The sequence below is a fragment of the Crinia signifera genome, chromosome 1, assembly GCF_055691185.1.
Source record: "Crinia signifera chromosome 1, ASM5569118v1, whole genome shotgun sequence".
Taxonomy (NCBI): Eukaryota; Metazoa; Chordata; class Amphibia; order Anura; family Myobatrachidae; genus Crinia; species Crinia signifera.
The window spans coordinates 174,997,115-175,069,203 of record NC_139217.1 but is presented as its reverse complement, the minus strand read 5'-3'; the positions used below and the strand labels follow the sequence as shown (position 1 = coordinate 175,069,203).

The 72,089-nt window shown below is 44.9% G+C and overlaps 2 protein-coding genes across 2 annotated transcripts in view; both read right to left on the bottom strand.

Moving 5' to 3' along the window:
* COPS4 (COP9 signalosome subunit 4) overlaps positions 1-10,567 on the bottom strand; it is a 16,010-nt gene extending 5,443 nt beyond the window's left edge. The window contains exons 1-7 of the mRNA XM_083177828.1: positions 10,410-10,567; positions 7,423-7,502; positions 6,745-6,896; positions 3,428-3,531; positions 3,144-3,297; positions 517-667; positions 1-22 (exon numbers count right to left, since the gene is read on the bottom strand). The exon at positions 1-22 is cut by the window's left edge and continues 149 nt beyond it. Coding sequence (XP_083033954.1) covers positions 1-22; positions 517-667; positions 3,144-3,297; positions 3,428-3,531; positions 6,745-6,896; positions 7,423-7,502; positions 10,410-10,483 — 737 coding nt within the window. The 5' untranslated portion in view covers positions 10,484-10,567. The remainder of the gene's footprint in view (positions 23-516; positions 668-3,143; positions 3,298-3,427; positions 3,532-6,744; positions 6,897-7,422; positions 7,503-10,409) is intronic.
* Positions 10,568-22,609: 12,042 nt separating this feature from the next.
* Positions 22,610-68,394, bottom strand: LOC146064376 (estradiol 17-beta-dehydrogenase 11-like). The gene is made up of 7 exons (XM_083177815.1): positions 68,150-68,394; positions 56,511-56,618; positions 53,390-53,521; positions 52,286-52,392; positions 29,129-29,266; positions 26,567-26,683; positions 22,610-24,438 (listed from the first exon to the last, which is right to left on the bottom strand). The coding sequence occupies exons 1-7, from the start codon at positions 68,357-68,359 to the stop codon at positions 24,348-24,350; spliced, it is 903 nt and encodes a 300-aa protein (XP_083033941.1). The 5' UTR covers positions 68,360-68,394; the 3' UTR covers positions 22,610-24,347.
* Between the last annotated feature and the right edge of the window lie 3,695 nt (positions 68,395-72,089).

Below are 72,089 nucleotides of genomic sequence, written 5' to 3'. Positions count from 1 at the left end.
AACATTCGGGAGCGTTGCTGTCCTACAAATAAGATAAGTGAAAAGCTATCAAACGGAAAAACACTTAGTGGGCTGTCATAGATAGGTCTTAACTAAAAATAAGACCCCCACAGAGGGAAAGGAGGAAATTCTGTAAAGTATTTAAAGAAAAAGTCTAACAATAACCTTCACTACTCTGTGGCAGAGTGACAGCAAATAAGCACTAGTGTGCTCAGTTATAGCTCATACACACTAGCCGATGACCTACGTCAACGATACAGTTAACAATATTGTTGGAGCTACCAAAGATCGATATGGCGCAAGAAACAAAAGAATATTATTCAGTGATGTCATCATCTCCCCCCAGCATGCATTGTTGATGCAGCACAGACAATGGAGGAAGGGGGGTGGTCGTTAACTAGATTGGGCATACACACACTAGATGATATGAAAAATATAAGGTGTAATGTGTATGAGGGGGATTTAAATAATTTTATAGGGAATATAAATACTTTTAAAATGGCCACTATGCTTTACCTGCAGAGGCCAGGATAGTGCAGTGTAATGCGTGCTTCAGTGCCTCCATTCGCTCGGTTTCATGCACTATGTTTTTATATGACAGCTCATTGTATCTCTGAGCAGCTTCAATGAACTTCCTTCTGTAATCCAGAACACGGGCATAGCAAACCTAGACAAAAGAAATCAATTAAGTGCAGATACTTTTAGGTTTAACTTCCGCAGTATTCAAAACTTACAAGACTACACGACAATACGGGTCCTGCATCCAAGAAGTTGGACATTTACAAGGACAAGAGTACTGCTCCTGCTGTACCAGTCAGATGACAAAAGTGGGAGAGCAGTGTTCCCCAATAAACTACACAGCACAACGGATTTAACAGTATAGAATATATCCCATTTTATTGTTACAGAGGGATACACATGGAAGTTTGAGCATCTCAAAAGCTAAACAGGCTGGGAAGCACATGATCATCTGATGATGTACTAAAGGAATATGGTGTAGAGGTGAGCCTCAATGGAATCTTCTTGTGGAGAGCTAGCACTCTTGTCATTCAAGCACTCCTTGCACCGTCATACTGTCTAATATACATAGTTACATCCAGCTAATTTAGAAAATATATATTACAGCTCATATGAGATTTTGGGGGAAACCAGACAAGCAAGTAAACAGCCTAAAAAAACAGGGGCGGAAGAATGACCCCTACCTCAGTGCAATATGATGAACAGAAGTCAAAATGGAGGATAAAAGGGAATGCTGGGGATCCCCTCCCTCAAAATCTATGTAAGGTTGAGTACACCGTAAAGCCAGAAAGGGAAAGTACTTGTTTCATGACCAAGCTCCTTCCTAGGCTTCGGTTACATTCCCTGCCTTGGACACAGGGGACTGGAATTTGTACACAGCCCTTCTGAGAGGTCAGAGTGCACCATCTGTTCCAATCCTTTTCCGACTAATACCGGGTACACACTAGATAATTCACTCCATGATTCCCGCTAAACTCCTGGCAAACGATGAAGCACGTACACATTGAACAATATCCCTGACGTCACTAGGCTCCTGCTCCATACATACAGATAGAGCCAGGTTCTTCTTGACCAAGTTTTTGCACCTAGGTACAGAAAATGCTTCCTTTCATCTATTGTTCTCGGCTGCAATACAATACAGAGAACAATACAGCAAGGGGATTAGTGTGACTGGTCTTTCTCAGTCAATCCTATTAAAGGCCAAGAAGAAAGAACCTCCATCTGAACAGTCGTTAAGACATGGTTATATTGAGCTGCATGTATAGAAGGCATTGTTAAGGACCCACTGGAGTGCACATAGTCAGTGATAGCGTACACACTAAGCAATATTAAAAACAAGGGCCATAATGAGCAATAACGTTTAACTAATGCTTGGGGGGGTATTCATTCTTGCCTGATAATTCCGCTACGCAAAAATTTTGGCTATCAGAATTCAACTCCAGCCGAAAAGGGACTGGACTCCCCTATACCGATTTGACTTTATTAAAAGTCAAATCCTTATTGTCCAAAATGGGCACCCGTCGGGGATATCGGATGGGACTGAATACCCCCCTTAGCGTGTATGGAGCCTTACAAGGTACCCAAGAATAGTGCCTAGGTGGGTTAGGGCAGGGGTTCTGAAACAAAAGACCTTGGGTACCCAAAAGATCCAGAATACACTATAACTGGCTAGCTGGTTTCATTCCTGGGGGACTATTGTGCAGTCATCATCATAATTATACAGCCAGCTGGCATGGCATATATTCAAGCAGACATGGCATGGTAGATATAATATGGCGGCCAACTTATTTATGTCCAATCTATCTGATGGGAACAAAAATCTGGCAATGTATGCGAGTATGAGAAGGGAACATTTGCACCCCAGCAATGGAAAAGAGGCAATAGTAATTCAGACAAATTTATTACAACAGTTTCATATAACAAATTTAGCCACACAATAGTTTTTGTCCATTTTCCAGCATTTTGGACCAAATGCCCATTTGTCATATGCTGCCATACATTACCAGATATTTGCTCCCACCAGATGGATTGGACAGATAAATCTTTAGGTGTGTACCCAGCATTACCCTATCTTATTTGGAAGAAAACTAATTAGTCAAATTGTCAAATACGATAAATTAGTTTGCAGCTATGCACATGAGGGGGAAACCATTCGGAATCACTCCGCATTTAATGGTTTCACCCTTTGTTTGCAGCGGCGAGTAAAGCCAGGACTGGGCACTATGATGGCCATGGGGAGAAGGAGACTGCTGGGTTACTGCCGCCAAATGTTCGCAGGGCGTCAATCACTCTGCTAATAGCCAGCAATGGCTAGCCATCACGGTCTGTCTTCGCATGGACGCCCGCGCATACGCACAGCCTACCAGCGCATGCACGGTCGTCCAACAATGGGACAATCTGAATCAGGTCCTAAATTCATCCAAGAGCTGCCAGAATTAAAGCGGTGTGAAGCCAAATGTTCACAGGTTCAAGCAATTGTCTCCATATGTCTAAAGGTCCCTTTACTCACACAAATCTGTGACTAAAATAACATTTTAAACAAAGATATTTTGACTGAAACTCTAGAAATCAATCGACTATCAGGTCAGCAATGTCCTTTAAGGTCAAAATTGTGCCCTGATCACCTTGTAGTGGATCTGTAGCTTCTCATTGGTGGACTCATTCTGCAGGAGAGAGGCCCGGTTTATGTATGCTTCTGCTTGCACAGGGTCATCGTCCTCCAAGTAAAGCCGGGCAATCTTCAGATAGGTTTCCAATTTATAGTCTACATTATACTGTCTGTAGGACAAAGGGAAACATCCAGGCAATCAGTATGGTCACAGTTATGAAAGTGTCTGCACCTACAGGATTTTGAAATTATTTTTAGAGAAATTAAAGTACAGTTAGATATAATTAGCAATATCTTTACTTTTGCCCAGTTTCCAGAGGTATCCCGACCAACACTTGAGCTGCATTCCTCCAGTCGTCTGCTTTCTCATATATGGACGCCAAGTGCTGCCTAATTGATGCGACCTGCAAATGTGGGAAACAAATTTTAAAAATCCACTTGCAGCTTATTTTTTTAATGGTTTATGCAACAAAAACAAATCATACTTTTCAAAAAATGTTTTCTTTATTGATTAACTCCTTTTAGATGAGAGGTCCAGATCTTAATGTGCCACACACTACAGCAATTTTTGGGCCGATATTCTATTATACTGCAAATCGTTTGCAATCGCAATCCGATGAGCACTCCCAGGAAACCTTGAAGCACCATACACACACAGCCTAGATCGCCGGGGATATGGTCGCTAAGCAACCATATCCCCGTGTGTACAGGGCGACTGTCGCCGGGAGCGCGCTCCCGCGACCAGCCCCTGGTCAGAGGAGCATGGTCCTGTGATCGGCTCTTTCCCGGCAGAGAGTCTCCTTTTAATCAGCGGCCATCTCTGGTCGCTGATGAAAATGGGACACTGAGCAATACTGTATATTGCTCAGCAATATTTTGCTCCGTGTATATGGAGCTTAAGACATCTTATCTTTTACTCATCTGGCACAGTGTGCCAGGATTTATATTGGTTCCGTAAATTAGATTCAGGTTTCATGATTCAAAAGATGTCTCTATATTTATAATGATCTCATAATGATGTCTATATTTATGTACATGGATCTAGATATTACAACTCTGAGGAGATGTATGAAAAGCAATAATTCTACAATATGATAAATAATTAGAATGCAATCAATGATCATGCAGAGCAAAACATTTGGGTCCTACGCCAATATTTCTGGGGCCCTTCACATATGGGAGATGAGGGCAGGTAGAAAACGGGACAGTGCAGGGGTCAGGTGGCAGATTGGGCAGCCCTGGAGTAGGTAGCATTTGGGTAAAAGATTGTTTACGTCAAGGTGCAGTTGGGGAAGAGCTGGGCATAGAGACAGGAAGTAGATGGGGTAGAGGGGGTACAGGCAGGCAGCCCTGTGGGTAGAGGGAGGTAAGTGTAGATAGCAGTTGAGACAGTGCTGGGGGTGGTACTGAGTGGCAAGGAGGGGTTTAGGGGTAGGTAATACTGGGGGTAAAGGAAGGGGCATGGTTAGATAGCAGATAGTGCAGTACTAGGGGGCCATAATGGTAGATAGTGCAATGTATGCACACTTCTCAACCCAATAGTTGCGAACAGGAAACTGAAACAGTGATCCAGAAGTTATTTCCAATGCTTCTGGTGCTACACCTGGGGGCACCAAAGACCCTCTATCTACCCCATGTGTATGGCCAGCAATGGGGACTGGGGCAGTCTCTGGCCTGTAGAGGATGCTCATGCTTGGAAAATGCAGGAGGTGGCAGCTGGTGGGTGCTCAGTGACCGACACTCCTCTGGGACTTTTTACTTAGGGGAATGGGGAAGGTACCGGTGCACAAGTCATCCTGAGTGTGTGGCCAGACGCCCTGCACTAGTATATACTAACAGGGATTTGTGCCACATTTCTCAGGACAGCCGTTATATATCCCCCTGTTCACCCCCATACTGAGACCTACGGACCCGCTCACTTGTAGCTACACAGCTCCAGATTCCGTACAAGAAGCAGCTGTACTGGAATCAGAGAGGGTACCTTCTCTCACTATTCTGTCACCCTTTTCTCCCACCTATCTACACAAAGGGGACTACAAGAGGCTATAGACAGATTATTACCTTAATTAAATATGAACCAATGTATATTATCTTAATGATATAAGTGAATATAACGATTATTCAACTAATTAAAAGGTATCCCTGCAGAATGGTAATTGTACCAGGTTTAATATATACATATAGTAAAAACTATACATATAGTAAAAACTGTTCTTTTTTCTAAATAATTATTTGCTAAACAATACAGCAATAGAGAGCAATTATCCTCATTGATACATAAGGAATATAGTGATCATTTCATTTACTGTCTGGTTAGATAAATTATCTCACTCATTGTCTACTTAAAAGCAGAGAAATATTTGCCTATGTGTGTGCTTTCGAACTGTGATCAAGCATCTTGCAAAGGAAATTGTTGTACTATTCGCAAGCAGCTTGCAAAGGAAATAGACTGAGTGCAATTAACTGTGTCATTAACTAAACTATATGCCTACATCATTTGTGGAGCCGTTTTTTGACTGTACGCAGCGGTATTATATTGGTTGATTACCCTTATTATCTTTATTAAGATGGACTTCAATTGTTGTTCTATTAATTAAATGTGGTTGACTATTGAAAGAGAATTTTCGGTACTTGTTTCCTAGCACGGTGCCCATCGGGTCCCATCGCTTCTTGACAAATGTAAAATCGGGTCCATCGCATGCCATTATAATGGCATGCGATGCGACCGACGCGACCGACCTGATTTTACATTGTAAGCATTGTATGTAATGTTAACTTCCTATGTAAAATCGGGTCCATCGCATGCCATTATAATGGCATACAATACGACCAATGCGAGGGACCCGATTTTACATAGGAACCAATGTTATATGGCCCCCCATACCCGATTTTTGATAGAAATTACCAGGGTGGGTATACAATGTCAAATGCCGCCCCATGACGAACGCCAACCTGAAGCGTGGCGGTACGCGTCCTCCAACCTTTTCATACCCCCACTATCCACGTCGGCGTGGAGTTGATTTTATATAGTGTGGCGAGCGCAGCAAGCCACCGAGCCCAAAGCGTGGCGAGCGCAGTGAGCCCCGCGAGGGGACACGTAATACCTGTGAATACCTGTACCTAATCAGCACAAAAACTTTCTGTGTATGAACACAGCTTGAGACAGGTTTAGGGACTGATACAGGGTTGAACACAACTATATTACGCAGATGGCTCTTGTGTCTTCCCACACAATGCATGCTCGACGGCCAGGTGTAATTTTCGGGTGATAAAGAATTAAGCATACCACTTGCAGTTGAACAAGCATAACTGTTTAATAATGGGGCATATGCATGTTGGCTAAGCTTAGCTAGAGCATGTAGACAGAAATGCAGGCTATACATGCAGAGAGCCATCTGATTTTAGATGCATCTCATGCACCAAGGATAGGGCTGCTACACTGATGCTGACAGACATGAAACCAAATATACATTTAGGGCCACATAGATAAATCCAAATCGGTATACAGGCAAATATCATCTTTTAGTTCCATGCACACTAAGCAAGCTCAATTACAGATGACTTGTGCACCCTGGATTTGTATAATTTTCATAATTATACAAGCACATATCCCTTACCTGCTCCTCAAAAGAAATGACTCGAGGCTGGATCTTCTCCAGGGTAAAGTGATAGATTTCCTTGGCTATATCATCAGGCAGACTTGGAAGATGCGTACAAAAGTCAGTGAGCAGCTGGCGTGATATCACAAGGCTGACGTTCTCATTCACCACTAGAAAAGTGACAAGGTCTCATAGTAGTGGGAAAACATCTATTACTGATTTCTCACGACTCACTAAACATTTGAGACTGCAAAACTATTTTTGTAACTTGTAAAAAATAATAACACTTTAATTTGTTTAAAGGAATACAATAGCAATACATATATTCTTAAAACTGGGATGAAATAAAGTCACCTTCAGAATTAATGCTCAAAACTGATCAGTTAATAATTAATGCTAGAACCTGATTGTAAATCTAGCATTACCGTTTCCACATTAACAAACGGTCTGGTGCGTTTGTGAATTTGACTATAAATCCTTAATTAACATATTTACATGTTATTGATGGATTTACCCACTTTTGGGGAATACTCTAAACAATTAAAACGAACAATATATTTTATAACTGGGCCCATGGATCTGATCCCTGCCCAGGGTTTATTGGGCTTAAGTATATTCAACACCAGATCTATACATAATTAATGAATTGTATGGAAGATGATGAGGTAGCAAGTGTGATGGCACTTTAAATCTTACTTGCTTCAACAAATGCTTTCAGTGCTTCAAGTTGTTCTGGTCCGGGAAGCTGAAGAGCCTTCTCCAATATCTGACGGTACCTGACCAATGGAAGAAGAATTACATTCTGCTTCCTGCCAGAATCCCCCACATTCCCCTGCTTCCTAAAGCAACCACTTCATGTTCATATATCTAGTGTTCATTCTAGCACCCGCTATCTTTGAAAACCCATGCAGTTCCTTGAACAGATGATATATATCACCTCATATGTAGCCAGCTTATGCCCTCTTCATGGGTTGGTTTTAGTTTGCTTTAGCATGTCTTTGAATCTCTTACAAATTAAACAGCAATGCATTTAACAAAGAAAGCTCCTCATATATAACATAATAACATACCACTAAATATTGATAGAAAAAATAAAATAAAAAATAAAACAACAATGGACTGCCACAAAATTAGGGGAAAAGGTAAAAAAAACCCGAACCATTCCCTGGAACGACAAACAACAGTCCTCAAACTGTCGTACTGGAGCTTGTAGTGTCCGGTTCAGGGGGTGCTTGACCAAAGAGTGTCCATTAGTTGTGGATGCCTGTTACACCTGTCACCTGGTTAACAGCTAGTTCCCAGGCCGTGAATGTAGTTTGGAACACAGACAACGGAACATATATGACCCACGATGACAGTGGAACACCAATTTTTACTATCCATGCCACCATCATTTGCCATTAGTAACCAGTGAAGCAAGCCCACAAGGGTACACTTTGTGTGTCATGTTGGCTACTTTCATGCTCCCCCTGCCCTGAGGGGAACAGCTGGAACATTTATACCCCTTTTACACCGCCGAAAAATCCGGGTCAGCGGCGGGTCAGACCCAGATCACCGGCGGTGTAAATGGGGTCAACCCGTGTCCATTTACACGGGTCCTCTACCCAGGTCCTGACCTGGGTAGAACACGGTTAGGACCCGTGTAGAGGCCGGTGTAAATGGTCCCGCTGCGGGTTGGGACATACAAGCAGAACGGGCAGTCAGGGGGGCTGCATCCGAGTAGCCGCTGCCCAATCAGGGGGTAGGGGGAGGTACTTGCAGTGACAGATGGAAGTGAAGGCGGGAGGCTCCGTGGTCCATGGTGGAGGCTGGCGGCAGAGCAGGGAGACAGCGCCGAGCAGCCACTGAACACAGCCAGCCAGCTCCAGCCGTACGCTGTGAGTAGGGAGTGGGGCACAGGTAGTTTGCTCCGATCCGCTCGGGAGAGCTGCCCACCCCGCAGTGCTGACAGCCAGACACGCAGCTGAGCCTTAGCGGCGTTTCAGCTTAAGGAGTGGGGGACCTGAAAGAGTTGACCACGCTGCAAAAAGCAGCTGCAAGTTCTTCATGCTCTCTGTGCTGTGCACTTTCCCCACTGGCCAGGCAGCGTGTCACTGTAACCTGCATACATAGTGTTCCCACTAAACTATGGGGGAAAACTATTGACACCCCCAGATTTTCAGCAGGCCCCCCCCCCTTTCCTCTCAGTGTTATCCCTGCAGAATTCACTGTTTTATTACTTGACTTATAGTGGACATTAACCACGTCTTTCTTCAGTATATTACAATTGGTGTATCGGCTTGAAGATGCTCAGCACCCTGGGGGAAGGGGGGGGGGGGGGGGGGGTAAAATGTACCCTTTGGGGGCCCATTGCCACCCTATTGTAATGGGCATGTAATCTCTTTGGCAACAAGCATGGAATCCCTGGCATCCATAGGGAAAAGCAGGCTGACCCAGGTTCAGTGTAAACAGCGCAGACCTGGGTCGGACCCAGGTCGAAGTGCTGTGTAAATGGGGTATAAAGCAGGGTCAGACCCTGGAAACTCCGGCGTTCAAAGTCCAGGGTCCGACCAGGGTTTTTGGTGTAAAAGGGGTATTACTAACGAGGATTTATATCCATCCCTGTCACCAGGGAGAGATTACAGCCTCCCTGTATGGTCCGGGGATGTAGTGTAAAAAAACAAAAAAAAAACAGAATGGTCCGAACCACACGTAAGGCTTTAATCTCTCCTCCCCCCAAGTGACAGTTCTCAGAGGCACCCCCCAGACACATCGTACTGAAACAATTTGATGAATAGAGCCTGTCTGGTGTTCCGGGTGCAGTTTTGTTTTTTACTTAGTAACCAGAATTAGGTCATTGATCCCGAATATCACTAGAATCAACAGAATGATGCGCTTTCATCGGGAGAAGAATTTAATTTTAGCATAAGCTGTCCTGATAACCGCAGTGTACACAATAAAGAAATTCTGAAAATATGACCTGCTGGGGGTATTTGACTGGAGTTTAAAATCCCTGATTGAACACTTTTAAGTCCAGGGGCAGCGTATATTGTACCTGATGGAAGGGGTCATGTTGGAGGATCTGCTGCTATTGTGAACATCCGTAAAGTAACAAGGAAAGGAGATCCATTGCCAACCTGTGATTACAGTCACCTGCGGGGAAGCACCTTTCTTATGAATAAATAAGTGTAACGCAGGTGATGGCAATTAATCATTAAAAGGGAAGCCCAGGAGAATTGCAGAGTATTGTGCAGGGGCCCATGCTCGAAGCTGTGAAAGTGGACACTACCTACACAGCACATAGCAACAGGGATGATGGACTGCGGTCCTGTCACATACCGCTGGGATCATTCACATAGGCATCCCTGGGTAGGACCTATCTGACCCTCTCCTTCAGGGAGAAAATGCTCTGTTCCTGGACTTCCCTGGTAATGTATGATTGCCATCACCTGTGGGGAGCTAAGTAATTGATAAGAAAGCTGTCACCACAGGTGATGGCAATCATACATTACCAGGGTAGTCCAGGAACAGAGCATTTTCTCCCTGAAGGAGAGGGTCAGGTAGCCAACCCTGGTCCTACCCCAGTCTGTCTGACTGGCACCAGGACTGATGCAGCCATGATACCGGAGCACTGCACCATCGGACGCGGCTGCATAGCCCCCCGCAAATCCTTTCCATGCATGCACACCGAAAGCCGCACTCACTTCCCGGCCAGGTCCTTGTGAGAGCCGCTGGAGCTCATCAGCTGGGTGAGATCTTGTCTTACGGACGCCGCCATCTTGATCACCTGCACTGGACACGCCCTCTTTGTCTTACAACATGCTCGTCGTCATTGGGCCGCCCCGCCTCCGGGCTCACATGCTGGAACCGAGGCGGGTACAACTGCCATGGTTCTTGTGTCACAGAGATCTCTGTCTGTATGGAAGCAGCGCACTCTACTGGTTAGTGCAAGATCAGCGACTTCATCAGAAGGTGATCCGATATATAATATTACTATGCGCTGCCTGCATATGAAATGCTAGTGTCTGTAGGAAATATTAGTGCATAACCAGGCTGTAACATTGGCCCTTTCCCATACAGGTGTGTAATTTGCTGTGCTGCCAGTGACTGCGACCTGTTTTTTTGTTTTATAAACAGATAGACTTTTCAGTTTAGTAAATTATAGGCTTAACTAAAACATCCCCTTCAGTTTTGTGAATTTGTTCCCTACCCTCCTGCATTCTGGAGACTCCCTGAAATAACAGCAACCTCCCTCTCTCCCTCATTAGTTCAGCAATCTCCCTCGTTTCACCTAGCCAACATTTCACTGTTACATTTTGGGGAAATAAAGGAATGAGAGATAGATACATTTACATTAAATCATCAGCACCATTTCCCAGCATTGGTGATAAAACACAATGATCCCTATGGCTACATGCATGTTTTGTGGCCATTTATATGGAACCACGTGTAAAACACATTAGAGGAACAATCCTTTTCACGTATCAGTGACTTTTCTTTAGTAAGTATAGTAGCTCTTACTAACTGCTTTGGGGCTCATCTACATTTTGAAATAAGTCATTTAAAAAAATTCCTCTCAGATGCAGCAGTCCCACGCTTCTAGGTGTCACGTTCACAATCTCACCATGTATGGAACTAGACACGCCCTTTGGCAGTGGCGTAACTATGGTGAGGCAGACCTCCCGGCGGCTTGGGGGAGCCAGCAACCGGCGGGGTCTGCGGTGAATGCCGGGTCCAGGATGATGCTGTGGCAAATGGCAGGCATGGGAGCTGCCACCTGCTTAAGCAGTAGAACCCAGATCTTGTAGTTATGAGCCTTCTTCCCTCCTGGCTGAGTGAGCTGCAGGCAGTGTTGGCTGCTCCTACCCAGCACAGCAGAGCCTGCAAGGACACCATGATAAATTCAGGTATGCCGGTCTTGTCAACCCCTCAGTGTCCACCCATCACCCCCTGCCACGCTCGGAGCTCTGCTCCATCACCCCCCTGCTGGCCACTACCACGATCGGAGCTCAGCTCTAATCCAACAGCATTCTGAGCAGAAGTCGGATCAAGACCGAGGGAAAATCGCCGCATGTAGAGCTACTGCACATGTACAGTCGCACCACCCAGAGGCGGAACTGCTGGAGGTGCAGTGCACAGTGGCCCACGGAACTGAAGGGGCCCTCTGCCTGAGTTTGCCGGCATTGTAACAGGCCAGACACTTTTAGGGAAAGAGTGTGGTGCGGCTGGGGTCTCTCCCCAATGCTGAGACTAAGACCCTTCTCCTGCCGCAAGAAAGACAAGAATAGCAGCGCTGTACAATAATTATTAACAGTAATAAGTGAATCAATTAATGTAAAAATATAACAAATTTATTAATACAATTGATCCGGATTTAAAAATAAAAAGTTTCTAAATAAGAATTAAAAATCAAGTGGGTGGAAATTAGCACATCATATAACCTGCACTGGAACGAGCTAGAGTCCTCGGTGGAGGGAGTCCTTGGGTGAGCCAATTTTGAATAAGACGCCGCTGGAGGTATGGTAATCCTTTGAAGAATTAGGGCAAATTTCGCCCACAATGGAGCAACCTCGACGATGTGTGCGGTGTAGGCTTGTCCCAGTAGATGGTAAGTCTCCCAGGTCTCAATAATAGGTCCAGTGGAATGAGCAGGTGTCAAGATCCAATTGGATGAAGAGCAGAGATGGCAATCCACGTAACACCAACGCGTTTCGCTGACCCCTGTCAGCTTTATCAAGGTGTCTCTGTCAGTGTACCTTAAGGGTATTTATACCCACACTTCCTGGTTACTAATTAGCATACCAAATTGATTCACTTATAAAATTACAATGAATAACAAGAAAAAGAACATGCTCGGAGACAGATTAAAAAAATTCATTTGTAATAGTCACATTCATTTGAATGAAAATATCATGTAACATAATAAAAACTTCAATAAACACTCATTTGTTTTCATTAATAAATTTCACTTCCGGGTTCACCCCGGGTCACTATTGTTTATTGGGCACTTAGAAAGCCCAAAATCATGTTAGAAGCTCCTCATTAGGATGACATAGTGTGTACATCTAATATGTTATTTGTTCATATGGAAACCATTTTTATAAAGACAGTTTTTTGCAGAAGCTGGACTGTACAACAAATATCACGTCACCGGAAGTGACGTTACGTGGCCGGTATCATCCCGGAACAGGAGCGGTGTGTTCCACAAATATACTTCCCGGCCGGGACATAGTCCAATTGCGGCTCGCGGATCCATACCAAGGAGTTAGCGGTTTCATCCTAACATTTGAGGCTTATCCGCCACTCCGTGTATGCAGCCGCAGGCTCCATTAGACCACGGGCCGGAACCAATCAGACCGTTCCTTATGTCCTACTTGTTCACGTTCCCCACCGGAAGCTGTCATAGCGGTGGGGAATTATGGTACGTCTGCGTTATACCCGTGTGCACTACTTCCGCGTGTCACGGTGGGGCTGGTCCATCAATCAAATACCTCCTTCCTTTCATATATTAATATATGTTTTGAAACACGGAAGTGTGCACCCGGTGGAACGCAGTGGAACGCAAAAATTGTATGCACATAAATGGCATATTATCACTTCATGAGCAGCCAATGAGTCTATGATAGAGGAACATATCCAGTAATCTGACTGCCCAAATAAATTATTAGCATAGAATTTATATATAAACAAACTAAAGAATCATCGTTCAAAAATTTATATACATGTATTGAATCTATGAGTGTCAATTTCAGGTCCCGATCAATAATTAAATATGTACATACACATTTGGGCATATGGAATCCTACAAAGGATGAGTGTATAGACATACACAGTTGAGCATGTAGGATCTTACATAGGGTAAGCATATACATTCTTATATAATACATAGAAAAAGGGGGATTCTATAGGGATTTCTATTATGATTGATAAATGCAGGATTATTCCAAATTAATAACTGGAGAAATTTAGCACGTCCAAGAGGGGAGAGAAGGCAGGGAAAAGCTGGCAAATATGAGCTGACAATAACTTGGCAACATGTACCCCATTATGCAAATATAATTGTGGGGGAATGGGCATAGAAGCAATGATTCAAAGAACTACATTTAATTCTAATGAATCATTAAGGCCCCTTGGAAACAGTGAATCACATTTGAAGATCCAGTAGATCTCCTGACAGCAGAGGGTTTTAAATCTATTACCCCCCCGGGTGGTGGTTTTTATATGTTCCAGACCCAGGAGTTTCAACCCTATTGGGTTACTGTTATGGCACTCAACAAAATGTCTGGAGACACTATGATGGATATTCTTATTTAGGATATTTTTACGGTGCTCCAAAAATCTGGTTTTTAGGGCCCTTGTGGTACGATCCACGTACCTCAAGCCGCAGCTGCAGGTCAGGAGATAGATTACGTAGGTCGTACCACAATTGATGAAGCCTCTGATCTCAACTGGTTTTGAGTCCAACATGATATTTAAAGTCCTATTCTGTATGAATCCACAGGTTATGCATGAATTTTTTCCGCATTTAAAGCAGCCTGTTATTTTTTGGGGGAGCCACATAGTGTGTACGTCACCTAACCCAATTTCATTGGTGTTCTTTATTTTTAATTCACTTGGCGCCAGAAGGGATTTGAGGGATTTGTTTTTCTTGTAAATAAAAGTTGGTTTAGGGGGGAGGAGGTCTCTTAATGTGGTGTCCTGTTTAAGGATGTTATAATTTTTTTGGATTATATTTCTAATATCTCTATATTGGGAATTAAAAGTGGAGATGAAAGCAATTTTATTTGTGTCATTCTTTTGGGTTTCTACTCTGTTAACATGTTTTTTACCCTTTAATAGGGTGTCTCTGTTGCATTTTTTGGCTTCTTCCCTGGCCCCTTCCACTAGAGGTTCCGGATACCCTCGTAATGTGAAGGCTCTGCTGAGGTCTTTAGACTGTTCCTCATAGGTGGTTAGGTCAGAGCAATTTCTTCTCAAGCGAAGCATTTGACCCTTGGGGATATTTTTTATCCAATTGGGATGATGTGAACTATGAAAGTGGAGGTACGAGTTGGTGTTGGTCTCTTTTTGAAAATTCGAAGTATGAATTTCGTTATCTTTAATAACCAAACTTATATCCAGAAAATCAATTTTAGTCTTATGAAAAGTGTGAGTGAATTGTAAATTAAATTTGTTAGTGTTAAGGTGTGTAACAAAGGATAGTGCTGATTCGTGATCCCCATCCCAAATTATAAATAAATCATCGATATAACGACCATAGAGGACCAGACTCGAACCCCAGCCGCCCCCCCACACGAGGGAGTCTTCGACCTCCCCCATGTAGAGATTGGCGTAGCTGGGGGCGAATCTGGTCCCCATGGCCGTCCCCATAATCTGCAGGTAGTGTTTATCCAGAAAAATAAAATAATTGTGACCCAAAATAAAAGAAATGGAATCCAACAAAAATTGTGTATGTTCCTCACTGAGGTCTCCATCAGATTCTAAACGTTTTTTGATTGCCTCCACTCCCAGATCGTGTGGAATATTGGAGTAGAGGCTCTGTACGTCAAGAGTCATAAATGAGTATGACTCCTTCCATTTGATATCTCTGATTAAATTGAGGAAATGGGTTGTGTCTTTGATGTGAGACCTCAGTGAGGACACCCGTGTTTGGAGGTGAGTGTCTACATAATGGGATAAATTAGACGTTAAAGAACCCACTCCCGAAATAATAGGACGACCGGGTGGTGCAGTGATGGATTTGTGAATTTTGGGAAGGTGATAATAAACAGGAATAACCGGGTGTTCAGTGAACAAGAAACGAAATTCATCCTTCGAAATAACATTATTTATAAGAGCTTTTTCCAGTAGTACCCTAAGATCCTTGATGAATCTAGGGGTCGGATCCGAGATTAGTTGTCGGTATACTGTTACATCGTTCAATTGCCTCGTGGCCTCACTCACATAGTCCACCTGATCCTGGATAATTATCCCCCCCCCCTTTATCCGCCTGTTTGATGGTAATTGAGGTGTCTTTCATAAGATCCTCAAGCAGAGCCTTCTCTTTTCTAGTAAGGTTATTTTTAATGGTGGATTTATTACCTCCCTTGGGATTTGTACATAAAGTTTTGAACTCATTTAAGGTTGTTTTGTAGAAACTTTCGATGTAAGTTCCTTTATATTTAATAGGAAAAAAGTCTGACTTAGTCTTAATCGAAGATTTATCTATATCAAAGATTTTCTTAGTTTTATCCGGAGATGGATTTTCCTCGAGCAGGTCCATCAATGACATAAGGGCCAGATCATCTGTGCTATCCAACAATATAGGAGCTGATGTATCATCCATTTGGTTAAGTTTTTTTGTCGCAAAGTATTTTTGTCTACAGAGGGTTCTAATAAACCTATTTAACTCCACGAATAGGGTGAAGAGGTTAGCAGGAGTGGATGGCGAAAATTTTAGGCCTTTATTAAGTAACCTTGTTTCGTCTTGGCTTAATGTTCTAGAGGAAAGATTAAATATAATTTTATCCTGGTTGGAGGTAAGTAGTTCATTCTTTTTTCTTTTTAATTGTATTTTCTTGCCCCCCCTTCTCCCTCTGCACTTGAAAACCTTCGTCTCTTTGGTGTCCCCTCCTGATTGTTTCTCTCTAGATGGGGTCTTGGTTTTTGGCGGGGATCTAAAAAAAAAACCGAATCTCTTTTTTCTTCATTGTTATGATAATTAGAATTTCTATAATTAGAGTTCTTTGGTCTGGCTCCTAGGTCTCTGTTTTGTGCTTTGTGATGATAATCTCTATAGCTATTTGTGCCTTCTCTCTCATAATCCTTTCGTTGTCTATAGAAATTTCTTCTATAGGGGCGATCATTTTGAGGGCCCCATTTTTTCTCTGTGTCATATACATTAATCTTCTGTACTCTTTCTGATTGTTTCACAATAGAGCTACTTTGATTAGATTTGTTCTTATTTCTATACGTTCTTATGTTCCCTGTTTTATAATCATCCAAATCTCGTTGGAATTTATTGCACTTATTATCAATAATGTTTTGTTCGAATTTAGTGACCTTTTCTATCAGTGCCTGGTCCCTATCTTTAAATTCATTGGAATTTTTAAACGGCTCAAGTTTGTTTTTTAGCGTTTCTATTTGTTGTTCTAGGTCCTTAGTTTTTTGTATTCTAAATTCTATGACCAGCTCTACTAGGCTTAATGAACATTTATCCAGCAAAGTATCCCATTTTTCTTGAAATACAGTGTCACCATTAAATACAGAGGGCTTAAACAACCTTAGTCCTCTGGGGACCATCTTTTTATCAAAATATTTCTGGAGGTTTGTTCCGTCCAGCCAGTGTTTGGTCTCGGATTTTAACAAATCCTCCAGAAGAAAAAAGTCATCTTTCAAGCTATTAGCAATTTCTACATCACAATCTTTGGGTTTATCCCATTTTGAAAAATATGTTTGTCTCCGAGCATGTCTATCATTAAAATTGAGAAAACAGCTCATGGTAGCAGCTCCTTAGACTGGGTGTGGACAGAGAAAAAAGAATCAACCTAGGTTGATTTGGAGCGCTTTTCATAAGCTGATCTCTCAAAAATTTAAGCAGCTGCTAGAAAAGGGAGTAGTCAATTCCCTCAGGAAAAAGGACAAGAAAGACAAGAATAGCAGCGCTGTACAATAATTATTAACAGTAATAAGTGAATCAATTAATGTAAAAATATAACAAATTTATTAATACAATTGATCCGGATTTAAAAATAAAAAGTTTCTAAATAAGAATTAAAAATCAAGTGGGTGGAAATTAGCACATCATATAACCTGCACTGGAACGAGCTAGAGTCCTCGGTGGAGGGAGTCCTTGGGTGAGCCAATTTTGAATAAGACGCCGCTGGAGGTATGGTAATCCTTTGAAGAATTAGGGCAAATTTCGCCCACAATGGAGCAACCTCGACGATGTGTGCGGTGTAGGCTTGTCCCAGTAGATGGTAAGTCTCCCAGGTCTCAATAATAGGTCCAGTGGAATGAGCAGGTGTCAAGATCCAATTGGATGAAGAGCAGAGATGGCAATCCACGTAACACCAACGCGTTTCGCTGACCCCTGTCAGCTTTATCAAGGTGTCTCTGTCAGTGTACCTTAAGGGTATTTATACCCACACTTCCTGGTTACTAATTAGCATACCAAATTGATTCACTTATAAAATTACAATGAATAACAAGAAAAAGAACATGCTCGGAGACAGATTAAAAAAATTCATTTGTAATAGTCACATTCATTTGAATGAAAATATCATGTAACATAATAAAAACTTCAATAAACACTCATTTGTTTTCATTAATAAATTTCACTTCCGGGTTCACCCCGGGTCACTATTGTTTATTGGGCACTTAGAAAGCCCAAAATCATGTTAGAAGCTCCTCATTAGGATGACATAGTGTGTACATCTAATATGTTATTTGTTCATATGGAAACCATTTTTATAAAGACAGTTTTTTGCAGAAGCTGGACTGTACAACAAATATCATGTCACCGGAAGTGACGTTACGTGGCCGGTATCATCCCGGAACAGGAGCGGTGTGTTCCACAAATATACTTCCCGGCCGGGACATAGTCCAATTGCGGCTCGCGGATCCATACCAAGGAGTTAGCGGTTTCATCCTAACATTTGAGGCTTATCCGCCACTCCGTGTATGCAGCCGCAGGCTCCATTAGACCACGGGCCGGAACCAATCAGACCGTTCCTTATGTCCTACTTGTTCACGTTCCCCACCGGAAGCTGTCATAGCGGTGGGGAATTATGGTACGTCTGCGTTATACCCGTGTGCACTACTTCCGCGTGTCACGGTGGGGCTGGTCCATCAATCAAATACCTCCTTCCTTTCATATATTAATATATGTTTTGAAACGCGGAAGTGTGCACCCGGTGGAACGCAGTGGAACGCAAAAATTGTATGCACATAAATGGCATATTATCACTTCATGAGCAGCCAATGAGTCTATGATAGAGGAACATATCCAGTAATCTGACTGCCCAAATAAATTATTAGCATAGAATTTATATATAAACAAACTAAAGAATCATCGTTCAAAAATTTATATACATGTATTGAATCTATGAGTGTCAATTTCAGGTCCCGATCAATAATTAAATATGTACATACACATTTGGGCATATGGAATCCTACAAAGGATGAGTGTATAGACATACACAGTTGAGCATGTAGGATCTTACATAGGGTAAGCATATACATTCTTATATAATACATAGAAAAAGGGGGATTCTATAGGGATTTCTATTATGATTGATAAATGCAGGGTTATTCCAAATTAATAACTGGAGAAATTTAGCACGTCCAAGAGGGGAGAGAAGGCAGGGAAAAGCTGGCAAATATGAGCTGACAATAACTTGGCAACATGTACCCCATTATGCAAATATAATTGTGGGGGAATGGGCATAGAAGCAATGATTCAAAGAACTACATTTAATTCTAATGAATCATTAAGGCCCCTTGGAAACAGTGAATCACATTTGAAGATCCAGTAGATCTCCTGACAGCAGAGGGTTTTAAATCTATTACCCCCCCGGGTGGTGGTTTTTATATGTTCCAGACCCAGGAGTTTCAACCCTATTGGGTTACTGTTATGGCACTCAACAAAATGTCTGGAGACACTATGATGGATATTCTTATTTAGGATATTTTTACGGTGCTCCAAAAATCTGGTTTTTAGGGCCCTTGTGGTACGACCCACGTACCTCAAGCCGCAGCTGCAGGTCAGGAGATAGATTACGTAGGTCGTACCACAATTGATGAAGCCTCTGATCTCAACTGGTTTTGAGTCCAACATGATATTTAAAGTCCTATTCTGTATGAATCCACAGGTTATGCATGAATTTTTTCCGCATTTAAAGCAGCCTGTTATTTTTTGGGGGAGCCACATAGTGTGTACGTCACCTAACCCAATTTCATTGGTGTTCTTTATTTTTAATTCACTTGGCGCCAGAAGGGATTTGAGGGATTTGTTTTTCTTGTAAATAAAAGTTGGTTTAGGGGGGAGGAGGTCTCTTAATGTGGTGTCCTGTTTAAGGATGTTATAATTTTTTTGGATTATATTTCTAATATCTCTATATTGGGAATTAAAAGTGGAGATGAAAGCAATTTTATTTGTGTCATTCTTTTGGGTTTCTACTCTGTTAACATGTTTTTTACCCTTTAATAGGGTGTCTCTGTTGCATTTTTTGGCTTCTTCCCTGGCCCCTTCCACTAGAGGTTCCGGATACCCTCGTAATGTGAAGGCTCTGCTGAGGTCTTTAGACTGTTCCTCATAGGTGGTTAGGTCAGAGCAATTTCTTCTCAAGCGAAGCATTTGACCCTTGGGGATATTTTTTATCCAATTGGGATGATGTGAACTATGAAAGTGGAGGTACGAGTTGGTGTTGGTCTCTTTTTGAAAATTCGAAGTATGAATTTCGTTATCTTTAATAACCAAACTTATATCCAGAAAATCAATTTTAGTCTTATGAAAAGTGTGAGTGAATTGTAAATTAAATTTGTTAGTGTTAAGGTGTGTAACAAAGGATAGTGCTGATTCGTGATCCCCATCCCAAATTATAAATAAATCATCGATATAACGACCATAGAGGACCAGACTCGAACCCCAGCCGCCCCCCCACACGAGGGAGTCTTCGACCTCCCCCATGTAGAGATTGGCGTAGCTGGGGGCGAATCTGAGGTCGGGACCCTGATGCCGCTGGTGCTGTGGTTGAGACCCTACTCCTGCCGCAGTCGAGGTCAGGACCCTGCTGCTACCAGTGCTAAGGCCAAGACCCTACTGCTGCCAGTGCTGAGGACAGGGGGACCTGCTGCTGCCTTACTAGGTACACCTCTCCCTCTGTGCCAAAAGGGATGGTGTGTGATTTTTCAAATGCGCCTCTCACCTAGCAGCCTGAGAAATCTCCAGCTGGTTCAATCGGCCAGCCAATATCATAGATGAAAGAGGGGGGGTTGGAGAAGTTTCAACACAGGCGCTTATGGTCAGATGTATACAAGTTCCAATATATTTATTTAAAAAGGTTTATTTTCTAAACTGCATGAAAAAAATAAACTTTGCATAAAAAACAAATATTTTAAAAATAATAGAAAAAATAGTTCACTCACAAAGGGGTCCGATGGAAGTGGTGCGCTAAATGCATCCTAGCGCTATATATCCAGGATGTGAAGGGTGGATTTTTAAAACCACCTGCCGCTTCTGTTTAACAGGTAAATGTTATAGGTTGCTCCTGCCGCAATTTGTACTCCACGACTCTCTGCTATCTCCCGCAGCTGTGGTCCCAGCTTATAGGTAGAGAGAAAGTCTGTCTGGTACTGACATACAATGCCGGCTCCGTTGTGCGGCTCCGTATGCGGCTCCTGTTCTGGGGGGTGGTTGGAAGGTAGAAAAAAAGTGACCACGTTCACCTGGCCAACGCGTTTCAATCCGCAACCTTGACAAAGATCCCGTTGCGGATTGAAACGCGTTGGCCAGGTGAACAACAACGGAGCCGGCATTGTATGTCAGTACCAGACAGACTTTCTCTCTACCTATAAGCTGGGACCACAGCTGCGGGAGATAGCAGAGAGTCGTGGAGTACAAATTGCGGCAGGAGCAACCTATAACATTTACCTGTTAAACAGAAGCGGCAGGTGGTTTTAAAAATCCACCCTTCACATCCTGGATATATAGCGCTAGGATGCATTTAGCGCACCACTTCCATCGGACCCCTTTGTGAGTGAACTATTTTTTCTATTATTTTTAAAATATTTGTTTTTTCTGCAAAGTTTATTTTTTTCATGCAGTTTAGAAAATAAACCTTTTTAAATAAATATATTGGAACTTGTATACATCTGACCATAAGCGCCTGTGTTGAAACTTCTCCAACCCCCCCTCTTACACCTCTCCCTCTGCTCATTCTCTCTCTCCCCCCTCCCCCTGTACTCCTTCGATCTCTCCCTGACTCTTTCTGATCTCTCCCTCTTTCACTCTCCTTTATCTCTCTCTCTCCATCAACTGTCCATTGGGGCAGGGAGGACAAGATAATTGTGCCCAGTAAGTCAGAGGTTTGGCACATACATGGGGGCAAGTGTGACAGGGACAGTAGGTGAGTGGGTATATGGCCGTACGTAATGGATGTTTGTGTGTACATTAGGCCACTGCAGGCGCTTACATTAGCCCAATAAGTGTTGGTGGGGGTGCCTAGTAAGTTGAATGTTACATATATACGCACACCCTTTTTGGAATGGGAATGCCGTATGTATGCGTACATATTTTTTTTTTTGGGGGGGGGTGGGGGTAGTCTGCAGTGTCTGGGAAGTGCTGCGCATACACTGCGGACAGCAGCGGCAGAATTTGAATAAAAAAATCGAGCGGCCTCCTCGAGGAGGAAGCAATTTAAGGGCAAATGAGTCAATGGAAGAGAACCATTCCCTTCCTACCAAGCAGTTTTACCACTTATTAAAAGGTTTTAATAAAAATAAAAAATAAATGTTGCCTACAAACCGGGGCTGCAAGCTGGAAGTGCTGGACACCATCAAAAGAAATCTGGCGGTCGTTACTAAGGGGCTGATTTATTTCCATTCGCATCTGTGGATGCAGATGTTCTGTAATAATGGGGGTTATGCAGACCTGATCGCTGCTGTGTGAATTCGCAAACTGATCGATTATCGAACGACATTGCTTGCACAAGGATCATAGCGCGCAAGGCCAAACAGCTACAAAAAACAGCAATTACTTTTTTTCATAATCCCCTTACAACTTCACTGACAGGAAGCCAGCATTTAGGGGTGGAAAAAAAGGGAGGGTTTCTGATGTCAGCTCTGGCCTTGACCAGCCTTTCTCTGTTGCAGAGTTGTGGAAGGGTCAGATTTGCGCACGCTTGCACAGACTGAGAAAAGTAAGTTGCGCATGGATTTGCAGCTAGCCAGTGATTGGCGATATTTTCGCAAGTCATTCCCAGACTTGCACAGGCGGGCTTTCACGCTGTCTGGGCGGCGACTAAGAGTGCTACCAGGCGGTATCCCAAGAGTCTCCAATATTTCACTATATAGACCAGTACTCCCTGCACAGCCACTGATCTTTATATTTGATTTTCAGACAACGATACACAAAAATTAGTTGCTTTTTATTAGTCATGCTTGCTTTTTTTATTGAAATCACAAATCATTAAAAAATGTAATCGTGAACTGTAATTATCATTGTCACAATGTTTCCTGTCAATTAGGGATGCCAATCCCGGGGCATTTTTTCAATCCCGGGATCCGGGATTGAAAAATGCTCAATCCCGGGATTGGCATCCCCACCAAAAAAAAAAAAAATTTTTAGCATAGGACCCACCCCGGCCGACCCGCACATGTACTTACATTAGGGTGCGGGTGGGCGGCAGGGAGTGGGTTTGGAGGTGCACGGTGCCTCCCGGCAAGTGCACCTCCATAGAAGACAGCAGGCGGGCGGAGGCAGGCAGGCGGGCGGCGGAGAAGAGGTGGGCGGAGTCAGGCCACTGGTGACATGTGGCATGTGGCGGTCACTGGTGACATGTGGCCTGCGCAGCGTGACCTCTACTGTCACGCTACGCAGGCCGCACGCCGGGTCAGGTTACGGGAACAGCCGGGCAGCGTCTGAGCGAGTGCTCAGACGCTGCCCGGCATTAGACTGCGCATGCGCAGTCTAATCCCGAAATCCCGGGATTTGATTCTCCAATCCCGGGATTGAAATCCCGGATTTTTTTAGGCCAAATCCCGGGATCCCGCCGATCCCGGGATTGGCCACACTACTGTCAATGCTCTTATGATGCTAAATTTGAAATCTACAATGAATATATTCCAGACAAAAATATATACAGATGTGTCCACATACATCTATCCTCCATGCGATACAAGTCGGGATGCACATTCGTGTGAGCTGTATGTGACTCTGGGGAGCCGGGCATCTTTTTTTAGACTTTTTCTATTAACTAGCATCGTATTTGCAAAATGATATGTGGCTATTTTCAATATGTGACCACCACTGTATCTGCATAAGAAATGGGATGTTACTGAGTTTTCCTAGAAAACACTAATGTAGTATTTCGCATGCAGATACAGCCACAGCACTAACACTGATAATAGACATGCTGCATATAATTTTACTTAGCAGAAGCTGCTTGTGTATACCGTTTGCTACATTTTTCAAATGCGATACTATTTAATAGAAAAGGTTCCAAAAAAGATGCTGGACAGAATTGTGTCATGGGCTGTTTTATATGAAAGGAGGCTAGATGTACATGGACACATCTCTATGTGAACTTTATACATTACAACATTTTATAGTAAACTCTAATTATCATTATCGCTGACGGAGGGGGAGAGGACGGCGTTGCATAGCGCAGAGCTATGCAAAGCCGTCCTCAACGCCGCTCATCTGAACGGCTTTCCTGGCGATGATGCGGGAGCGTGCAGCAGCTCTAACCGTTTATCGCTGGGGCATACACACTGTGCGACTTTGAGCTGACAGCTTTCAGCTCAAAGTCGCCCAGTGTGTATGGGCCTTTACAGTTCATTATTGTTGTTCATAACTAAAAATAATGTGGCATCTCCTTTATCCATTTCATTTCCTGTGACCAATTTATGGCATGGTCAGCATCTGAATTCTCCAAGTAAATTTATTTGTCCTTGTTGACTTTTCGTACTTTGGCATCAAATTTGACATCTTGGAATGCGTTCAAAGCTCTCAAAGCACGCTCTGGTAAAAACCTGTCAAACAAAAAAATCAAACAAATAGGCAACTCTTCTTTATGAGTTCTTCTACAGTGATACACATTTGTCTCTAGCAGTAGCCAAACTTGTATTATAGTAAATCATAAGCAGACAATAAGCAGACTCTGAGCAATAAATACTAATAATAAATTGCCAGTTTTCACTGTTGTGGATCAGTTGGTCACCAGTAAGTTTTTAGACAGTCATTAGGTCGACACCATTATCGGCATGCATTTACTGTAGGTCGATATGAGTCTAGGTCAACATGGGAAACCCGTTAGAGGCCACATATTCCGCTTTTAGCCACCCAACAAACCCCACACCTGATTGAATCTCCCCCCAAATGTCACCAGGTTCAGATCTACGTACTATGTACTTGGATTTTGAAAGCCACTGATGATCTGTGACTTTGACTGCAATGGTCATTAATGGTAAGTCAGGCTACATTGGCATTAATCACAATTGCCATTTGAAATGGATAGGTCAAAGACACCGATCATTGGTGACTTTAAGAGAATAATGAATCTATAGAAAATCTACCAGCAGGTCTTATGAGACTGTCATTATTTATCTAACCCAAGAGTTTAGTTATATTTTGTTAATCCATCCTCTATTTGTAATATGTATCTCAGTGAGTGTATGCATCATTCTCTGGATTCACTGGAGTTGCAGGTGCCTGTGACTGTCCACAAGGGATCGGATAACAGGTCGACAATGTATATGTCAACAGTCCTTAGATTAACATGCACTAGGTCGACATTGACAACACTGACACAAAAAAAGTTGACAAGACAATGGACGATCCATGAAAAGGTCAACATAAGTTTTTCCTGACTTTCTTTTAACATTTTTGGACTTTTTCATACTATAACATCCAAGTGGACAGGGAATGGTAAAGTGTGGCGAGTGCCACAGTAGCATAGCAAGGTACCCGGCTCAAAGCACAACAAGCGAACATAATTAGGGGGCCACATGTTCAGGTGTTGACATTGACACTAAAACTCATGTGAACTTTTTCATATGTTGACTTTTTGTCACTGTCGTCCTACTGCTATATTTAGTCAACGTCGACCGTGCATGTCGATCTTTTGGTGTTGCCCTATGGACTGTCGACCTAGACACTGTCTATCCTATGTCTATGCGTGGGTTCCCCTTTGCGAACATAACCAGCGATGGCTAGCAATCTAGGTGGGAGTGGCACCAAAAAAATGCAGGTGGGCCTGGCTGTAGGGAGGGAGGGCCACTAAGGTCATCATCCGGCCTCGATCTCCCCAGGTCATCGCAGCACTGAGTAAAGGCCCCCATACACTATGCGATTTTCGGCCGATTCCATCCGATTTCGTCCCTTTGGGCCGATAAATCGGCCCAAAATCGCATCTGCTTGACATCTGATCTAATGTGCGGTCCCGCGCGCATCGGATCGGATCACGGCGTCGGACCTGCAGAACATAAGATATATCGGAATCTGAGCCATCATGGGTGCTTTTTAGCACCCACGATGTTCAGATCCGATATATCTTTATATACAGCCCCCCTGTCTTACTAGCAGTGCCCCCCCCCGCAATGACGGCTCCCGGCAGAGGTAGTGCAGGCAGGGACCGCAGGCGTTACAGAGCAGAGACCGTCTGCGCAGCGGGAGAATAGGAAGAAATCCTATTTAAAAGACCGGGCGGCCGCTGATTGGCTGAGCTCTCAGCCAATCAGTGGCCGCCCAGTCTTTTGAATAAGATTTTTTAGTCGGAGGCAGGACAAGTCGCCCTAGTGTATGGGGGCCTTAAGTCTACACTGTGAAGAGGGGGAAACCATTAGCTGGTGAGTGATTACAATGGTTCCCCCCCCCCCTGTGTGCACCGCTGTGCTTATGTAATCAGTGCACAGGGAGGGTGCTCTGGCAGGGTGGAGTTTACCTGAGCGCTGGGCTTCGAAGATACGCAGCCCAGCGAACAGGTCTGAATTGGGCCCATAGGGTACTTTGATGGATCCAGAAAACAGTGCATACAAAGTAACATGACTTTTGTTTTAGATTTTCATTGTAACAACTTTAGCTTAAAAATATTTTTGGTTTCCGGTGACATTATGTTTTTAGCAATATAATTTACAAATCAATAAATGTATTTATACTTACAATTCTAAAACAGTGGAAAATCTTACAAAAGGTGGAATACAAATCATTTTCTGATCAGTCAGTATACCATCCACCAACTTCTGGGCAACATCTTCTGGTTTCAACATGGGAGCAGTTCTGGAATATGAACAGATGGAATTAGGAGCTAAGTACTTCCTAAGATTATTATACATTACAGCTCTTCAGTATGTATGTCTTCATGAATTATGGAAGTTAAATGTTCTGAAAATAATCCTGATATCACCTCACTACCGTACATGTAAATTGTTTTACCTTCAGATGGTGTAAACTGCAGTAAGTCTATGGTAGCAGGAGAGATCTCCCGATCCCATTCTGGCACTCTCCATCCGGAACCGACTGGTCACTGGCACTGTGCGTATGTGCAGCATGTGATCATTAGGTTGCCAGTGTCTAGGTTGACAACCAAAAGGTCGACCACTATAGGTCGACAGAAGTTTGACATGTGCATTAGGTCGACATGTTCATAAGGTCATCACAAACAAAATGTTGACATATAAAAAGGTTAACATGAGTTGTTTTTTTTACTAAGATGAGAGTTCTATTTCACATGGGATGTTGCTATGGGCAACCAATCAGAATCTACTTCTTATTTATTTAGCACATTCTAGAAGATACTTGATAGCATCTCATTGGTTGCCCCAAGCAACATCCCATGTGTAATAGAATGCCCATCTTAGTAAATATACACCATAGAAGGAGAATATAATAGCTTGCCGTGCACAGTGAGGCACCTTGCCTGAAGCATGATGAGTGCAGGGAGCCATGCAAGGGGATGCGGTACACTAATACAGAGTCCAGGTTGACCTATGTCAACATAGACCTCCCCAAAAAATACAGGAAGCAGGCTATGGTGAAACTGCCAGCACCTGCTACTATTTCCTGAACCCACTAGTAATTCCCACCACTGCAGGAAGTGCAAAAAAACCCAGATATGAATATTTTTAGAATTTTTTCCTCTTGCTAATATTAACCCATGTATAAACTAGGTAGGGCACAACCTTCCTGGTTATATCCACCTTTTGTTCCTTAAGCTAAAAGCATACTTCCCAACAGATCGAGCAATCAGGACAATGGGGTATTGTTACAAAGGTGACAATTATACACCGGGGTATTACCTCCCAACCTTCCCACTGTGAGATGAATATATCTGCAGCTGGGATGGTGGAACAGATCGCTCCAATCAGGACTGTCTATCATAAATTGGGATAGTGCTCACAGAAGGCTTTGTGCTCACAGTCATGGCCGGCACCACCACTAGGCAGCCTTAGGCATTTGCCTTGGGCGCTGGTCACTGGAGGGCGGCAATTGTGCGCAGGACCCCCCTGGATGGAGGTAAGTGCCACCGCCGCATCAACTCCCCCCTCCGTGGAGTGATTTGGCGGCATCGCCCGCAACCCCCCCCCCCCGTGGAGTGACGCAGCATCACCCACCCCAAAGAGTGGAGCGACCCTGTGGCCACCTTGCGCACACATTATAACAGTGTAAAAATAAAGCAGTCAGTATTTTCCCTGCACAGAAACAAAATAACTCACCCAAATCTACTGTAACTCTCTGCACATGGTTTTGTCCATTTGAGAAGGAATTTACCTTTGCGAGTGAACCAGAATAAGGGCCAATATATACAGCATGGTAAATTCAACATTATTCACTGATTGAAATGATAAAATATCTATATTGTACCTATTACATGATTTCTGTTTTTAAAAAGCTAAACACATTCCAATTTGTAGGCTACTCCAGGGGTTCCCAAACTGTGTGCCTAGGCTCCCTGGGGTGCCTCAGGACACTTACAGGGATGCCTTGGGTTGGTGGACCAGTATTAATTCATATTAGTTATGTGCAATGTAACAGGAAAAACCAGTGCTGGTGGCTGCCAATCATAACATATGTGGACAAACAGAAGCAAATCCTGTCCCTCACCAGATAAATGTGACATATAAACACAATGTACTTTATTTAATATTTTGGTACTTATGTAATATCTGGGCGCCCGAATTTTCATTTCATCGCATCGCATGCAATATAGTGGCATACAATTCATGCGATACGATTTTTCATTGTAAAGACCCGATTTTTAATTGTATAGTCACCCATGGGTGATTTCATACCCCCCACTATCCAACTACGCAAGGAGTTGATTCTATAAGGTGTGGCGCACGCAGCGAGCCACCGAGCCCGAAGTGTGGCGAGTGGCCGCAGAATACATGTAAAGTAATCCGCGCTGCGCTCGCCACGCTTCGGGCTCGGTGGCTCGCTGCGCTCGCCACACTATATGATATCAACTCCATGCGTAGTTGGATAGTGGGGGGGTATACAATTAAAAATTGGGTCTTTGCAATGAAAAATCGCATCGCATCGCATGCCTTAAGTAGTGGCATGCAATGAAAAAATCGGGGGCCCAGATAATACATAAGTACCAATATTTTTTTCTGAATTTCTCAATAAGAAACATTTGGCCTAGGGGTGCCTAGAAAACATTTTGATGCTCTAGGGTGCCGTGATTGAAAAAGTTTGGGAACCCCTGGGCTACTCCATGATTACCTCATGCTTGCATTTTGAACAAAGCCAGTGTCTACGAATACAGGGCAGAGGCAAGTTGTCTTTATCCCTGACATCTGCAGTGCTGCGAGCTCAGCTGTTAGAGCCTTGTGATATCCAATTGCAGCAAACTTTGTAGAACTGTGAATAAAATGAAGAAAGAGTTATTTAGGGGCAGATTTATTAAGCTTGGAGAAGAGATAAACTGGAGATAAAGCAGAGAAAAGGTAAAAGGAAATAAAGCACCAGCCAATCAACTCCCAACTGTCTTTTTCAAAGACAGCTGATTGGCTGGTGATTTATCTCCTTTTACCTTTTCTCCGCTTTATCTCCAGTTTATCTCTTCTCCAAGCTTAATAAATCTGCCCCTAGTAACATAGCAGAGGTGCACATAATGTCGATGGAACACAAAAAGGTAGAGAGATACACACCAGAGTATCTATGTGCTTGAGCAGGGATTCAGTCGGTGGGGTGGTGTGTGCGTCCGACAGGGCGGCATTTACCTGCTTGCTAGGCTGAGAATTTACGCAGCCTAGTGAGCAGGTCTGAATCAGGCCCTTTATTTAATCTGGGTATCAGTGTGAATTATTTTCCATAAACTCTACTTCACAGACATCAGCTGTAGCGGGGTAAAAGCAAAGTTGCCTACTTTCTGGCTGCTTTCTCTGGTATAGGGCAGCCAGTTCAGTGAGCCAGGGGGGCGCGGCCACTGATGAGCAGGATAGCAGATCATCAGGTGTGGGGACATGGCCATCGCGATTGCGTCTTCGTAGCCACCCCCCCCCCCCACTGTGCAATGCCTATATTTCAGGCATTGCACATCATGGGACGGGGCTACCCACAGACTCCCCCCACCAAGGGGGAGGTAGCGGGAGACTGCCCACATTCCGGGAGGCTTGCTCCCCTTTCCTGGGGGCCGGGAGGTAGACCCAATTTCCGGGACCCTCCCGGAGGGTAGGCAACCCTGGGTAAAAGACTTAAGTGCTGGAGGGGCCACTAAGATCCTGAGCAGAGGTTAATGTGCCTTCCTCCAGGGCTTGCTAATTGATCATTTACACAGAGCATCTATTTCTCTACAAGTACAGTCTGTCTTCCAGGGGTGTGTCTAGAGAGGAGGGGGGCCCTTGTTCTCTAGCCAACTGCACTGTAGACTCTGGGCATTAGGGTAACTAGGGAACCCTAGTGCTGTCCCATAGTCTACTATGCATGTGCAAAAGGCTGCAAAACTTGCCTACATACTGTTTTCTGGGTGAGTTCTACAGTTCTACCGGGCCGGATTAAGCCTTCGGGGGCAAAACACAGATTAAAGGCAGTATAAACTTGGTCAATGGGTAACTGCAGTGGTGTAGGATTAATATAAACATACCTCTGTACCTTACTTGGTAGGAGCCCTGACAGGCTCAGTGCTACCTCTAATTAAAAACCCTCCCATGACGGGGCCGCTGTTGATGTTGTCCTCCATGGGCATGAGAAGCATATGATGAGCTCCACTAAGCAGAGCTCAGCACAAGCCTCTCAGCCTCTGACCTCTTGTGCAAAGCCTCATGGGACTTAGTTAACTCCCAGTAATGCACTGCACAATTGTGCAGTCAGTGTGCCTTGGCTCCCGATGCTCAGCACCATCAATCATTGTCACATTGGCAGATAAGCGAAGCTGCAGCACTACCCCACTTCCATGCACAAAAAAATAAATAAAAAATACATGCCAACCACCGGGCGCCCCTAGATAGAGGGGGGCACAGGGGTACTTACCCCCTGTGCCGCCCCCCCCCCCCCCCTTTAATCCAGCCCTGAGTGCTACTGCTGCCAACATGGGACTCCGGAGGGTAAGTATTTAAAAAATGGCATAGCACACATTATAAATATGCCAGTGCTATCTTTTGAATGTAGTCTATTCTTTTCTGACTTAACTACAAACTTTGACATACTGTACAACTTAGAACATGCTTGATCAGCACTCTCTTGCCAGAATGAGAACATGTCACAAAGGAATCTCCTTTCACTGTAGTACATACCTCCCAACTTGTGTCCGGATGAAATAGGGACACTCGCGCGGCGAAGCCGTGCGAGCGCCCGAAAAGGGGCGGGGCGTATGCAAATGAGGGTGCGGCTTATGCTAATTAGCCGCAACCTCATTTTCATACGAGAATAGACGCTGTGCGCATGCGCACAGCGTCTATTCTACTAGATTGGGGGGTCTCCCAACTGCCACCCCCCCCAGCGGGACAATGCCTGCCGCGGGTGGGACGTCGGGACAGGACCCGAAAATCGGGACTGTCCCGACGGAATCGTGACAGTTGGGAGGTATGGTAGTACCACATAAATATTTCAGTTACTGTTACATTCCTAGCATCTTGAACCAATCTGTCCAATCCTCTCTGACCTCCCTCATTTATGAAGGTGTTTTTTTTTTTATACAAAGAACTGTTTTGTACACCCCTTACTGTTATCTTTACATTGGCCTTTATTCAGATCTGATCGCAGTACAAATTTGTTTGGAAATTTTGTTTTTGTGCAGGGAAAATACTGGGTGCATTATTTTTACACTGCAATATAGATTTCAGTTTCAACACACCCCACCCAAATTTAACTCTCTCTGCACATGTTACATCTGCCCCACCTGCAGTGCACATGGTTTTTCCCATTTTCCAAACAAATTTGTACTACAATCAGATCTAAATAAGGGCCATTGTGTGAAACTTCCAGGAGTTTCTGGCATCAACAATCATTCCATAGTCAAAGTCTCATATCTTGTTTTCCAATTGCAGTCCTCAGTTCAACTGTTCATGATTTACATATCTCAGTTGGTGCACAGGTGCAGCTGGCTGACACATTTTTTTTTACCTTTTTTAACACATCCATAGGTGGTGCAGCTGCTACTTGTTTTTCATGTGATGCTGACATAGGCGTGAGCAGAAAATATTTATTAGGAGGTGCACTGTCAAACAGGTGTGCGTAGCACCACCTTTTGGGCGTGTCTACCATCATCTATTGGTACTCACTATACTATAAAACGTTTCTCAGCCACACCATAATCACCTGCCTATTTCAGTTTTAATCTTCTAATTACTCTGTGTAACAGCACATGCAAATAAAGTCAGAAACATATATGGATGACGCAGGTATGTAGTGATATGACAACGGTCTAGTACAATTAACAATGCAAAACACACATAATTGACTGATGGGTGCTTCTTTTAATGGAATACAGTTGCAAAAGTCTTTGGTAAAAGGTATTTCTAGCAGCATGGAGGGGTTCATAAGGGTGGGCACTGCATTAGTGTGTAACTCTCAATGTGCGCACGCCTATGGACACTGAGGAGATCTGCAAAACATGGACTGTTAGAGGCATTGGTGCTGAGAAGGGGGAAGTGGGTACTCTGCTGCCTTTCCCCATAAGTTCCCTACACTCCTGCATTCTGCTGGAGACTCCCTGACATAGCAGCAATCTCCCTCTCTCCCTCATTAGTCTAGCAATCTCCCTCATTTAATCTAGCCCACATTACACTGTTACATTTTTTGGGAAAAAAGGAATGAGATATAGATACATTTACATTGAATCACCAGGGGCATTTCCCAGCACTATACCAAGTATAGTAGCTCTTACTAACTGCTTTGGGGCGCATCTACATTTGGATATAAGTCATTTTAAAAGATTCCTCTCAGATGTAGCAGTACACACCCACGCTTCTAGGTGCCACGTTCACAATCTCTTTTCACAATCTCTCCATATATGGAACAAGACATGCCCTTTGGGTTGAGCATAACTCACCCCCTCATTGGGGCGCTGTGCAAAATTCTCCTACCAACTATAATCTCCCTGAGACTAGTTTTCAAAAGCAGGAAAGTATGCCTTCCCCGTTGCAGACAGCAACATTTCAGTTCATCCAATGAGATAGAGAGAACTGACTGCTGCTGCAGTAGCCTTCTTTCCCAGCCCAGCACATGCTGAACATTGACCATATCTGCATGCATTGCGCTGCCGCCTTATGATTGACTGATTATTTTAATTTCATTGGGGCAGTACGGACGGTGTAATGGTTAGCATTACTGTCTCACAGCACTGAGGTCATGGGTTCGATTCCCACCATGGCCCTAACTGTGTGGAGTTTGTATATTCTCCCTGTACATGTGTGGGTTTTCTCCGGGTACTCCGGTTTCCTCCCACAATCCAAAAATATACTGGTAGGTTAATTGGCTCCCAACAAATTTAACCCTAGAATGTCTGTGTACATGTGGTAGGGAATATAGATTGTAAGCTCGACTGGGGCAGGGACTCATGTGAATGTTCAAATATACTCTGTAAAGCGCTGCGTAATATGTATGCGCTATATAAGAAACTGTTAATAAATAATAATAAAATAAATAAATTGACCTTTGAAATACCAACATTCCACAAGTGGAACATCGGCATTGTTAAACAGTAACTAATATTCTTTTAAGTTGCTGGACATCTGAACTACATTGAAAAATATTTTTATTAAGCACTTTCATGTACATTATGAAATGTTTTGTTATAATAGTTGAACATCATTTCAATAAAAGAAATTTTTACATCACATTATGACATTGACTGTTGATTTCACAATATTTGGTTTTTCGTATCCGTTATAGTCAGGATGTACTTATAGTTGTTTTGTTCAGATCTTACAGGTAAGTATATTATGACAATCAATATTTCTTCACAGAGCGATGTTCTAGTAATTTGCCGATGTTAGCAACATTATAGGTTAATTATGAGTACAAGGTGTTGTCTTAGAAAAAACAAAAATCAAAATAAGTCCAGAAGTGGACCTATAAAATCAAAAAGGTGTGCTCCTCTCTCTCGCCCCCCCACCCCGCCCCCGCCAGCCCCCAAAAGGAAAGGAGAAACAAAATGAATAATGATAAAATGCTGAGGTGAGAAAACTATGTCACAGCCACAGGGTGATCTTCGGCTATCACGCGTAATAGATACCAGGATGTGTCTTTTAGGCTTTTGTGTATTTGTTGCCTCACTTCTAAAGATAATGTGGCTATGTAGCTTTCCCACATTGAGAAGAATTTTTTTACCTTGGATTCCTTACTTAAAGTGGTCTCGACCCAATCCATTCTAAAAAGATGAAAAAGTTTATGTTTAAATAAGGGAAACGTTGGGGGAGACGTTGATGTCCATTCCTGTAGTATGGTTTTTCTTGCGGCTGCACTAATGGCTAGTAATAGGTCTCTACAACCTTTTGTTACTCTTAGGTCTGAGGGGATTACGCCTAACACTGCCCAGTCGTCTACAAATGGGACATAGTTTACTAGGTGGGTTTCTGCATACCTCTTTATTTGGAGCCAGAAGCTTCTGACCATTGGGCATGCCCAGAAGCAGTGATAAAGATCCGCCTCCAGTTCCCCACATCTATAGCAAGCGCTCAAATTTGTTCGGCCCATTAAATGGCTTCGATGGGGTGATAGGTAGGCCCTGTGGTATATGTTAAGGAACATCTCAACATATGAAGAGGAGGGTAATGTTTTGCAGGATTTTAGTAAGAATTTTATTAGGTCGTCCGTGTCATATTGTGGGAATTTTAGTGTCCATTGAGCTATGCCTTGCTTACTAGATGTATAGTCTAGAATGGTTCGGAAGTGTTGATAATAGCAGGATATAGCTTTTTTCTCAAGGGGTGGTTGTAGTAGGAGGGTATCAATGGTATTGCTCCAATCTTTGTCTGAGAAGTGGTGAACTACCGTGGAAACGTAGTGCTGGGCTTGTAGGAAGGCCAGAGGGTGTCCCGTTAAGCAAGGGAATTTTTCTCTTGCCTCTGAGAAGGTTAGGGGTCTACGTGCTGATCTGTCAACCAATGATCCAATGCCCGTGACGCCCCCCACTCTCCATATATTGAACGGGTACGTAGCGGACCCTTCCTGGAAATCTGTGTTGTTTATGAATGGAAGATGTATTGATTTGTGTGAGTTTAGACCTGCTTGGCCTCTCACCCAGTGCCATGTTTTTTTTGTGTTCCATATTAAAGGGTTTTCCTGTGACTGTTTAGGGACCTCTTGGTCATGAAGGTGTAAGAATGACAGCAGGCATCTCCCTGGAACCATCTCTCTCTCCAGGGAGGTGCACGTGTAATATTCTGTCCCGGCTAACCAATCTGAAAGGTAAAGGAACATTGTGGCTTTATTGTATTGCCTAATATCTGGTAGGCCCAAGCCACCGTTCCATTTAGGCTGTTGTAGTTTTATTAGGCCTATTTTAGGTCTGCCATTGTTCCATATGAACTCTCTGACATTTCTCTTTCAATGGTCCTGGTGACACAGCTCAACACTGGGATGTAGGAGGGTCCGAAGGAGCCAGGCACCTATCCTAAAGCTTTAGAGGGTAGGCTCCTCCCCTACTGCATCCCTGGACTCTCCAGTTCGTGTTAGGTGCCCACTGGAGTGGGTGCTATTCTAAAGGGCTGCGGAGCAGCCGAAGAAATAGAGTAGTTAGGGGATTTTTATTATTTTATTAACTATTACCCTAGCTAGGTAGGCACAGTGTGAGGATTTTCATAGTGAATCCTCACACTGCTAGCGCAGCAGGAGCTGACAGAAGCGCGTCCTGTCAGCTATCTGTGCACAGGGTAGACACTGTCTGGTCTCCCTGTGCTGCGCTCATAGCCTCTATTAAGAGGCTGCCTGGGCTCCGGAGTAGCCTGAAACCGGCTCCACAGTTAGGTGGGGATCATGGGGGACAGGCGCTCCGTGATGGCGGCGGCCATTTTATGCGGAGCTTACACGCTGAGCTCCTGACTGAGAGGACAGCAGCGCTGTGACAGGCATGTTCCAAGTGGTCCCCATTTGAGGGGGAGACACTGGAACAAGGAAATCCTACCTAAGGAGCGGCTAGCTGGGGGTGGTTGGCGCCAAGAGGTCACGGACCCCGCAGCAGCAGGGACTTTTGGTCTCTTCCTTCACTCTGACTTTGGCGCCTTTCAGAACGCTTGCAGCGGAGCTGAGCTGGCTAATTGATCCTGGCAGAGTGACTTGGATTTCCTGGGCATCGCTTCCCCGCAGTTGAAACCTACAGACAGCTAAGTGACTGGGTGCATTGACTTTGTATAAGCGCTTGTACAATTGTTTGCACTGTGTATATTGAGATATATATATTTTTCACTTGCATCATGTCTGAGCATCAGGCTGTGGTTTTGGGGGAGGGAGCCCTTAGTGCACTGAGCGCGTGCAATGTTTGCACACAAAAGTTTGTCCCTGAGCAGATGGCCAAGGGGGGCTTATGCATTACTTGCGCTGATGTGAGACCCATGGGCAGTGAACACCATAGGGCAGAGCAGAGTGAACCTGCGTGGGCCAGTGCCCTAGGCAGGTCTGTAAACGCTTTGGTGCAGCTTCTGGACAGGCAGAGTGATGTGCTGGTAGAATCACAGAGACCTATGCCATCATCTCAGCAGTCGTCTGGCTCCTTGCCTCTTACCCAGGCAGATCCTGCGCTTATTCAAGTGATGCAGGATACTGCTAAAGGGATCAACAGATTCAGTGAAATACTGGACAAAATGGATGATGTTGCAGGGACCCCTAAAAGGTCTTATGCTATGCCTAATGTGTTAGAGGAGGAGGAAGGAGAGTATACTGACACACCCTGGGACCAGGGTGATGATTTTGAAGAGACCTCTGCTGCTGGTATAGAGGATCTCATTGTAGCTGTTAAACAGGCGTTAAAACTGTCTGTTGAGGATAAGACCCCTGTTAAGGGTGTTTTTAAGCGACAGCGGAAGGAGGCTGTTACTTTTCCCTCAGATGAGGGGTTACAGGAACTATTGGAAGGGGCTTGGAAAACCCCAGATAAGAGGCTACAGATGCCTAAAAGATTCCTTAGTCTGTACCCCATGCCGGAGTCTCATTCTGAACTCTGGGAAAAAGTGCCTGTTGTGGATGCTTCTGTGGCACGTTTATCAAAAGCTACGGTATTGCCTGTACAGGGTGGTGCAGCTTTTAAAGATTCTGTGGATAAAAAGCTCGAGGGAAACCTCAAAGCTATTTTTGAAGGGGTGGGGTTTACCCTGCGCCCCCTTATTGCTTCAGCCTGGGTCTCTAAGGCCATTATAGAGTGGGCTGGTGAGTTATGCACCATGCTGCAGGCTGACCCTGGTGCTTTGCTGGTAGCAGAAAAGATTAAGGCCGCGGCAGAATATGCGGTGGAAGCAGAGGAGGAAGCTCTTAAAATGGCTACCAGAGTGTCCACAGTCTCTATTAATGCCAGGAGAGTGCTCTGGCTTAAGGCCTGGGAAGCGGACAATGAGTCCAAAAAGGCCCTAGAATTGTTAGCTTTCAAGGGAAAGTTACTTTTTGGTTCTGAGCTTGAGGAGATTATAAAACAAGCCACAGGCGGCAAGAGTACGTTTCTGCCGGCCTCCTCAACAAAGCAGTCATCCAGATTCGCTGCTTTTAGGCCGTCCTTTCGGCCCTCCCCTAGAGGTGGTGCGTCCTTTCGGGGACAGTCGTTCAGGGGAAGGTTTCAGACCTCCAGGGGCAAATCTCAAAGGTCCAAGTTTGGCTCTTTCCATAAGAAGCCTGCCTCTAAAGGAGAGGATAAACCCTCCGCATGACTGCCTGGGGATAAGCCCGGCAGGGATAAAGGTGGGGGGGCGTCTCACACACTTCAGGGACGCTTGGGCTTCTCTAGACCAGGATACCTGGGTCTTAGAGATTATTACCCAGGGTTACAAAATCCCTTTCAGAGGGCGCCCTCCGAAGAGGTTCATCCTCACACCCATACCAAAGCAGGCGCTCCTGCGCACAGCTCTGATGAGAGCGGCTCATTCCCTTTTGGAAAAAGGGGTGGTAATTCCGGTTCCCAGGGCAGAGTGGAAGAAAGGATTTTACTCCACGCTGTTCCTGGTGCCCAAACCAGACGGGTCTTTCAGACCAATACTAAATTTGAAGTCCTTAAATGTTCACCTATGGGTAGACCATTTCAAAATGGAGTCTTTGAGGTCTGTTCTCCTGAGTCTGGACCAGGGAGAATTTCTGGCGTCCATGGATGTCCAAGACGCATATCTGCACGTTCCCATTCACCCGGAACATCAGACGCTGTTGAGATTTGCCATAGGAGACCTGCATTTACAGTTCCGGGCGTTACCCTTTGGGCTAGCAACCGCGCCAAGGGTATTTACAAAAATAATGTCTGTGATGGCGGCAGTGCTGAGGCTCAGGGGAATCACAGTAATACCCTATTTGGACGATCTCCTGTTCAAGGCGGAGTCAGCAACCCTGCTGCAAAGTCACTTGAAAGAGGCCATCAGTTTTTTGCAGGCTCACGGCTGGATTTTAAACTTACAAAAATCTCAGTTGGTACCATCACAGAGGATCCAGTTCTTGGGAGTCATACTGGATACCCATCTCCATCGGGTATTTCTCCCGGAGATAAAGGCCAGGGACTTGGTCACCCTAGTTCAGGAGATTCTCAGAGCTCCGAGCTTGTCAGTATGGAGGTGCCTCAAACTCCTGGGGAAAATGGTGGCGTCATTCGAAACGCTTCAATTTGCCAGGTTCCACTCACGAGTATTCCAATGGAACATTTTGTCAGCCTGGTCAGGAAACACTTTGTCCATGAAGACGGAGTTGATAGTGCTGTCCGCGGACACTCGGGACTCCTTGAAATGGTGGACAGAGGTAGATTCCCTTCAATGGGGTCGGTCATTACAGACCTGGGACTGGTTGGTAGTAACTACCGATGCCAGTCTCAGGGGCTGGGGGGCAGTAGCCCTGGATCTCAGGCTGCAGGGCCTGTGGACGGCAGACGAATCAGTGTTACCAATCAACATCTTGGAGCTGAGAGCTGTCTGGAAAGTGATCTCCTTAGCGGAAGACAGGTTAAGGAACCTCCCCTTGAGGATTCAGACCGACAATGCCACAGCTGTGGCGTATCTGAATCACCAGGGAGGTACACGCAGCAGATTGGCCATGTGGGAGGTGTCCAGAATCTTCCTATGGGCGGAACAGAATGTTCCTGCCATATCGGCTATATTCATTCCAGGAGTGGAGAATATAGAAGCAGACTTCCTGAGCAGGGAGGAGCTCAAGGAAGGAGAATGGAGCCTACATCCTCAGGTGTTTCACCAGATCACGGCAATGTGGGGAACTCCGGATTTGGACCTAATGGCATCCAGGTTCAACCATCAGGTGCCCAGGTTCTATGCCAGAACGAGAGATCCGCTAGCAGAGGCAGTGGATGCCATGACTACTCATTGGCAGGGAGACCTTCTTTATGCATTCCCTCCAATTCCAATGTTAGCGAGACTGTTGAAGAGGGTACAGGACCAGAAGGTTCCGGTGATCCTTGTGGCCCCAGATTGGCCAAGGAGGTCTTGGTACTCGAGGCTTCAGAGGTTATCAGTGGATTCATGGCGTCTACCTCTGAGACCAGACCTGTTAAGACAAGGCCCATTCAATCACCTGGATTCCGATCGATTGATTTTGACGGCTTGGTTATTGAAACCGCCATTTTAAAAAAGAAAGGATTTTCTGACGCAGTAGTGCAGACTATGATAAAAGCCAGAAAAGCTGTTTCTTCGGCAAATTATTATAGAGTCTGGAAGACTTATATTAGATGGTGTGAGAGGCAAAAAGCTCACACATCTCACTTCAAATTATCAAAAATGTTGGATTTTCTACAAGATGGATTTTCTTCGGGCCTAAGCCTTCAGTCGTTGAAGGTGCAGATTTCGGCCTTGTCCATCTATTTTCAAAAAAGAATTGCCATTTTACCGGAGATTCAAACCTTTTTACAAGGGGTATCCAGACTGAAACCCCCTTACAAGCAACCAGTAGCACCTTGGGATCTGTCCCTGGTTTTGGATTGCCTTCAGAAGGCACCTTTTGAGCCTTTAAGGTCGGCTGACTTTAAGTTTCTCACGTGGAAGCTAGTGTTTTTGTTAGCAGTAGCATCTGCTAAAAGGGTGTCAGAGCTGGGAGCCTTGTCATGCAAATCTCCCTTCTTAATTTTTCACGATGACAGGGCTGTTCTGAGAACAGTGCCGCAATTTTTACCGAAGGTAGTCTCTACCTTCCATTTAAATCAGGAGATAGTTCTACCTGTGTTTCAACCCCCAGAGGGTTCCAAGAAAAGGGACAAGTTGAAGACTTTGGATGTTGTGCGTGCCTTACGCATATATGTGGACAGAGTGAAGAGTGTTAGGAAAACTGACACTTTATTGGTACTGTATGACGTACATAAAATTGGTTGGCCTGCATCTAAGCAGACCATTGCTAGGTGGTTGCGTTCTGTGATAGCCTTTGCATACACCAAAGTGGGTAGGCCTGTACCGGCCAGAATAAATGCGCATACCACCAGGTCAGTTGCCACCTCTTGGGCGGTCCGACATGGGGCCACAGCTGAGCAGGTTTGCAGAGCTGCCACTTGGTCATCTGTTCACACATTTGCCAAATTCTATAGATTCCATGAGTTCGCGTCGGAGGACGCATCATTCGGGCGAGCAGTGCTGAGAGCTGCAGACCTGAGCGTACCCTCCCAAAGGACCGGCTCTGGAACGTCCCAGTGTTGAGCTGTGTCACCAGGACCATTGAAAGAGAAAAAGGGATTTTTGTAAGAACTTACCGTTCGAATCCCTTTCTCTGATATGGTCCTGGTGACACAGCGATCCCTCCCTTACGCTCAGTAAGTATGCCAGAATTTCATGATGTTCATGTTAAAATGGTTAAGAGTTAACAGTTTCTGTTATAAAATGTGCATATAATATGTGCAGGCGTTTGTACTGAGTTAATGTATTCCAGTGGCTTTGAAAGATTGAACTGAAGAGTCCAGGGATGCAGTAGGGGAGGAGCCTACCCTCTAAAGCTTTAGGATAGGTGCCTGGCTCCTTCGGACCCTCCTACATCCCAGTGTTGAGCTGTGTCACCAGGACCATATCAGAGAAAGGGATTCGAACGGTAAGTTCTTACAAAAATCCCTTTTTTTATTAAAAGTTTTAATGTCCTTGGGGGAGATGTATAGGGGTAGTCCTTGCAGAAGGTACATTATTCGTGGAAAAGTAACCATCTTGATTAAGTTTATTCTCCCAATGTAGGAGATGGGTAGGTTTTTCCAATTTTTTAGCTCCTCATAGGTTTGTTGGAATGTGGGGGCATAATTTAATTTATAAAGCATTCCTAGATGTCGGGGGATTTGCGTGCCTAGATAAGTAAATGAATTGGTGGCCCAAACAAATGGTACACTTTTGGTGAAATCAGTGGGTAAGGGGTGCGATGTCAGGGAAAGTGCCTTGGATTTTTGCATGTTGATTGCGAAGCCCGATATTTCTTTGAAGTGTTTAAATAGTTGTATAATGTGATGGAGAGACTCCGTCGGGTTAGAAATATATAGTAAGATATCATCCGCAAAGGCGGTGAGCTTCACAACCTTGGATCCAATTGATATGCCCTTGAAGATGGGGTCGGCTTCCAGAAGGCGTAAAAATGGGTCTATTTTATTATATTTAATTTAATACTATTTAATACTATAATTTAATTTATAAAGCATTCCTAGATGTCGGGGGATTTGCGTGCCTAGATAAGTAAATGAATTGGTGGCCCAAACAAATGGTACACTTTTGGTGAAATCAGTGGGTAAGGGGTGCGATGTCAGGGAAAGTGCCTTGGATTTTTGCATGTTGATTGCGAAGCCCGATATTTCTTTGAAGTGTTTAAATAGTTGTATAATGTGATGGAGAGACTCCGTCGGGTTAGAAATATATAGTAAGATATCATCCGCAAAGGCGGTGAGCTTCACAACCTTGGATCCAATTGATATGCCCTTGAAGATGGGGTCGGCTTCCAGAAGGCGTAAAAATGGGTCCAATGCCAGGTTAAATAATAGAGGTGATAAAGGGCAACCCTGGCGGGTGCCCCTGTGCATCTCTATTGGGTCATCAAGGGTACCATTTATCATGATTCTAGTTGTGGGGGAGTTATATAGATATTTAATAAAATCAATCAATGTTGTGTTGAAACCTCTTTGTTCTAAGGTTTGAAAGAGGTTTGAAAGAGGTGGGGCCACAGAACCGTGTCAAGGCTTAGTAGAATATTGGTGTGGGTGTTGGTTAGGGTGGACGATGCCACCGCCGCTATGGCTGTTCTAATACCTTTCACTGAGTGCCTTCCACGGATAAATCCTAGTTGAGTTGGTGTGAGGAGGTCAGGGAGTATTGTTTGCATCCTGTCTGCTATGATTTTGGCCAATAATTTGATGTCTGTGTTTATTAGACTAATGGGCCTGTAGGATTCCACTAGTTGGGGATCCTTTTGTGGTTTGGGTAATAATATGGTGGTCGTGTTTGTTAAATGTGGGAAAGGAGTATGGTGTGTGAGGAGGTTATTAAATAGGTCTGTGAGTGCCGGGGCTAGTTGGTGCTGGAGGAGTTTAAAGTATTCGTTTGAAAGGCCATCTGGGCCAGGGGATTTCCCCAGATGGGAAGAGGTGATTGCCTTTACAACCTCCTCTAGGTTTATGGGTTCTGTCAGTAGGTCACTTTGTGATGGGGTTAGCTTTGGGAGGTGTAGATCGTGAAATAAGTCTGTTCGGTTTGCAGGGTCTGCTGTGTGGTCTTTATATAATGTTGTGAAGTATTTTTCGAATTCTGTGAGTATGTCGGGGGTGTTAGTAGATAATTGTCCGGATTGTGGGTTGCGTATTGCAGTCACGTATATGTACGTTTGTGTTTGGGTTTGGACATGTTGGCTAACAGTTTGCCGGTCTTATTACCCCATCTAAAGAATTTTTGTTTTGTGTAGAGTACATCTTTCTTGGCCTGTTCCAGTAAATGGGTATCTAGGAGTTGTTTTGCTTCCTGGTATTTAAGTAGTGAGGTTGGTGTGGGGTTATTTTTATAGTTTTGCAGGGCGGAATTCATTGAACTTGAAAGGCATTTGTAAGAGGCTGTAGCTGCTTTACGTTGTCTTGATACATAGTCTATGATTTGACCCCTTAAAACTGCTTTGGAGGCGCCCCAGAAGATAGTAGGAGTGTCCCAGGAGTCAATGTTATCGTCCTGATAGTTCATCCAGGATGCCAACAGGAACTCCCTGAATTTGTCTGAGTTGTATAAGTATGCCGGGAAGCGCCATTGTCTGCTGCCTCCGTAGTTAAATGATGGCATTATTTGGAGTGTGATAGGGGCATGGTCCGATATTAGTATAGGGTGGATATCTGCTTTAACCACTTTAGAAGTTAAATGATCTGCTAAGTAGAGTGTATCTATGCGTGACCATGTGCTGTGAGCCGCTGAGTAAAAAGTGTATGTGTTGTCTGTGGGGTTAAGCAGACGCCATATGTCTGTGAGCTGTAGTGTTGTTTTGAGAGACTGATATTGGGTCCATATTGTCTGGTTGATTCGCTGGGCTGGTTGTCTATCTCTGGTCGGGTCTTCTACAGAATTAAAATCTCCAGCTAATATTATGGAGTGGTTCAAGCGCTGTGATAATAGACCAATTATCTTCCCTATAAAGTCTTGTTGATTTGTGTTTGGTGCGTAAATATTCACTAATGTGTATTTGTTGCCCCAGATTTCCACGTCCATAATGATGTATCTACCATTTGGATCGGTCATGGTTGACAGAACAGTGTAGTTTACGTTTTTACGGAATATTATAGCCACTCCTCTGACCTTCCTATTGAAGTTAGCCGTTATGCATTGGTCTATCCATGGGGCGCGTAATGTGGCGGTTTCCCCCTCTTTCCAATGCGTCTCCTGCAGGAGGACGACATCGGGGTTAAATCTTTTTAGGTGTGTGGTGACACGCTTGCGCTTAACTACTGAATTCAGCCCCCCCACGTTCCATGATAAGAATTTTAGGGTATTAGGCGTATTTGTTGTGGTGTTAGTGTTGTTGGGATTTATCATTGTGTTAGCCTATGGCCGTCCGGGCGTGATTATGTGTTAGAAGTTGATCCTGTATCTGTGCACCAGTCCCCGTCCCAGCAAGCGGGGTAAGTGCGAAAAGTAAGAGGGGTGTTTCGCCTGGGCGAGGAGGGAGAGGCCAAGAGAGAGAGCAAAACATAACAAAATTCAAACAAAGCATTTTGACAAACAAATAGTGCTGTAACCACCAATTTCTAACTTTTCCTATTGGAAACCAACCAATGACAGGCATCCTCTTCTTTGAGGTGCGCGTCTAATATATTCAAAGATGTAACATGTAATTAAATGAACTTAACTAAGAGGTACAATGGGATTCCACTCCCATGTGAGATCATATATCTGCTTATTTCCATAAAATCTTTTTTACCATCTGTTTTTTTTTTTTTTTTTATAGAAATATCCTTTGTGTGTGGCTTTCGCCGACTATCTTAGGGCAGATTCTCTCCAGTTTGTATGACGTTAACATTCTTGCATCATCTATTTGGAGGGTGGGCTTCGTCAGCTTGTATGGCAAAATGGGTTTTGGCTTGTTGGGGGTCGATAAAGTAGCGTGCCTGTCCCCCGTCCTCAACCCTTAATTTTGCAGGATATAATAGTGCAAATTTTACATTGTGATTGTGCAGCCAGCGGCAGACCTCTGCAAAATCCCGTCTTTTTTGCGTTTCTGTGGCCGAAAAGTCCTGGAAGATCAGGATCTTAAAGCCATTCACCTCCAAAGAAGGGATTTTGCGGTATGCTGTAAGGATTTTGTCTTTCATTCTGTAGTCTAGAAACTTAGCAATGACTGGCCTTGATCTGGCATTCTGGGCTGCTCTGTCCGGGCCTATCCTGTGCGCTCTCTCTACATATGGGAGTATTGTCGGGTCTGAAATCTGTAACTTTTCAGGGATAGTTACTGTGATTAGGTCCACAAGGGATTGGCCTGTAATCTGCTCAGGTATCCCCACATATCGTAGGTTGCTCCGTCTATTACGATTTTCCAAATCGTCTATTTTGGCCAGTAAAGATTGCACAGTGTCGGATTGGGATGTAATGTCCCTTTGCATACTATGGGTTTGATCTTCAATGTCGCTAACCCTGCTTTCTACTGTGGTCAGTCTAGCAGAGTTGGTATCAATTTTGGCCAATGCTGCGTCGAATGAGGACTGGAGAGTGTCTAGTTTTTTCTCTAGTTGTGGCATGAGAATTTTAGAGATTTCATGGGCCATGTCTACTACCGCAGACGGGGCCTGCAATGTGGAGAGGTTTGCAGATGGGTTTTCAGTGTTATCTTCCAGTTCCTCACTATAAGACGGGGATGGGAGGGCTTGTTTTCCCTGTTGTTGAGTTTTTTTGCCCATTTTTTTGGGTGTAGGGTTTGTATCAGGAGTGGTATGGATTACCTTGCGAAGGTATCTTTCCATGCCCTGGAGGGCTACTCAAGAATAGGGGTTTGTCTCGCTAGGACTTAGAAGATTATATGGCAAGCAGAAGAAATCTTATGTGAGGCGTTGTGGGAGTGGTAATCCCATGCGGTCCGCCGCGGTTCAATGCATTTTATAATATGGTAGCATAGTTAATATGTTATGGGCTTTGGTAGAATAATAAGTCATGGCTTAAAGAGGCCGTAGACTTTGTATGTTTAGTATATTAGGTTTAGCTATAATATGCGTACAGTTATGCTAGGAGCCTCGCTGAGAGGATGTTGAAAGGGGCCACCTCGTGTCCAAGTTTTACCAGGCTGTATTCACCAGTGACTCATTTAAAAGAATAAGTAAACAGTTTTTATGATACTAGTTCCTTCTAAGGATTACCCGCGGTCCCGGGCAGACCCTGTGGCGGGAAGAAAAATAGTATAGAACAAACAATTCTTGAAGATATCTAACTGTAACCATATACTTTCTACCTCGCTTCAGCTCCTATTAGTTGAATTGCTTAAGGTATTTGTAATACGAGTAAATTCCCCTAGAGGGCAGCAGAGTATAGGCAATGATCATATATGGTCCATTAGTGAGAAAGATGTTAGAAAGCAGCGCCCTGCGTCTGTCTCCATACACACTGGTTAGTGGGCAGCCTAGAGACTGCCTTGTCCCCTTGCAGCCACTGTAGCTAGACGTCACCTTGAGTGACAGCTTACATAGCAATTAGCAGGGAAGAGCCACCTGACCCTGCTGGCAGCGTTTCCTTCTTGTAGGAAGTGATAGTGTGCCTCAGCGCGTGTGTGACATCCTCCATGCCTGTTTGCAGCTCCACGTGCATCGGAGCGCGTAAGAGCAAGTCCCGCTGTACTCCCGTTACAAGCGTGTCCTTTATACAGGGAGATCCATCATCTGTGGCAGTAGCGTCGCTGGGAGAGATACCGCAGCGTAAACCAGTCAATTGCCATCAACCCTGCACAAGCTGAACGCTACAGATAAGTAACACCCGTAATTGTGATTCCTGCATCAGTTGTATTGCACCTGAAGTTAACCACTGAAGTACTGTTGTATTCTGCAAGCTTATCATTTGAACAAATCTCAAGCTGGTTACATCTTCTAAAGTGTGTCGTCTAACAGCCACACAGCACGAATATATAGACACTCTGCCAATAAAAGAAAAAGCATGAGAACACACTGTTCTACCAGGTACCTTTGTGCCTTATCAAACCTGTATTCTGCGGTAGAGTTCCTTAGAGGTTCAGTTTATGATTAGCTTTGCCGGTATTATACTTGGCTTGATTATGCCGCAGTTTTTAAAAGTCCAGCAAAGAGGTTGGGCGTTGTATGCGGGCTTCCAAATAGGATTAACAGTATACCGTTGGATTAATAGGTGTCAGTATCATATAACTATGAAAAGTAGTCCCGGTGCTTCTTATGGTATATGGGTGTCTTGTGTGGATTCTTTCCACGATGGGTATTAAGTTCTGGGTCACCAGAGGTTATCAGTCAGGGTCCAATGTTCCAGTACCTTTATGGGGAGGGTGTGAGGGGTAAAGCCCCCCTGGTTGCTGTGGGGGGTTTGGGCATGCTGGGGGGTGTTGTTTTGATTCCAAATAGTGTCCCCTCTCTTTTCCGGCGTGTTAGCTGGCACAGTGGGCTAAGTGGTTTGCAGATCCCCTGGTTTTCCTCACGTGGAGGGCCAAGGGGTATTTAGGTAGGGCTCAGTGACAGTCAAGCGGGGCTCACCCAGGTCACTGTGATCACAGGTCTCGGGTCATGTGTCTGTGGTTGTGCCGCAGGGCAATAGGGAGAGATAAGGGGAAGGGGGGGAGGAAGGGCGGGCTGGTGGATAGGTGACCGGAGGGAGGCCCAGGCAAGGGTTAGGGGGTCTGGGTTTGGGTTGTTTTTTATTACCGTCTCCTTGCCGCTGCTCCCGCCGTCTCTTTCACCTCTCTTGCTGCAGCCAGTGGGGGTTGAGCCGGCAGATATTTTCGGTCAGGAGGGGGTCCCTCTTGTAGTCTGGTGTCGGTGCCTCTGCTCCCGCCGCTTCTGGGAAGGTCTCTCTGCAGCCGGCCGGTCAGTGGAGGTTGCGCTGTTCGGATCGTTGCCCGGCAGGTCTTCTCAGCCTGGGGAGGGTCCCTCCGATCGCTCGGTGTCTGCGCTTCTACCTCCGCTGGGTGCTTACCCCGCCGCCGTCTCCCTATCAGCGTCCGGACCGCCGCCTGGCAGACCCCCACAGCTCGAAGGGCACTCCCCTGGCTCCCCGGCCTTGGCGCCTCCGCTCTCCCCGCCTGCGTTGTCCTCGGCCACCTCCAAGATGGCCGCGCTCTCCTCCCGCGGCCGCAGGTCAGTTGGAGCCGGGTGTTCCCCGTACCTTTTCTGTTATTCGGAAGGGTCTTCTGGGGGGATGCCGGTAGTGAGCCGCACGTCCCGGTGATTTCGCGGTAGTTGACGTTTCGCGGTCTGTGCCCCTGTCGACTCCCGGTAAAGGGGGGGGGGGGGAGGCACTGCTCTCGGGTCCGGGGATGCGGGGTTAAGTCGCGGCTGTTCGGTTTGTCCCCAACCGGGGATCAAGGTTGCAATGTGGGGATGGCTGGTTTGTATCCCTATGGCTTGCTTGATAGCACGCCAGGTTTCGCGCCCAGGGCTGGGCGGTCATGCAGGCCTCCGCTTGTTCGGGCCAGACTCCGGTGGCAGGATAGTTTTTAGCTCCTCAAAGGGTATTTGCAGGATCAGTGTAACCCCTGCTCCTAAGATATTTCATTAGGTAACCCTTGGGTTTGTTATATTAGGTGATGGGGATGGATGAATTTCTTCTCGACAGAGGAGCTGGTTAAGATGCGGCCGCTCTTGGCGCCCCGCCCACCGGAAGTCCCCATCTGAACTACATTGTATAGAAGGAGTGTTGTAACATATAGTAAAAGGCTAATGCGTAATGTGTATTTTTAAATGTTGTTATACAAAAATGTGCAAAAGGAGCTCTTGGCTCCAACTGTGCATGCAGAATGGGTGTCCCATGCATATCGTAGCTACAGTATATTGTGCAGTGCTTGTCACATATTTGCGTCTATCTTTCTACTTATTCAACTTAAATGTGTATCTCTGAATGCCAGTGTACCACATGTGGAATGGGTATGGGTCATAGGGTCGACTGTATGAAGAATGACATACATTAGGTCTACCACTAAAGGTTGACAGGGCTTAGGACGACAGGGTCAGAATGTTGATACAAGCATTAGATCGACAAGGAGAAGGTCAACCCTCAAAAAGGTCCACATTAGTTTTTTTTTTAAAAATCCACGAATTTCGACATAAGTCAATATGGACACTGGGATGTGTAGTTCACTAACATCTGGAGGGCCGGTGTTGCCCAGCCCTGCCCTAGTGGATGGTAAGGTATGAAATACCACCTGTCAGCAGAAGTCGGCTTCAAAACGTGAACAATTCATGTCGACCTTTTGATTGTCCACCATCCCATTGTCGATATAATGCTTGTGTCAACCTTAGCCATGCCAACCTATTTCATGTGTCATATAGAAGATAGATACGTCACAACTGCGCTCAGCTTGTATGTACTCTATGCTAGGTCCAGGTGCTGCTAGTCTCATAAAGGGTATCCCAGTCCCTTTTAAATAGATATGAGGATAGTTTGGGGTGAGATAGCGCTATCCTGTTTGTATTGGTGTTCTGCAAGTGTGTATATGAGCAAGGAAAGGAGATTGAAAAATAGATGTATAAACAATGTCAGATTTATTGAAGTCAATATATCAGGAATATAATCCTATGCAAGCAGCTAAAATGTGGTATCCTGGTTATGCGCTTATACCAGACTCTGATACAGGGGTGGTGGAATGGTGCTTACCCTAAGGGTAAGGGGGGGGTTTTGGGTACCTCTGTGGGTACTTAATTGGTGTTTTAATTACACCTATGAGGGGTCCCCCAAACGGGGATTCCTGTGGCAAGTGTCACCAGAAGAGTGTTCCCAAACGGGTATTTCAGAATGTCTGTACTAGACTTCTTTAGCTACCGTAGGCCCTATAATAGAGCCTACGGTCTCTCCTGGTGATTTGTCCCAGGAATGGAGTCTGGGTGAATGGGTGGATATGTCTGTGTTTGTCAGCAGGGAGGTGCCTTATGGGCTTCGGGCGATTCTGGTGAACCCCCTTACAATCTCATAGGTGTATTAACCTATGCCCTCTCTGCCTAAACACTGTCCGAATAGAGTAAGTGTCTCAGTTATAATACGCTGAATCGCCCGAAGGGTAAGCACCATTCCACCACCCCTGTATCAGAGTCTGGTATAAGCGCATAACCAGGATACCACATTTTAGCTGCTTGCATAGGATTATATTCCTGATATATTGACTTCAATAAATCTGACATTGTTTATACATCTATTTTTCAATCTCCTTTCCTTGCTCATATACACACTTGCAGAACACCAATACAAACAGGATAGCGCTATCTCACCCCAAACTATCCTATTTCATGTGTCAACCTAAACCGTGTTGACCTTTAGTGGTCAACCTAATGTATGTGGACCTTCATAGTGTTGAATTAGCTACGGTATCCCATGTGGAAAATGTCTGTTTTCCATTCTATTTTACATAGCAGACCGTACAAACAATCTACATTCACCATATTATTCTTTTAAAGAAAACAGACAAGGAGTTCATTGTGAAGAAGGTAAAAGGTTTATGAACAGAAGTACTGGAATATCTAATAAAGTTGACAAATTAGGATCACCTAGAACAGGTCTGGCCAACTGGTAGCTCTCCATCTGGGACTTGTAGTCTCACAACAGCTGGAGAGCCACAGTGGCGTCTCGTACCTTATTGGGGGAGGGGGGCTGCCTCTGACCGCAGCGTGGCCCTCCCCCTGTCCCCGCCGCTGCTGCCTCCCGTCCCAGTCCCGGCGCCTGTGTGCTGTGATGATTGACAGGCGCCGGGACTGGCGCATGCGCAATACACACGTGTACCGCGCATGCAACAAACTTCTATGGGCTGCTTGGGCAGCAGCCCATAGAAGCAATCTTAGTCCCGGCGCCTGTACAATGTAAGTTACAGGCACCAGGATCAGCGCGTGTGCAGTACCGGTATAGGTACTGCGCATGCGCATCTGCCGTTTTTGCACGGCAGCCTGCACAAAGGCGTCCCGGAGGGAGGTAACACCTCCCAATGGGACTGCCTTTTTGACTGGCAGGTCGGACTTCCAATTGGAAGTCACTGCCAGTCACAGTGAAGCCAGAGCAGTCTCACAGACTGCATCTGGCTTCACTACAGTGGCGGATTTTACCTGGGGGGGGGGCTGCAGCCCTGCAGCCCATAGGTAAAAACCGCCACTGGAAATACATCACCCAGTACTGTACTGTGGGTGTCACAGCCTGGCCTGTATTCACTGCGAGATCCGGGTGTTGTGATTTCAGTGGCTAGCCGACACCACCCGCCATCAGCCAATAGCAGCCTTTCTTCGCGTTGGTGCTGCTATACATTAGAGATGCAATGTGATTGCCTACTGCTGTATACAGCGGGGTGGGGTGCGGGGGATGTAGTGACACAGTGTGTGCGGTGTGGGCTCCCCTTGACTTAGGGGCCCGTGTGCACCGCACCGTACACTGCACCCATTATAGAGCTGTTTAAGCCCTTAGTGCCTAACCCTAACTGTACCCTTAGTGCCAACCCCCCCCCTGCCCGCCCCACAGCCTAACCCTTCCTCCCTGCAGCCTAACATTAATGTTTCCATGAATGCATAAATGCACTGTAGTACAGAGTTGCCTACCCAAGTGGAATAGCCCCCCGATCACAGCGTCCTCCCCCCGACTACGGCGTTTAAATACCGCAATCCACAAGTCTCCGAGGAGGGGGCAGGATGGATGTAAAATGTCAGAATCGCGTCATTTTAACCCCGCCTCCTCCATGGAGATCTGCAAATTGGGTTATTTATTTTCTGTCATGGGGGTGGGGCTTGATGACATCAAGCTCAAACCCCCCCCCCCCCCCCCCCCCTCTCCCCTGACGTGCTGTTGAAAGTACTACTAGAAAAGTAGGCAAACCTGCTGTAGTCAGGGCCGGTGTAAGGCTTCTCAGCACCCTAGGCAAAACTTCAACCTACTCCTCCCCCCCCCAAAAAAATAATTATCATGTAGTCCTCCCAGCCCCCCCGGGAAGGTGGGCAAGTCCCCTGCTTTCCCTGGAGGCCCTCTGCACCCTCCCCTTTGCCACCCACAACAGAGTACAAGGAAGAGGGGGCATGGAGGTGAGGTCTTAGAAGTTCCACAGTCACATTAAGTACAAATAGGATCCTCATAGACATCCTTGATTTTTTTAATTGCAGACTTGATGGCGCCCCCCCAGATCCCGGCACCCTAGGCAGATGCCTAAAGCTGCCTAATGCTAAAGCCGGCCCTGGCTGTAGTACTGATTTTACACTGCATTTACAAACTGAAGTTGTTTTTTTTTTATTGCCCCCCCCCCCCCCAAAAAAAAAAAAAAGATTTGTGGATTATTTGTAATATAGTGGATCATTTATCAATCTGCAGTTGCAAGACTGATTTTTTTTGTAAATTTTTTTTTATAATTCTGATAGCTGCAGTTTTGAAGTTCCTATAATTCTCTGGCAATGCAGAGGAATAGGCGTACAACTCAAAACTAGTCCACAGTTAATACTATACGGTGTAGGTAACATTTTGAAGGTAAACATTATTTATTTTATTTATTACCAGTTATTCATATGGCACACACATAGCCCTCAGCGCTTTATAGAGAATATTTGAACATTCACATCATTCCCTGCCCCAAGCAAATTTAAATACATTTTTGTGATCCAACTGATTAAATAGCTCAAAATATAATCGTTTAAAATACAATATAAATTCATACCAATAGTCCACCAAATATGGCACTCCCATTAGTCCGGCTGTTGAAGCGATAGTCACAATATGGCCATGATTATTCTGCATCATTGATGGCAGGAAGGCCCGAGTTGTCTGGTTTAAGAAAGAACATATTTCACTACATGACACTACCCGTCACACAATTTCAGTTAACACAACTCAGACATTCTTTTTCTTTTTATTAGAGCTGCCGTGTTACTGGATTTGCACAATAATGTTGACATTCATCATACTTGATATACTTAATTGTCAACATGATAGAATGCTAACAGGCTGTCCCTGGTGGCCCAGCAGTCACTCACCTGCTTCAGATGGCACTGGTGTATCTAGCGGTGGCTCCCAAGTCCCGGTTGTCATGTATGGAGCACTTCCTGTGCAGACACCTGACAGACCACTATATTTCCCCTCTATTCCTAAGCCCTGCCTCTAACCTGCCCTCACCCCACAGCCTAACTCTATCTTCCCTCTAGTACCTAACCCTGACCTTCCTGTCCCATAGCCTATCCATAATGTAGATATTCTGAGATTGTTGACATTTCCACATGTCATGTTCACAGAATGTCAACATTCTGAGGATGTCAACATGTTGCCGTCTACCATTGTAAAGCGCAACGGAATCTGCTGCGCTATATAAGAAACTGTAAATAAATAAATAAATTTTAACAATATCTACATCACAACTATCTACATTGTAGACATTATATGGGTTATTCTGGTTGATATGCTCCAATGTGAATTTGCATCCTTGCGAGTTAACCAGATCCTGCCTTGCTAATGGTGGTACGCCGGCGCCACCATTTGCAAGGGCGATTTGCTCACAGGGCTTGCAAATGGATGTAACATCCATTCGCAGGCTTGTGGTATCCGCCCACATCATTCGATGGTCGGGGACCATCGAATGATGGCGAAGGTGCATGCATATAAAAATGACTCTGAAGTAACTTATATATGTGTGGATGCTCGGGGGTAAGTGGGCGGGCAGCTGATATATATATATATATGTATATATATATATATATATATATATATAGTAACAGACACACATTGTTTACGTAAAATTTGTATAGGTGAGAGACCGTTCTACACTCACCCAGAAGTGAGCAAGGATGTTAACTTCAAATATCTTCTGAATTTGGTGATCCTCTAGTGACAATAAGTCTGCACAGGACACAATCCCAGCATTATTTATGAGGATGGTGACATCTCCCACTTCCTGTTTGACCTGGATAATAATAATAATAATAATAATAATAATAATAACAACAGTAATAATAATAAGTAAATACACATTTTGGTTTTCAATTAAAACAGTCACTCCACAATCATATTGGGGGAAATTTACTAAGACAGGTGTTCTATTTCACATGGAATATTGCTATGGACAACCAATAAGAATCTCCTTCTTATTTATTTAGCACCTTTTAGAAGATAGTAGATAGTATCTGATTGGTTGCCCATAGCAACATCCCATATGATATAGAACTCCCATCTTAGTAAATTTCCCCCATTGTGCCTGGGTGTAAACAAATGCTGTACAACACTGCGAATATACTGCTAATAATCTCCAGGAGTTGCGTAGTACATTGGTTCTGCATTATTTTCTGTTCTGTAACCTAGAATGGGAAGACCACATTCTGGTAGGGCAGGAAAGCACATATGAGAGCTGTATTGGCAGGGCACCACAAAAATGCATACCCTGGCTCTGCCCTAATGTACAATGATGTGAATTATGCAATTGAACCAGGGCAGTTTGGGCAACAATGATAATGTTGCTAGCAGCATTTCCTGCCACACTAGCCCTGAACCTACCTTTGAGCACCTACCTTTCAGCCTCTCTATTTGAAGGACCTTCTCAACACCAGTTGGCTAAATTGTATGTTTGCCAAAGTTATTTTACTTTCCACCCGGACCAGACCTTGGGACCAATCTGCAACTTACCATCTGCCACTAAGGATTGATGTCTCCACTCCAAGGACTCCCTCTGCCAGATGTGAGGTATTACTAAAAGCGAGGTCCTATACCTGGAGAATGTCAGAGACTACCGTATGGCAAATCCATCATTCATTTTCCCCATATAAAGAGGTCAATTATAGTAAAGCAAAAACACAAGCCACTGGTCATCAAAACCATGTTGCCCTGTAGATGGTTGTGATTCTGTGAGGAGACCTGGAAAATGTTAACTGTTGGTAGCTCTCGAGGACTGGGGTTGGCTACCACTGGGCTAGATTCTGTGATGGCAGTAATAGTGGTAACAGGATTGGCTGAAAGTAATCATGTTGCTGAATCCAAGATGGCCACGACCATTCCTGGAGAATGGAGTGAACTCTGGTTTGTATGCAGCGTGGCTGCGGCCTGCAGTAACGGCAAAGAGCAGTACTATGGAACACAGGGAGAGGCAGCCACATATGCGACAGGGCAGAGCACCAAAGTATTACTGAGAGCGCTACAGTATGGAGCGCAGATGTGCCAAAAAGATGCCAGACTGTCCGCAGTATGTATGTATGTCTAGATTCACCCTCCTGGGAGCAAAATGCAGATCAAACCTAGAGGGACACTTGGAAGATAGGATAGTGTTTGTAACACCTGGATTCATGACACTTTCTTAACCAATCAGATTCTATCTATTATATTCTAAGAAGTATAATCTGAATTTTTGCTATGGGCAACATGCCATCTTTAATATAACTGCTACCTTAGTAAATTTACCCCTATGTTTTTTTAAATATGAAAAAAAACAGTTAAAATGATGTAATGTTTTTTGTTCCTACAGTATTATTAACCTCAATAACATGCATTTCCAGTTTGATCACTACACAGCTCACAATATACTTCACCTATATTGCCCAAAGATTAGGTTAAAAAAACTGGACATCCAAGAAATGGCTTTTTTGGTCTTTTGGTATCACAATGGTTTTCTTTTTATCACAGGCAAGAACGGCTGCAACATCATCCAATGCTAAATAGCATGAGATACAAATATCCCTATCATCTTGTTCCACTTCCACACTAGCATCCTCAATTTCTATCATGTCATTATTTTACTTATACTGCTCATCCCACATTTGCAGATGGTGCAGAAATGGTGGAAGGAGGTGAAGGTGGCTTCTCTGTCAGTAAACTGTGAGAAATGTCAGACTCACACATAGCTAACATGGACATCCCTAGCCTCGCCTCAAGGATTTGTGAACATGCAGTTTGTGTCAATAAAATAAAGTTTTGGGCTGTTAATGCTGCCCCTGTATTTTATTAGGAGGTCTGGGCCAGCCTGTAATGTAGTCCTGGACAAAAAAAAACACCACCACCAATGTGCTGTGTACCAAGGGTTAATGCTGTCCTTATATATATATATTAGGAGCTCTGGGCTACTCTTTGGATACTGAAAAGCCACCACCAACATGCATTTGCACAATTAGTAAATGCTCAGTACAACCTATATCAAACTAGCTCAGTCAGTATTAACACTAAAAAGTAAGGGACAAGTGGGTGCCACGAACTCACAAACAGTGTGTGATTGTGTGCTTTGAATCTTGATTGTACGGCAATCTATTTTATTCTCTATCTCTGTGTACTGAATGCCAACACCTCCAGCGGTTTGGTGTGAAATGGCACTAGAATCACACTGGGTGGGACTTATATCAAACCGAAAACACACAACATCCGATGATGGAAAGGTGGCATTTTGCCTTGTTTTGGAATCTGAGCAAGGCAGGAAAACCCAAGCTGATGCTTGGAATTCCCTCAGAAAGCACAAGTTTAGTTGGCCTCAGTGTCCTCCGCACATCCCTGATATACTGTATAGTGATATACTGTATAACAATAGAAATAAATAAGTAGACCCCATACACTACACAACAGGCTCTACCACCGATAACATTAATGATATCATTGGTAAGCCCGGGTGACCAATATTGTGCGTACACACTGAGTGATATTGATAAATTATATTGTTAGTGATGTCACCCAACCCCCGCTGACAGCATGCCTGGTTGATTATATAGTCAACACATGCTGCACAGATGATGGGGAAAGGGGTTAGTGATTAACGATGTGAACGATTTTTTTAAATATATTGCTCAGAAATGGACAAAAGGAGCAATTTCTTCTAAAAAGTAATCTATTGTGTACATCGGTTTTACTCATATTTTGCATGGGGAAGTATTCCCTTCTGTTGTTATCTTTTTACCTCATAAACAGTTGCATTGTTCTTTTACCTTATCAGCAGCTGCATTGATATCCTCGCGTTTGCTGCAATCCACCACATATGAGTAAACTTTGGCTCCGATCTTTCTGCATTCTGCAGCAGTTTCCTCAACACCATTCTGCCAAAATGTAAAAAAAAATTGTCATTAGCAATAATTATTAAAATAAAAATATTGTTCAACAGTAAACGGTGGTCCCTTCCCCTGATGATATCCTATATAGGCGGCTGCGATAAGGGTCATGGATTCATATAAGTGCTTTGGCTTCACAGGTGGGTTCCTTGCTCTGTGGCCCAAACCTGTTTTAGCACTCTGGGGATCTTGGAGATGTTAACTGCCTTCAGGGAGCGCTGTAGCAGCAGTGCCGACTCCTCCATAATGATAGGAGCCAGGTGCTGCACGTTATGTTACAGTGCAGCATCTGGCTCCTATCACTGGGCAGGACCCCACATTTTGGTTACAACCCCTTGTGACACCAACAACAATGCAACAGTATACAGTTTACAGTTGTAGGCCTATTTAATGAAACAGGTGTAGTACACTTTTGGCTGCATTAATTAAAAAGGTAAAATGGCTGGCAAAAGAATTCATACAGTTTTGACCCGCAGGTGTATAGCATACAGTATTTGTTAAATGCCCCACAAAATCAGTGAGACTTCCTAAACTGAGGGCGTTCTCCCTCAATAATCTAGAAAACTTTCTGATGCTGAGCTGTGTGTTCATCAATCACTGCATAATATTTTTGTTTTAGTAAATTTGTCCAGCTCACATTTCCATTATACTGTAAGTACTGGAAATGTGATCTAAAAAAAAATGTGAATTAAAGGTTTTGAAGCCGTTTTTCAGAAACACAGCTCCAAAAGCCTTTTAAAGTCTTGAGTACCAACATCTCTGTGACAGATGTGCAAAATATCCACTAAAAATGCCAGCGTTGCTCACATATGTTATATCAATTTAAAAAAAAAATGTTGTGTACAAAATGATTATATTTCCTATGTCATTATGATGAATGAAAATGTTTGCTTGCCAATGTTCACACCTATTTTGACAAATTCACTTGGCATACAAAACATTAATACATTCAGGTGATACTAAAATAATAAATAAAAGCTTGCCATGCTTTGGGGCATGGTGCCTCGGCACACTATTACTATGCCCATAGTAATAGTAACGTATGAAAAACCACCTTTTTTGAGAAAAAAAAAACAGGAAAAACTCATTTTGACCTAATGCTCATGTGGACCTAATGATTATGTCAACCTAATGCATGTCGACATTTCATGTATCGACCTAGTATATGATGACCTATAGTGGTCGACCTAATAATTGTCGCCCTAATGCTTGTAGACCTAGAGACTGCATCCCATTTGGGGACGGATTCAGACCTGATTGCTGATCTGCAAAGTTGCCGATGACTGTGAGCAGATCGACATCACCCAGACAGAATGAAAACCCGCCCCGGGGAAATCTGCAAATGAATTGCAAAAATATCACAGATCGCTACCCACTTGCAAATCCATATGCAGTTCATGAACCGTCAAATGATTTTTCCAGTCTGCGCAAATGCATACCTCCCAACTTTTTTAATTGAAGAATAGGGACGCCGTGCGAGCGCCCGAAAAGGGGGTGTGGTGTATGCAAATGAGGGTGTGATTTATGCAAATTAGGTCGCATCCCCGCTTTCGGCCACTGTTCCACTGAATATTCTGTCAGATTGGGGGGGACTCCCAACTGCCCCCCCCCGCAGCGGGACACTGCCGGCCACGGGAGGGACGTGGGAAAGTCCCCAAAAACCGGGAGGTTCCCGTGTTCAGCTGGACAGTTGGGAGGTATACAAATGTGAGTAAAGGCCCCCAGTCACTACCTCGCATGCGATACCCCGTACCCCGCTATCCAGGCTCGGACTGGCCTGGGGGGGAACCGGGGAATCCCCCGGTGGGCCCCGGTGATTTCGGACCCCGCCCACTTGTTTAGGGGGGCGGGGCTATTGCTCTTTATTTCCCCCCGCCGCCACAGTATCAATATGACGGCGGCTGCAAGCAGGGCAGAGGAGCTTTGCCTGGGAGCCTGTCACGCTGCGTCGTGCGTCGTACGCCACACGCCACGCCACAGTTGACCCGACTCCCGCCGGCGCAGCACAGGACTCTGCACGGGACGGGAGCAACTGCCACCAGGGCCCCAAATACAGATCCCCGCCTGCAGGATAAGAACTGCGGGGGTAGATGTCCTGAGAGGAGACCTCCCGGCTGGTGAAGAGGGAGCTGCTTGCTTTTGGACCCCTTTTGCAAAATGGTAGGTAACTAACCTAACCATTTGCTGTATTAACTTTTTAATATTCCCTCTTTTTTTTTTTTTTTTGAGGGGTATGTGCTGTATTGTGTGTGTGTGTGTGTGGGGGGACCTATGTGCCACATTATCTGGGTAGGGAGGACCTATGTAATGTACTATATGGGGGCCTATGTGCTATACTATTTGAGTGGGGGACCTATGTAATGCACTATATGTGGGGGACCTATGTGCCATATTATCTGGGTAGGGCGGACCTATGTGCTGTACCATATGGGGGGGGGGCTATGTGCTGTACCATATGGGGGGGGGGGGGGCTATGTGCTGTACTATATGGGGCCTATGTGCTGTACTATTATCTAAGTGGGGGACCTATGTATTGTATTTTTATTGAGGGCCTATGTGCTGTACTATTTGAGTGGGGGACCTATGTAATGTACTATATGGGAGGGCCTATGTGTTGTAATATTTGAGTGGGATGACCTATGTAATGTATTTTATTGGGGGCCTATGTGCTGTGCTGTGCTGTACTATTATCTGAGTGGGGGGACCTATGTAATGTATTTTATTGGGGGCCTACGTGCTGTGCTGTACTATTATATGAGTGGGGGGCCTATGTAATGTATTATATGGGGGGGCCTATGTGCTGTACTAATATCTGAGTGGGGGGCCCTATGTATGTAATGTACTATATGGGGTGCCTATGTGCTGTGCTATTTGAGTGGGAGCACCTATGTAATGTATTATATGGGGGGGGGGGGCCAAAGGCGAATCTAAGAGGTGGTCCGGGGGTGCACCGGACCACCCATTAGACCACCAGCCACTTCAAATTTAAAGAAATGACAGCCGGGCAGAAAAGAGCTGTGTGCTGCCTGGCTGTTTAGTCTAAGGCAGTGGTTCCCAAACTGGGTGCCGTGGCTCCCCCGGGGTGCCTCGGGACACTTGCAGGGGTGCCACGGGTTGGTGGACCTGGACCAATTCAAATTATTTATAATTATTTATGGACAAAACTAGTGTCGGTGGCTGCCAATCATAAAATATATGTACAATCACAAGCAAATCCTGCCCTGTACCACATAACTGAACCTAAGAAGCACATTTAAACACAATCTACAGTACTTCATTTTATATGTATTTTTTGGAGCCTAGGGGTGCCATGGAAAAATTCTGATACTCTAGGGTGCCGTGATTCGAAAAAGATTGGGAACCCCTGGTCTAAGGAATTGCTTATTGCCAAGGGGGATGTCTCACGCCGCTGGACTCACCCAATTGAAAGAAATGACAGCCGGGCAGAGAGCGATGTATGCTGTCCGGCTGTAGTCTAAGCAGTGGCATCGATATTTTCAATTTTCCCTTTGGACCGCCGGCAGCCAATCAGGAGTCGTATTGATAGCTGCTCCTGATTGGCTGCCAGACCCCAGCGCGAGAACTGAAAATATTGATGCTCCTGCAGAGACTACAGCCGGGCAGCGCACATCGCTCTCTGCCCAGCTGTCATTTATTTAAATTAGGTGAGTCCAGCGGCGTTTAACATCCCCTCCTAGGCAACAAGCAATAAACAGCCGAGCACAGCGCTCTCTGCCCGGCTGACATTTCTTTCAATAAAGTGAGTCCAGCAGCGCGAGACATCCTCCCTTGGCAACAAGCATGTATTCCCACATGGCATCGAGCATGAAGCCCCCTTGTTATCGAGCATGAACCCCCTAGCAATGAGCACGTAGGTAAGCGGCACTTATGTGTCAAATATGTAATGAGCATAACGTTTTGTTATATAGTATGTAATGGGCATTATGGTGTGTGGCCTTATGTGTAATTGGCATTACGGCATGTTGATTTATGTGTAATGGGTATTACGGAGTGTGGTCTAAAGTGTAATACCACGCCCCATTTTGTTATACCACGCCTCCGTCCCATGAGGCCACGCCCCTCTTCCGCCGCACGGCGTCGCCGCGCAAAGGTCCCGCCTACTTTTTACATAGTGTGTAGCCACCGCTCTCAGGTCACAGCCACACCCCTTCAAAAAGACCACGCCCCTTGGTGGGCCCCTGTGAGTGCATTTCCCTGGTGGGCCCTGCATGCCCCAGTCCGACACTGCCGCTATCTCACCTGGCGGGTGCCGGGGGACAGGATCACATATGATACCTTGTATGCGATCCTTTTGCATACAATGTATCATATTGGGGTCTACGGGCTGTAACAAGGCACGTGGGAAAGCGCCTCACGTTGCAATCGATGAAAAATTACATGCGGCGTGTCACTTTTTATGCGATCCATAGCAGCAATGCGTTAGATTCGCATAAAATGTGGCCATATCTCACTAGTGGATGGCCGCCTTAGGTGCATGTCAAATTTTTTCATGTGTTGACCTTTTAATTGTTGACCAATAGTGGTCGACCTATTTACTGTCAATGTAGACACTGTCCACCTAATGACGCAGGATAGTCACATTTCCTTAAAGCTTGTAGAATGTCCTGTGTGACTGGAAATGTCACTTTCTGCTAAATAAACATTCTATGGCAGGGGTGGCCAACCTGTGGCTCTTGAGCCACATGTGGCTCTTTGCTTAATGAAATGTGGCTCCTGCAGCAGTGGCACTGCTGCTTGCCTCCTCTGATGCTACATTTATGTGTGCTCGATGTGATGTTATGACATCACGTCGTGGGAGGAGCATGCTATACCCAGCATTAGGGAGAGGGAACAGAGACCACAAGGGTTGAGAGGCTGTGTGCGGCGACTGGACGGCAGAGAGGTTGCAGTGGCCAGACTGCAGATTAGGTATGCGGCTGCAAATGGGGTGTGGAGGCTGTCTGCTTAACTTTGTGAGTCATTTTTTTAACACTAAAATAAGTGAAATCAAACATTGATCTGTTCTGCAAGGATTACTGCAAGTAGCTTCACATAGAAGCCAGAATTGTAAAAAATTACTGAAAACAGGGATTGTCAAATGTCCCAATAAAAAAAAATTACAGCAATGAGAAAATTTAATAAAGTTTTTTTTTTTATTGGGAAGATTACGTAATTGTGTATTTTCAATGTGCTTGTCTAACAAAAAACTGGTTTGACTCAAGGTCATGCTCCTACAAATGTAATTTCAAAGACACAAAAATGGGGTATGGCCTTGTGCCAGCTAGGCCACGCCCATTTTCTACATGGTATCGGCTCTTTGTCTTACCATAACATATTTTTGGGCTCAATGCTTCTGATTGGTTGGCCACCCCTGTTCTATGGCATATATTCAATGCCGTGGGCGAGCGGTGACTGCAAACAGGACTTTTTGCTCGCAGTCACCGCTCACCCTGTCAGTATTCAACTGACCCCCCTCATACGCAAATTCCCCCTCGCTCCGTTTTTTGAGCGAGGGAGAATTGGCGTATGTGCCTCCAAAAGCTGCGAGAATTGAGGCTAATTACAGCGAGTTTGCTGCACTAGCCGCGGCTCTCGCAGTTTAGGGGAATCCTCGCCGTTCTGTGACGGCGAGGATTCCCCCGGAACGTTGCATAGTGCGAGCGGCCGGCGCGGGGGTTAAACTGCGAGGATCACTGGTTTTCTGCGATCCTCGCAGTTTAACCCCCTCGCCGGCCGCTCGCACCGGCATTGAATACATGCCTTTGTGTGAAAGTATCATTCCTGGAGTGACCTTTTCTTATCCTACATTCATCACTTGTGGACAGCTACTGTTCTTTTTTTACTACATAGCCTGAGGTATGTCTTATGTATATTGATACATATTTTTCTACAGTACAAATGTTTGTACATTTTATTGTTTATTTATATAAACAGTAATGGCTAACCTTGACACCAGCTGTTGTTGAACTACACATCCCAGCATGCCCTGCTACAGTTTTACTATTTGGCCATGCTTAAACTGATGCAGGGCATGCTGGGATGTGTAGTTCAACAACAGCTGGATTGTCAAGGTTAGCTATCACTAATATAGCGCCTTCATATTACGCAGCACTTTATAGACAATATTTAATCACTCACAACAGTGCCTCTTCCAGTGGATCTTCCAATCTAGATTACCTCCGTAATTAATAAACTCACTCCAGAGTTTCTTTTTTTCCCCAATGCTAATTAACATATACTGTATACTAAGAGAATACAAAAGTTATTGTTGTAGTTTAAAATTTTACCAGCAACTGATCAACAGGCAGAATAGGCTACAGTTCAGGGCATGCCGGCCGCAAAAGATGTGTGGGCCCTTGGGCAAAGCAATGCACTGGGGCCACTATCAGGTCCCTCCTGTGACCCCATGTGCCGTAAAGTAAGCTACTGTTTTGCAGCATCCCTTTACATCCCTTTACTGTACTAGTGGTCACAGAGCAGCAGGGAGCCCTGAACACTGGTAGACATCATTGGAGCACTGATCGCTGGACCCTGTGGAGGTGATTATTCATTTTTTTTATTCTGCCCCTTTATCTACCTAATGTCAGAGAAAGTTCTGCAGGACCCCCACTTGGCAGTTGAAGCTGGCGTTATTATTGGCGTTATTATTTTTTTTACATTTGGCCAGATCGCATTTCCGATTATAAAGGTTTGGAGCAGTTTTTCATGGGGGGAGATGCTTTAGGTTGGGTTGAAGCTGCCTAAGGGGCAAAGTTGCCTACCCTTCTGCATTGTGCAGGAGACTCCTTGAAATAACAGCACATTCCTAGACACATTTATTTTATTGAAGCGCAAAAAACTATTCAATAAAAATAGTTTGTGCATAGAATACAATATATACTGTAAACACATGATAATTCGTCAAAACACCAAAACAGTACATTCTACCAATGCAGTAATAAGGCAAAGGTCTTTGAGCAAAAAGACATAGTAAATCAAAGGGGGAAGAGACAAATACATATATCATAGCGTGGCGGGATTAGGTCCACGCCCACACCAATACTCCCATAAAGAGCAATCCCAAATAAAAACATAATAATCAATTCGCTGCTGCTGCTCATGCGCATAAATGTTTATGCACATGCACAGTTGCACAACATCGCTCCCCTGTGGGAAAACACAGGGGAGCGAACCAACCTGAATTAGGGCCAATGTCCACAGTTGTGCTGCTTATACACAGGGTTGGTGCTTGAATTAGGCAGCTTTAGGCAGTTATCTATGGGCACCGGAACCTGAGGGCCGGTCCGCTGTCACTGCCTGGTGGAAAAAAGACAATGGCTTCTGCAACATCTGCCACTGCTTCAAGATACCTGTTGACTGCACTACTAGCCTCTCTGACCACTAACCTCCGTCCACCGGCCAGCTACCACTACCCTCTGTCCGTGCGCCTGCCTGTGCGCTACCCTCCACCCGCCTGGCGTCCACTACCCTCTATCCACCCGCTAGCTATTGCTACCCTCCCTCTGGCCACCTGCCCTGCTTCCAGCAGCCCCGCCTCCCAGATCCACACAGTCAGCAGGCGGCCACGGCCAGAAGCAAAGATGACTACCTGGGATCCCCAGACATGGACGGGGCGTCTGGCAGTGTCTGCCAGGAAAGAGGTCTATGCATATACATACATAATATACCCCTCACAGTAGGTGAATGTGTGTGTGTTTGTGGGGGGGGGGGGGAGAAGACAGACAGTTTGCCTAGGGCACTGAGGAACCTTGCACCGACCCTGCTTGTACACATCTGTCTCTGTCACTCCAGCAGCTCACTGTCTATGTCCCTCAGAAACTCTATGCCCTGTGTCCCTCCAGCCCCCTGTCTTCACCAAGCACAGAGCCTGCTCCTCTTAGTGTCTCTTGATCACTTCAGCAGCAGTAATGGCATGACATCACATATGTTGTGCCAGAAGAAGAAGTGACTGGGGCGGGTTTTCTCAGCCTGCCACAGCGCGCCACAACCCGGTGACCAGCCCCACACCTCAGGAGGAGTTCCCAGCCGGCGAGCGCTACCAACAGGAGTTGGCAACGGCAGCAGATAGCCAGGTATCTCGTCCCTTCCCTGGTCACCCTTGGCAAACCCGGACACCCCTACTCACCCCTGGCAGCAGGCACCGGTGACACCCCGATCTGCCCACAGTAGAAGGAAGCCAGTCCTGACCCCACACAGCACACGGCCAAGGCCGGCCCTTACGTCCAGGCTAACTCCTGCTGCACATTTCAAGTGCAACACAGGAGGTCACCCCAAAGGGGACCTGCCTGTCACTCTAACTTGAGGACAGTTCTCCTTAACCTTGTCCCCTGTTTAAAATGCCTGCTAAGGCCATTTTGGGATTGAGGCTACCGTTACAGCCTGTTTTCTGCTCATAACAGGTGGTTACCCTAGGGAAAGGGAATCTGCCTGTCCCTCATATTTGAGGACCGTTTTGCCATTTGCGCTTTTGGGGTTCTTTCTGAGTTAGTGTGCATACTAAAATAGGGCCCTAATCTCTCATGTGAGGATTTTCCTTCGTGGGACCTTTCTTCAAGGTCAGTAACTCCTTTGCTTGCACATGGGACTACAGTTTAGTGTATACAGGGTGCGTAGCGCCACCTGGCGGACATTTTGTGGTACAGTGTTACATGTGCAGTAAGGTGTCCTAGTGATGTAACATCATTCTCTTTAATGTCGTTCTCTTTAATATCATTCTATTTAAATGTATTTTCCTTCCGTATCGTTATTGCTATCATGTCATTTATTGTGCAATTGGTCTCTCTTTAACGTGGTCATTGATTATTTACTGCTTTAATTATTGAATGCTGCAAAGTGACTGTTTTGTATGTTGAACCTTTTATTTGCTACTAGTACATGTGTGTAAATGCATTACAGCAACCAGTCCTTGTGCCTTCAAATAAATATTTGTCGCTGCTAAAAGTGATTACTCTTTTGTGGGCCTTTCCTGGAGGATTTCATTCCCTGCCGTAGGCTCTACTCAACTGAAAGGGCCGTGAAGGATCCAGAAGCTGTTGCCATCATCAGGTCCAGACTCAGGTGCCATCTTTTACCGGTCTGTTACAGGGGCATTTGTCACAGAAAAGCAGCTGAACAACACACCCTGCACTGAGCCTTAGTACATTCTTAACTAAGCACATACAGATGAAGCGCCTCTCATTTTTGCTGGCGATGCGCCAGCACCAGAATCTGGCGGTGAGGCGCCCCATCTGACTGAGACACGCGTGCGTCTCACACACACGCGAGACTCAGTTTCCCGTTGGCGGAGGGTGCAGAGAGGCGGCGGGGACCCGGGATGACGGCCGGCGAGGCGGCGGAGCCCCGTTGTAAGGCGACGCGCGCGCATCTCGTGCACGTGGAGCCCCTTACGGCGGCTGGCGGGGGATGGCGGATGCCGAATCTTCCACCATCCCCTGCAAGAGCGAGACCCGCTCCATCTGTAGCTCACGCATCATATGACAGCACAACACTCGATTATCACATTTTTAAAATTCCATGAAAGGCTGCCACATACAGTTTGTATAGCATGTTTTACATCTCTGGAACGGACCTGCAGCACATCTTGCTAATGAACATTATTTGGATGAAACCAGGATCTACAATACTATGGGCGGGATGCACTAATGCAAAAATGTGGTAAAAACTCTGTTATCGTATTTTTGTGTGCTCTAATGCCCCACTGCGGAGGGTATCGACAGCTTTATCTGGCAATACCGTGTAGAAGCCTATGGGCTTCTCTCCGCAATGCTGTGTAAGGGATCCATCAATGATCCCTCCCAGCATGCCCCACTGCCAGGACGTTACTCTGTGCAGGAGCAGAGGGACTCCCAGGTCTCAGACCCAGAGGTCCAGAAATGGAGCCGCATCGCAAGGGCGAGCTCTTATTGCAAGAGCTGTCCCTTTTTTTACACATCGCATATGGTAGTGCATATGCGATAAGTAAGAATGTGGTAGCTGACAGAGATGGGCGGCGGACGTTAGTACATCCGACTCTATGTCCTTGGATGCAGTTTGAATCAGTAATGCAGTAGGAGGCATGGCATCTTCTTCTGCACTACCATATTAATGCTATCGCTACTGCTTCCATGTAGGCAGCAGCAATAGCACCTGCAAGTACATCTGAGTCAGGCCCCCTTCCCTATCCCTAAACTATTGACAGTTGCAAGTTTTTAAATAGGTCACTACATACACTTGAACATTAATAAATAGGTTGGATAGATTATCTGCCCTCCACTATAAATTCACATAGGTACAAATCCAACATGCTCCTATGAATTCACCCTTACGACGTGGATTCCACTGACTGTTCAGATTTATAAAGTTCAGTGAATGACAGGAAGTGGACACTACAGATAATGGCAGTAGCAGGCACATATAACAGGAAGCAGTGGGCCAATAATGGCTGTGATGGGTACATAACAGGCGGCAGCAGGCAGGCAATGGGCAGGCACATTGGATAAAATTGACATATAACGGCAGTAGTGGGCACATATAAGGCAGGCACATTACAGGACACAGCTGGCAGATGATGGCAGCTATGGGCACATTATAAGAAAAGCGGGCAGATAACAGCAGTGGCGTAACTACCAAGGGTGCATAACAGGTAAGGTAAAATAGTGAGCAGATAAGATTAAGTGAGAGCTGGATAGGCACAAAACTATTTAATTGTCTTTGGTTTTTGTGATGGTAGTAATAAGATAGAACTATGCTAAGCTGATCCTTTGAGGGGGTTTGGTTGTTTATTAATTGGACCTATCAGAGTAGATAGGGGAGTTAAGTTAGCGGGGTATAATAGGTAATTTGAATATGAGCATTGAGCATTTCCTTTTGGGTGCTCAGAAGCCCACCCATACTCCCTCTTGGGGATCTCTCTGAAATGTAATTCTACTTCTGGTGGCAAAGCGCTTTTGACCAGCAGGCCACATGGGGCATAAGTGGTAATTTAGGTGTACCCACCCTTTTTGGCTAGTTATTTTGGGACGTGACCAAATCATGCGGCGTGGTCACCTCTGGTGATTATCCAAAATTTTAGAGGGGGTGAAACCCCCCCCCACCCCGTTTACAGTTTCAAACCACTTTAAATTGAGGCATTTAAGTCGCCACCATTATTAGTATTTTTTAATTGGCTAGAGCTGTCATCAAGCATTTTCCTTGCCACCCCTTACCAGAAGGGTAATTCCACTTATAAATAAATACTTAATGACCTTTTAAACGTATGCAGTGGTTGTCTGTGTCTTTATTTGGACTGTGTCTTTTATTTTAGTGAAAAACTAGCTTAAATATGGTTATTTAAGGGTTAATAACAGTAAATCAATACAAGCCTTAAAGGAAAAAGCCACTAAGGATCTATAACAGAAGAAGCAGACAGATAATAGGAAATATAAAATGGTGACTAGAAAGCTACACTGATTAGGGCACAGTGGGACTAGTAGTTTCCCAGCAACAATTCTGCACCTCAGAGACATTCTGTAGGAGACCAAAACAATTCCAAGTCACCTCACCTTATTAATATCCCACAAAACAAGAACACTGTGAAGTTTGGCAAACTCCGTAGCTGTAATTCTTCCAATGCCATGTCCAGCTCCTGTAATCAGCACGATTTCCCCACTCACATTTTTCCTTTTCAGGGGAATAAATAATTTCACAAAGGACTCCAAGTACGAGTAGATGATAGTGAGCAGCAGCAGGGGGATCTCAAGGACAACATTCATAGTGCTCAGCAGAGTAATTACTACAGAACAGAGAAGAAAACAGAGAGAGTTATAGCTGAGGTCACTGCACCAAGGCTTGCCAATTTACAGTTAACTCACTCATTACCAACTGTATATAATAGTATATGGTGTTTCTATAATATTACTATTTGTCTTAATAAATAATATTACATAACTATTTGTATCTGTATTGTAATAATGGTAAAAAAGAAATAAAAAAAACACTTTAGTGCCTGCAAATGTTTTTAACTCTTTCATGACACTTTTTGGGTATGAGTGAAAACCGGACCAGGACAAAACCCCGGACCGGACAACAAACTTTGCATTTTGGAGCTTGTAGCTTCTGGTCCGGGGGTGTCCTGTCCGGGGGGCTGTCTGTGACACCTGTCACCAGGTAGAGGAGGAGGGGTAGAATAAAGCCTCCCTGTATGGTCCGGGCATGTAGCAAAAACCGGATGGTCTGGACCACACGGGGAGGCTGTAATCTCCCCTCCCCCATGTCCCTGGTGATAGCTATTATAAGGACCCCTGGACAAGACACCCCCCGGACAGGACACCCCCCGGACCGGACCCTACAAGCTCCGGACTGCAGATTTTGATGTCCTGTCCGGCGCTGCGGAGTGTAGTCCGGGTCCGGTTTTTACATGGTCCCCACCGCGGGACTATGTAAAAACCGGACCGGACTAGACTCCGGACCGCCGGACAGGACATCAAAATCTGCAGTCCGGAGCTTATAGGGTCCGGTCCGGGGGGTGTCCTGTTCGGGGAGTATCTTGTCTGGGGGGGACCCTGTGATAGCTATCATCAGGGACATGGGGAAGTGGTGATTACAGCCTCCCCCTGTGGTCCGGACCGTCCGGTTTTTGCTACATGCCCGGACCATACAGGGAGACTTTATTCTACCCCTCCTCCTCTACCTGGTGACAGGTGTCACAGGCAGAATCCCCAGATAGGACACCCCCGGACAGGACTTTCCCCGGACCGGACGCTACAAGCTCCAAAATGCAGAGTTTGATGTCTGGTCCGGCGGTCCGGGGGTTTTGTCCTGGTCCGGTTTTTACCCATACCCTGCACCACCGATTAAAGAGGGACGGTGGCAGCCTGGAGGGACAGACTAGGTGAGTGCCGAGAACGTATATATGAACGGCACAGTGCCAGGACATTACCTTGACTCTATACTACTGCCTGCCAGCACTACTGAATTGTGTGAACACTAAATGCAGGATTATTTACAAGCAGATGCCAATACCTGGCTAAAATCGGGGAATGATTCATAAACCACCGGAGATAATATATAAAAACTTTGTCATTTCCTTCTGTCTGCCCGGCTTGTTATGATAGTCTTTATATCCATCAAGAGACACTGCCATTTCATAAGCTGACGCAAAGCCTTACAACTGAATCTAGATGCAATTAACAATTCATCAATAACCCTGTAAAAGGACAGATAACATATTTGGAATAATTGAACGTTTAAACATTTATTGGCAATTTTAGTCAATGTGATATTTACCTTTTATATATGTATTGTCTGTATGTTTTGTGTGTTAATGAATTTTAATATATTGTTTACCTTTAGAGCACCCCACGCTTTTTTTCTGTTTTTCTACTTTTTTGAAAAAAAATGGAACACATGCACGCATTTAAAAATTAGGGGGTGTGGCTATGTGACCATGGGGTACAGATGGAGCCTTCTTCAACTAGCCTTCTCTGGAGAGCCATGGTGAGCCATGGTGAGCCAAGGCTTATTATCATTTATTGTTCCCAGCTGCAATACAATACATAGAACAATACAGTAGGGTCCGACAGCTCTGGCTCACTCAATCCTATTAAAGGGACAGATGAGGATGGCTCTATCTGTATGACCGTGCAGGATAGCCACGATTTCAAAATACGCACTCAGGGGTGAATTTATGAAGCTTGGAGAAGTGTTATCTATCCCCATAAAGAACGTTATGAGCAAGGTGATAATGGTTCAGCCAATCAGCTCTTACCTGTCAATTTACATATTGTAGCTGATTGGCTGAACCATTATCACCTTGCTCATAACGTTCTTTATGGGGATAGATAACACTTCTCCAAGCTTCATAAATTCACCCCTCATTTCCTATAGCTGTGAGGTCATGCCCAGCGCGCTGTGAGTTGCCTCCAGTCCTTCACTACTGTGAATAGATGCGGTATCCTGCGCACAGCATCTATTGACCGTAGCGAATGCACTAGCTTGAACAGGGAAGGTTTCTAAGTATCCCGAATTTCCCATCCCTCAGCAGAAAAAAAGCGGACATGATATACTAAAGCCCCTCCCTGTTGCGACAATTTGAATAATTACATTTTAGCCACACCCCCTGGGATTATTATTATTGTAACTTTTTGGGGGGAAACCCTCCCAAAAAATCCTGCTATTGCCCCTGGATTAACAGGGTAGGGATTGGCATCGGTAGTGACGGCTTCAGGTGGGGTTGCAGCATCGTCCAAAATTCAAATAGGGGAACCACACTAACTGCCAGTGATTCATCACCAGGGGGCAGTTGGTGAGGTTCCCGAACTGAAGAGACCAATGGGCGCTATAGATCAAATTCTATCTACAACCATCGATGACTAGAGACTATAAGCCTGATTTAAATTTTCAGGTTAAATATATACGATATTTGGGGGTTCCTTGATACCCCTGTCATCTGCAGCATGATGCACCTGACAGTAATAGTTTTCAGCCGTCATCAGGGCACTGAAACTTAGGTAATAGTGCATACATATGTGTATTATGCCCTTTGATGAAGGTACATATTAGCCCTGAAATGACCATTGGGCCGCCTTCTGTGCCCAATAAGGGGCGCGGAACAGTTACAAAATGTTTTATTACATATTTTAAATAAAGTTTTAAGATTAAGTTTTATTTACTGTTTTCACATTGGTGCAATTAAATGCCGAAATGTGTAACGTGTTACACGTGCACATTTGTACAAACTAGCCAGCAAAGTTTGAATCATCCCTTTCTGTGTAGGGAAAGCATGGATAGGTATTTGTATATATTTCAAAATGACAAGACATGTAGAACACTGCATTTTATATTAAACACGCTGCCTGTATTATTTATGATATCTTAAATGGCGCTTTGTGATGGAGGATGTGGTGCTGGAGTCGGACCCTGCAGAGCTGAGCTGTTATCTTACTAGAACAGGCTCCTTCCTCTATGTTCTGAGCCCTGTGCAGCCTCATGCAGTAAATGCAAGAAGTGTGCTCTGTGCTTTTTAACTGCTTTATAATTTTTGAGCTATGATACATAATAATAATAATAATAATAATAATAATAATAATAATAAAAGCACTTGTGTCAGTATAAAGACTAGATGTAAAATATATGTGTCACGTGCATGGCCATAAAAGTTAAAAATCAGGGTTCGGCAGCACAGTGTCCGGCACTAATGAGAGGGATCCTAGGTGCCCTATCTGTCCCTAGTCTTACCTAGTTCCTCTGGCCTTCTGTATTGACAAAGGGAGGAGACTCCCGAAACGCATTGGAGGCTGCTGGGAAGCCGCTGCTCTGCATACCGCAGTAACTTCTGCTCACAGACAGCCGTGCCACAGAGAAGGGGCGCTGAATCATCTACAGCAAGACAGACTTTTGCTTGTGTTGACCATGTTGAACTAGTGCATGTCTACACTTTTCATGTGTTGACCTTTTTTAAAGTCTACCAATAGTGGTCGACTTATTGACTGTTGACCTACTTAA

What these genes read in the sequence shown, in the direction of transcription:
- LOC146064376 (XM_083177815.1), bottom strand. Translation starts at nt 68,359, where the DNA reads ATGAATGTTGTCCTTGAGATCCCCCTGCTGCTGCTCACTATCATCTAC. An exon ending in CCATATTTGGTGGACTATTG is followed by an intron (nt 29,267 to 52,285) that starts GTATGAATTTAT and finishes TTTTATTCACAG; the next exon opens with TTCTACAAAGTTTGCTGCAA. An exon ending in TTTTCCACTGTTTTAGAATT is followed by an intron (nt 24,439 to 26,566) that starts GTAAGTATAAAT and finishes TTTGTTTGACAG; the next exon opens with GTTTTTACCAGAGCGTGCTT.